The following is a 72,089-nucleotide window of genomic DNA, read 5'->3' on the forward strand; positions in this document are numbered from 1 at the left end:
GGGAGATTGAGGAGGGCCAATCACCTGAGGCCAGGAGTTCAAGACCAGCCTGGACAATGTGATAAAATCCCATCTCTATGAAAAATACAAAAATTTGCTAGGTGTTGTGGCACATACCTGTAATCCCAGCTACTCAGGAGGCTGAGGCAAGAGAATTGCTTGAACCCAGGAGGCGAAGGTTGTAGTAAACCAAGGGGGGCCACTGACTCCAGTGTGGGTGACAGAGCGAGACTCAGTCTCCAAAACAGAAAAAAAGGAACTACTAAGGGCTGTCTTGTAAAATTCTGGAGGTAAAGCCCCATAACCTGTTTTTTTTTTCTTTTCCAAACTTAAATGTTTTTCTGAAAAGAATAAAGTTTGTCGGCCATTGCTGTAAGACAGCTTCTTGCACTTTTACGATACATCATTCTGATGTATCTCATATCCATAATGTTTGCTGTACAAAAAATTAAACATTTGTGTTAAACAACAATGGGTTTAAAGAAATGTCAGAATATAAAGCAAATTTTTCTTAACAATTAAAATATAGTCATGCTAACAAAATTGTTATTCTTGTCCCTCACAGTTTGGGCCTCTCAGAAACAGACTAAAAAAGAAATTTGTGTAAAAGTGGCTTAATTATGAAATGTCCTGAGGAACAACACCTGAGGGAAGAAGCACTGGGTGAGGGAGAAATTGAACTGCAGTGATCATAACTGATCTCAGGTATTTCTGCTGAAGCTATAGAGATGGGATGATTTTTCCAAAGGAATCTCAGCAAGAAGAGGCTTGGTCCTTTCAATACACTACATTTAATCAGCCATAGAATGATAGATTTCTTCTGGAAGGAAGAAAATATCGCTGGTGCAATAGGATTTAGTTATAATCTATGTAGTTGTTCCTACACTGGAGAAGCATCAGTCAAGAAGATTAGGGATATAGTTAGGAGACCATAGTGTCTAGGCAAAGACCTAATTCCCTAAGTTCTTATAAGAATATATGCTCCCTTTCTATACAAATCCTGTTTTCGTCTTTGCCTTTTTATGCAGAAAATGATAAAGGAAAACATATTGAGATGAGCTAATGGTGGACAAATTGAAATTTTTATAAAATAATTGGATATTTATAATTTATAGTAGGTTCAGTTTAATTCCAATTATTTATATGCAAAAATGCTCATGGTTTTCAATAATAAAAATGTAAAACAGGAGGTGAAATAAAAACTGTAAGTTAAAAAAGAGACATATGAAAAAAATATTTATAACAGGCTTATTGCCAGACCTCTATTCATAAAAAACATGCATCTGATAGATAGCCCAGGTTGTCGAGCTGGACACCTGCATTAAAAAATAAAATTAAAAATAAAAAGCATGATCGAGCTGTGAAGTATATTTTTCTTGAAAATTATGTTTAAAAATAGAAAACCTATTACTTATCTAATCTTCTACCTGTTAGAAAGGCAGCGTTAAGGCAGTGTGCTGTGATTCATGCCTGCAGTCCTAGCTACTTGGGAGGCTGCAGCAGATAATTGCTTGAGCCTAGAAGTTAGAGGTCAGCCTTGGCAACATAGTCAGACTTCTGTTTCTAAAATGCATAAACAAATGAAACTCAAAAGATAGGTAGCATTAAGTGACAAGTAAAATTACATTTTGAGCCATAGACTGATTTGTTATTCTAGCATTTTGCTAATAGCATTTCCAATTGCATCTGGCATCTCTACCAAAACTTTAACTTGTAAGACTTTTCGCTGATTTTTGATATGATAGTAAACAATTGCTGATCTTGCACAATAATTTCAGGATATAGCACATCTGTATGTCAGAACGAAGTATTCCACAGTGAAAATAAACTCAGTCACTTAAATCAGACTCAGTATATATTAATTGTTTGAACTATCACTGCTGGAACCATACAAATTTGTGAGTTCTGTTTTGAGGAACTAGAACATCAATATATTAGGCATTCTTAAGCAACATAGTATTTAACCTTTATACCACGTATGGGGTATATCTTGTCAAATCTTCTTCAAGTTGTGAGGGTCAAAAAAACTATGTTTCCTTTCTATGAATGTTACTATCATATCAAATAACAAGAAGGGATGTCACAAAATTCTATAATGGCTTTATGTACAGACAGCACCTAAATAGTCAATCTTTGAATCATATTTATTATGGTGCAGCTGTGGTAGAAGTGCCATTTTCAAGAAGTCTCACCTACATAATTACCCTGAAATAGGGGCAATATCTGTTATGGAGGTTAAGACCAGCTTTGTAAAAGATTGATTATAAAACCGATGAATATAAAATATTCCCTATATTCAACTGTAATTTGAGAAACATTCCATTATATTAATATTGTTCTTAGAGGAAAAACCGCTATTTACATTTCTGTGTTTCTTTCTTTTTCATGATTTTCTATTAGGATATAATTTGAAATGTATGGAAAGTTATAACAAAAGTACAAGGAAGTCCCATATACACATTAACACATATTAGCAATTGTTTATATTTTGCTTTCTCTCTATCTGCTTGTTCTCTCTCTATTCCTTCCTTCCTGTCCACAACACAAACACTTTTATATGCATACACATGCTCACGTACATACACACACACATGCAAATTGATACACACTCAAACACAGATGGTTCTGGCTTTCTATAATTTTATTAAGAATGAATTGCAGTTACCTGGTTTTAGTCAATTTCTAGACAACCAACAAAGCAGTTTAAATTTCAGTTGCAGTGGGATATTAACCTTGATTAATTGCACAAGTATAAGTAAGCTTTCCATTAGCTCTTCAGTCCATAAGTCACCTTGTGAATAATAGAAGCATATATCATGGTCAGCGACCAACTATTTTACTTCTTTCAATGATTTTCAGTGATTTTTTCACAGTCTATCCATTATTTATTTCATGCACAGATACAAAAGTGTATGGGGTTGTGTCACTTTTTAGTTTCCCAGTGATAAACCCATGTGGCATTTTATACAATTGGGTTATTGAAAGAAGGAATTGACCAACAGAGCTGGAAGTATAGCAAATAATGAAGAATGATAATGCTAGCATGAAACTCGAATTGAACAAAAATGAAGAAATTGAAGAAACAATACATAACCGTGGAAATTAGAATAAATAGATGACCAAGATTTAAGATATGCAGCCACAGGAATTTAGTGAAGACAAATTTATCTATATAAATGAGACCAGTCATTATGACAGAAGGGGTGATGATGTCCCAGAGTAAAACTGGCAAACAAAACGTCACATTAAAAAAAACTCTCTGCTGGATGTGGTGGCTCACGCCTGCAATCCCAGCATTTTGGGAGGCTGAGGCAGGCGGGTCACAAGATCAGGAGTTGGAGACCAGCTTAGCCAACATGGTGAAATCCCTTCTCTACTAAAAATACAAAAATTGGCTGGAGGTAGTGGTGGGTACCTGTAATCCAGCTACTCAGAAGACTTAAGCAGGAGAATCATTTGAACTCAGGAGGTGGAGGTTACAGTGAGCCGAGACTGTGCCAATTGCACTACAGTCTGGGTGACAGGATGAGATGCCACCTCAAAAAAAAAAAAAAAAAAAAAAAAAAAAAACCAAACCAAAACAAAACAAAACAAAAAAATCTCTCAGAGGTATTTCATGATATTGAAAATGCAAAGAATAATATGTTAGAAGTAAATTCAAATTTAGGAAGTAGAATAATTCAGTAAGTTATAAAAATGGTGATCACTTGCATGTAAATTACAAATTGAGAAAAGATAAGCACTGTTCAAATTACTCTTGATAAAGTTTATAGAGAGGAATAAAATAAATTGATTGCATATTTTGCTAATATTTTAAATTATGGTGTATAACATACATATGCATTTTACTATTTTAATATACATTTCTAAGTATAAGATAACTTTAATATTATATCTATAATATTTAAAGATCTCAGAATATTAATTTTTCCTATTTAGTTTTAAGGTTGCTTTGCATGGTTTTAGTTTGCACTGTCATGTTTACAGTCTGGTACTACTATGCTAAGGCAAGAGTGCCATTTGAGAATAAGTTACAAACATCATCATTTGCTGCCATTTACTCACATTTGTTATTAACCAGTAAGGACATTAATCCCAATGTTCAATGCATGAATCACAGTACAGTAATCAAAATTAGAAAATGTAACACTGATACAATATTATTACCTAATCTGGAGTACATTTTAAATGTAACTGTTTCAGAGTAAAATGAAGAGCTATACTTTTTTTCAGCCCAGGATCCAGCCTCAAATAATGCATTACATTTGTATATTGATAATTTAATCTGGAATACTTTCTGGCCCTTTATCTTTTCTAAGCTAGGCAATTATTTTATAAAATATTTCTCAACTTTGGTGTTTCTCATAGTTCTTTATGCTTAAATTTAAGTTATACATGCTTTAGCAAACATAAAATTGGCTTTCTTAGTGCATCATTGAAAGAATGTGATTTTGTTTACCTTATTATAGATAATGCTAACAATAGTCATGTGATTAAAGTTGTAATCTCAGTGTTTTCCCATTGTAGTAAAGTTACTTTCCCCTTTATAATTGATAACTAATATCAAGGATTCTATTTTAAAACTATGAAAATATGATTTTTCATCAACCTTTCAGCCACTGGTTTTAGCACTTGTTGATTTAACAATTAGTATTCTACCTTAATAAAGGGTTTTGAGTATTACTTTATTTTCGACAGATTGAACAGCTCTTATCTGAAATGCATGGGATCATAATTGTTTTGGATTTTCGATTTTTTTTAAATTTTGGAATATTTGAATAGTTAGATAGATGATACATACATACATACATACATACATACATACATATCTTGGGGATGGAACCCAAGTCTAAACAAAGAAGTTGTTTATGTTTTATGTGCACTTTAAATGCAAGCCTGAATGTAATGTTTTACAATGTCTTAAATAATTTTGCGTATGAAACAAAGTGTAGACTGTGTTTGGACTGTGACTGGTCCCATGTGGTTAAGTGTGGAATATTCCACTTGTGGCATCATGTCAGCATTCGAAAACTTTGGATTTTGGAGTGTTTTTGATTTCAGGTTTTTGGGATAAGAAAGTTCAACCTGTAGAGAAAAAGTTATTGCAGCCTCATTTTGAGCTTTCCTTGTCTTAGCCTGAATTGGAGAAATTATTTGTTTTCTGATCACAAGTTCTTTTACTAGTTTGTGCTTTACAAATATTCAGCATTTGTTTTGTCTACCTTATTTATTTTCTTAATAGTGGTTTTGGATGAATTTTAATCAGGGTAAGTTAATTTAAATAAATTAGGCCAGGTGTCGTGGCTCACACCTGTAATCCCAGCACTTTGAGAGGCCAAGGCGGGTGGATCACCTGAGTTCAGGAGCTCAAGACCAGCCTGGCCAACAGGCAAAACCCTGTTTCTACTAAAAATACAAAAATTAGCTGGGCATGGTGAGGTGCACCTGTAGTACCAGATACTTGGGAGGCTGAGGCAGGAGAATTGCTTGAACCCAAGAGGTGGAGATTGCAGTGAGCAGAGATTGCTCCACTGCACTCCAACCTGGGTGACAGAGGGAGACCCTTTCTCAAAAAAATTTTAAAAACTTAATAGACTTTAATTTTTAGAGCAGTTTTTGGTTCAAAGCAAAATGGAGGATTCCCTATATCTCCTTCCCACTCAACACACAAAGCCTCCCATACTATCAATACCCACATCATTGTGGTACATCTGTTACATTTCACAAACCAACATTGACACCTCATTATAAACTAGTCTACAGTTTACATTAAGATTCACTCTTTTATTATATATTCTATAGGTTTGGTCAAATATATAAGGACACGTATCCACCATTAGAATATCTTAACACAATTGGCCAGGCACAGTGGCTCATACTTGTAATCCCAGAACTTGGGGAGGCCAACACACACAGACTGCTTGATCTCAGGAGTTTGAGATTAGCCTGGGTAACATGGTGAAACCCTAACTCTATCAAAAATACAAAAGTTAGCTAAGTGTGGTGGTGTGACTCTGTGGTCCCACTTTCTCCGGAGGCTGAGGTGGGAAGATCACCTCAGCTGGGGGGCATGTGTTTCAGTGAGCTGAGATTGTGCCACTGCCCTCAAGCCTGGGAAACAGAGTGAGACCTTGTTACCAAAAAAGTAAATAAATACATAAATAAAACAACAAAATTATACACAATAGTTCTACTGCTCTAAAAATTCCCTGTGTGCCACCTATTCACCTATTCATCTTTCCCTCAGCCCCCGACTTTTATTGTCTCCATAGTTTTGCCTTTTTCAGAATATCATACAGTGGAATCATGCAGTATGTAGTCAAATTCATTTCTTTCACTTAAGAAACTCTTTCACATGGGCATTTAAGATCACCCATGTATTTGAGTGTTTTCATAGTTCATTTATTTACACAAAATAATATTTCATTGTATGAGTATACCATAGAGTATTTATCTTTTCACCTATTGAAGGACATCTTGATGCATTCCAAGTTTGGGAAATTATGAATAAACTCTTTGTAAGGATAAATATAATCTTGTTCATAGATAAATACCAAAGAACATGCTTGCTGGCTTGTGTGGTAAGTGCATGTTTAGTTTCAAAAGATACAGTCAAATTGTCTTCCAAAGTGATTGCACTATTTTGCATTTATCACCAACAATGAATGAGAGTCCCCATAAGAAGTTTTAATTTTAATGAGACCTGATTTATAATTTTGCTGCTGCTGCTTTTTGGGTTTAGATTTAGAAATTGTTGCCTACACAGAGGAAATAAAAACATTTTCTGTATTCTTTTAGAAGCTGTAACATTTTAAACCCCAAATTTAAGTTTGTGAGACTTCTGTAATATGTGTGTTGTGTAAAAATAAAGGTCATTTATTCCATATAGAAATTAATTTGTTACAGCAAAATTTAAAATTATTCTATTTCTCTACGGAATTGCTTTGGCATCTTTGTTAAAGTCAATTGCTTCTATATTTGCAGTTTTACTTCTGAAACTCTTCCACTAACAATTTTTAGTTATAATAAAAACAGCACTCTCTTGACTATGTAGTTTTGCAGAATCTTGATGTAAAATAGTACAAATGTTTCAACTTTAATTTTTCAAGTTTTTTCAGCAATTCAGAACTTTTGCATTTTTAATGTAAATATAAGATCATTAATTTCTATAAGAAAGATATTCTATGTTAAAAAGCAATTTTTATTTGGGAGATAACAACTTACATCCTTTGCGGGTCCAATTGATACACGTGATTACTCTGTTTTATTTAGATCTTCATTAATTTCTCTCAACAATGTTTTGCAGTTTTAGCAATCATGGAAATATTTTATGAAATGTACTTCTTTTAACTTATGCTTTCTGATATTATTGTAAGATATTTTAAAACATCTTTAATTTTAAAATGTTTAAAGCTTGCATAAAAATGAAATACATTTTTTAACATTGATTTGACTTTTTACCTGGAACATTTTTAGATTCACTAATTACCTTTTACATTTATCTTGCAGATTCCTTAGGATTTTTTATGTAAATAATCATTTCATCTGTGAAAATAATGTTTTTCTGCTTCCTTTTCAATATATATGCCTTTAATTTGTTTTTCTTGCTTTAATGCAATGGATAATTTCTCTAGTACATTGTTGAAAATAATTCTAGGTGCCTATATGCCTGACTTCATCACTGCATTAATGGAAACATTTATCGTTTCAGAATTACAGCATAGTAGCTGTAGGTTTTTAATGGATGCAATTTATTGAATTGAAGAATTTGATTTTCTTCCTAACTTGCTCAGGACACTTAACATGAATGGGATGTAAATTATGACAAATTTATCTCTATTTATTGAGATAATTATATTATTTATTTTATTACTTTAGTGAAATACATTAAGAAATATGTGCATGTTAGCACAAATTCATGTCCCTGGGAAAAATAGCTTTTAGCCATAAAATATAAACCTCTTTAAATATTACGGACTTTGATTACTTTTTAATTTGTTAAGCATTTGTATTTATGAAAGCAATTGATCTATAAATAATTTATAATACTTTTGTTCAGTGTCTTTTTTCAAGTTAATGCTGACTTCATGGAAATAGTGTCTATGTGTTCCTTCCTTTCCTGGAGCAAAATTCCCTCCTTTCCTAACATTATATATATAAAAACATATATAACAGTTTTTCTCACTTATAAGTGAGAGCTAAACAGTGGATACATGTGGACATAAAGACGGAGATAATAGACACTGGGAACTCTCCAAAATTACTAATGGATACACTGTTCATATTTGGATGATGACTGCACTGGAAGCCCAGTACCCAACATTACACAGGTAATACTCATGTAAACGTTTGCACATAGACGCCCTGAATCTAAAATTTTGAAAAATAAAAAATAAAATTTTCTTTTTTTATCTTAAATTTACACTTTTTTAAGTTGTAAAATTTGTTTGTCAAAAGTGGTCCATACATTCCTATTTGTCTCACACCCTCTTTCTTTGGCTTTCTCAAAGTAGTTGGAAGTTTTTCAGTGTTATTGATCTTTTCAAAGTACTACTTTTTGTCTTTGCTAATTTTGTCTTGTTTGTCTATTATCCACTTCACTGATTTCTGCTCAAGCTTTGTTATGACATTTTTGCTACTTAAGTAGATTTAAGTTGTTCATTATTTCTAGTTTCTTATTTACTTTCTGAATTATTCTTTCAAGATAATCTTACATTCACATAAAATTGGAGAAAAAAATAACTCAAAGAAATTCTGTGTAATCTTTATCAGTTTCCCCTAATTGAACATGTTGGACAATAACACATCTAGAATATTGACATGAGAAAGTTAGTATACAGACTACGTCTATCATCATAAGAAACCCTTTGTTGCCTATTTTTAGCAACATTCAATTATACTTCGCTTTAGTATAAAATAAAGTTATCACAGTGAGAAGGCTAAGTACTTTCTATATTTATGTTTTTAGATATTTGTAAATCCTTGAGAATTTTATTTAAAATTATTTTCCATGTTTTTATTGGAAATATTTGTCTTTTCATTACTGTTATAGGAGACATTTTTATATGTTTTATGAATATTTTCTCCCAATTTGTGACATTTGTATTCATTTTCCTGATGACATATTTTGATTAGCAGATATTTTAAATCAAGAAGTCAACTTTATCATACCTTTTTGGAAATTTATGTATATTATTTTATCTTATATAAGAAAACTATAGAAAAAACATTTTTTCTTTAAGTCACAAGGTGTTATTTCATGTTTTCCTTTAAGGACATTTGGTTTTGGCTCACAAAATGATAAATATTTTAAAAACAATGTTATGAGTGAAAAATGGACAAAAACATTCATGCATTCAGTGTGTAAGTGAATCGATAAAACAGTATTAGAAAATGTACTATGTAGCAGGCAGTATGCTTACTTATAACAACTTTTAGATAAAAGTCAAATTAGAAATGTACTTTCTGGCAACAAAATCTTAAAAAACTGGCAGTATTTTCAGTGAAAGGATAAACATGAAGGAGTTAAGGTTAAAAAAAATAGATTGCTTTTTAACCAGTAACATCCCTCCCTAATTACAGCTTTTATCAAGTTGTTATAGATGCTGTTACTGGGACCCTTCCAAGTTATCAATAGAAAGAACAAAGTACTGCTATTTCAATTCATTTTATCTAAATAAAATTTACAATCTTTTAAAAGTGAAAAACACTAAGAAATTAGAATGTTTTCTTCAAATTTATTATCGACATATACATTTCCATGTATTCCTATAAGATACTGAAATAAACGTTTATGCATGTTAGAAACAATGGAAGTCAAATCATTTATTTGTGAATGAATGGTTTCTGTATAGGGCATGTATTATGCAAAGCAGGTAAACCATGATTTTTTTGTACCTAACAGGTTATTGCTGAGTTGTACACAATTGTTACCAGAAATTTTTGTCATTTTTGAGGATGTTGCAAACCACAAGAAAAATTTGCCATACAAAATAGCTTTTCTCAAACATCTGCTGCCAGGAAAGTTTGTTTGGAGTTTGTGATGATGGATGAATTTTTGACAGGTAATTGCAATTCAGATCAGATGCAGACAGATTTAGTACCTTAAAGTTTCTAGTTTATTAAAATCACCATTGATTTATTTAGCACCCCTTCTTCCCTCCAAACTGTCTTGCATTTTAACACTTCGGGAATTAATAATTCAGCTATGATACCTATAATTTATACAGCAGTTTGAAATATATTAGATTTTTCTTGGTTCCTCTAACAAAATCTTAAATAGGGAAGCACTTGCAAAATTAAGCGATGTTCATGTATAATTATGAAAACAAAAATAGCTTTTTTAATAAGTGTGTTCTTCAATAATTTGTCATTAAACACTTCCAATTTTTATGCAATTTTTAATCTAATAATTAATTAAACTTTTGTGAACACATAGACATTAGACCTCTTTTTCTGAGGTGGTTTTCTGGAAGATTGACTTTGAAATGAGTAATTGCACTAAGGAAAAATGTATTGGGGAGTTCCTTAAGGGATAACCTTTGAGGGAAGAGAAGGAAGTCAGAATGTGTGGAGAGAAGAGTTGAATTCAGTTAAAACAAAAGTTTCATCAGAGCTTTAATGGCTTTATGTGCAGGGGCTAGACCTTTATACCATTCTCCTTATCCTCACCTAGATGAGACAATAAACATGGGCTCTCTTCAGAGGGAGGAAGACATGACATTGTGTGAAGCATCTGTACAGGGTGATGCTCAACTGAGACAGTCATATACGTACTCACTCTGCTAGTGCAGTTGATGAAAGTAGTCTCAGTCCTGAAGTAAAACTTGGTAGCACTACATAGTGTGTATGTATGTGTCTCTATAGCCAGTCCTCAACTACAATGGTTTGATTCACAATTTTTGGCTTTATCATGGTACCAATATGACCATTCTGTTTTCCATTTACAGTGAAGTATTCAATAAATTACATGAGATATTTAACACTTTATTATTTAAAAAAGGCTTTGCATTAGGTAATTCTGCCTAACTGCAGACTCATGTAAGTGTTCTGAACACATTAATGGTAGGCCACCTTAAGCTATGATGTTTGGTATGTTTCGTGTACTCAATGCATTTTCAAATCTTTAATTGTTTATTATTATTGTTATTATTATTATGGACATGGAGGAGTTCTCACAATGTTGCCTCGGGTAATCTTAAACCACAGGGCTCAAGGGATACTCTCTCCTCAACCTCTCCAGCTGCAGGTGCATGCATCACTGTGCCAACCTTCTCAAATTAATTTATAAAAGTTAATATCATTTATATATGTCTCTTAAGTATAAAAATATATACCATCTGAAATAGTAGTAAATGGACAGTTCTGCGCCCATCATTGCCGAGATATTTGATGCCATCTCTGGGGTCCACTCCAAGCACATGACCTCCATTTTTCTTCAGAGAAAATATCATGTGTTTTACTTACTAGCCATCTTTTATTGTCATCCAAAAAGCAATTATTTATGATACAAAAATGTTTTTTGACAGACTGCAACAGACCTGGTCTTTGGTCATATGACTAAGTTCTAATAAATGAGATGTCAGCAGGAATATTAGGTGATATTTTAGATAGATTTCTTGAGATTACATAGCTGAAATGTAGATATGATGCCTAGAGCTTTGGTCACCTTGGACTATAAGTCAAGGTATCATGAATTCCTTGAAAAGTATATGCTAAATAAACCAATGAGTTAAAAAAGCCCAAGGGCCTAAAACTTCAGATTGCCAAACTTGTACTATCTACATCTAACTATATTAAGATTTTTTTAATGAGATATGAAAATTTATATCTAGTTTTCTCATATAGTGTGTGTGTGTGTGTGTGTGTGTGTGTGTGTAATGCTTACTTATAACAGACCCTCATTCTTGTAACTCGTTTATATTTTTCAAGTCTTCTCTATCTGTCATTGATTTTTATATTCTGATTCTTCTCCAATTATCATACTTCAGCTCCATATTGTTAAAAATAAAGTGTCATCTCTATTAGAAACTTAGAACTCTTTCTAATTCTATTATAAATTGGGTTATCTATATTTAGTGTTTTTGTTCTTACAATTTTGTTTCAGGAAGTTAATGCAGTACAGCTTGTTCCACTGCAGTGTCTTCTAGTGGAAAACCTGTGTTTTCCACTAGAAAAGCCTTTTTATGCATGTACTTTTAACCACTGTTGTATCATATCAATATCTACTTTCTTCTGTTGGCTTTTTCTTAATTCTGATTGCTTATCATGACACTGTGGTGCCCTTTTATCTGATCCTTGTCTCACTTTATAGCTTCATAATATTTTCCATGGATGCGTCACTTCTAACACATCTTTACAGTGATAGTTTTCTCAAATTTTATTCTACCTACTGATGGAAGTTTATGAAAGAAGTATGCTGATTTTCTGAGCTCAATGAATTCTGCATTATTTTTTTCTTATATCATAAACCTTACATCATTTTCCTTAGTCATCATCTAATATTGTTGATCTATATAGACTGTTATTGATCCAAATTATTTGAAGCATGCCTTTGGCTAAGTTTCTGTGGAAACATGTGAGAGCATCTCATTCTCAGATGAGCTCATCTGTGACATGATAATTTCATGTCCAGTGCTCCCAATATAAACACAACACCTGGAAGCCTTTCAACTTCCCTTTAATGAATTGAAAATGTTTCCTCCCACTTTTTGGCATTCTGACATTCTGAGTCGGTGAATTATGAAATATTCACATAAATGATTAATATGTTTTCTCTTCTACAGTGCTTTTTTCATTTTACAGTCCTTTTTAATGCATGAGTCAGTGATTCTTTCTTTATCTAAAAAGTAATAATTTTATTAAAGCCTTTATGTACCTCTTCCTAATTGTATTCTCTGGTCCCAACACCACTTCAGAATTACACCCAAACTTAATGCATTGCTTATTACCCACATGTCATTTTCTTTAAAAAATATGTACATATTTGTAGATTACATTGTTTTGTTTTGAAAATTTTTAAACATACATGTTCATATTCTATAGCTCACTTTCTACTCTATTTTATTTTTGCCTCACATAAACCTTGAGGTTAGTCAAGGTTAATACATGTAACATAATTTTAATTATTTCAAATACTATACAGTATGTTCTTGCACAAATACATCACTGTTTAGTCCTCATACTCATAATGAATATTTCCATAATGGCTAAAATAATGTGTTCTATAGCCATGGTGACTGGGTTTATGGTCCAACTCTACTTTCATTTGATGAGCAGCTTTGGGCAGTATTCTGAGTGCCTTTGTGCCTTAGTTTTCTTTTGGTATATGTCAGACACTGTCTAAAATTACCACACAGTGTTTTTGTGAAGACTTAACACACACAATGCCCTGAGAAGAGCACAAATAAATATATAAGTTAGTCTATTTTTGCTTCAATTGCTTGTACCTCTGACATCCTATCTAAAAAAATCATTACCCAGTCCAGTTTAAGGTAGCATTTCCTTTTTGTTTTCTTCTAGTAATTTCATAGCTGTGAGTCTTACATTTAAGTCTTTAATCCATTGGAGTTGATTTTTGTATACAGTGAAAGATAGGCGCCTAGTTTTACTGTTCCACACATGGATATCCAGTTTCCCCCACATCATTTTTTGAAAAGACTGTCCATTCCCCAGAGTATGTTCTTGGTGTGTTTATCAAAAATCAGGGGGCTATACATGCATAGATTTATTTCTGGATTTTCTACTTAGTTCCTTTTGTCTATATGTTTGATTTTTTTATGTGTGTGTATGTGTCAGAACCATGTTATTTTAGTTACTATACCCAATTTTATGCTATTTTGGTTACTATGTTTGGAGTCAGGGAGTTTCATGATGCCTCTACCTTGTTAGTTTTGCTCAGGTTTAATTTGGCTATCCAGTGTCTTTTGCATTTCCACACACGTTATAGGAATTTTTTTTCTTTGGCAGAATAATATCGTTGGTATTTTGATAGAGATTACATGGAATGTGTAGCTTTCTTTGAGTAGTATGGACATTTTAAGAACGTTAACAACATTAATTCCCCCAATCCATGAATACAAGATGTCTTTTCATTTATTTGTGCTTTCTTCAAATTTTTTCATCAATGTTTTCTAGTTTTCATTGCATAGATCTTTTCACCTCCTTGGCAAAATCTATTTCTAGGTATTTTTTTCATAGCTATTGTGAATTAAATTGCTTTCTTGACTTGTTTTACCAATAGTTTGCTACTGACATGCAGAATTGCTATTGATGAGTTTGTGTGCTTTGTAGGGACACAAACTGGAGACCATAATTCTCAGCAAACTGACACAAGAACAGAAAATCAAACACCGCATGTTCTCACTTACAGGCAGATGATGAACAATGAGAACACAGGGACACAGGGAGGGGAGCATCACTCACTGGGGTCTGTTGGTGGGGGCCAAGGGAGGGACAGCAGCGGGGGGGAGGTCAGGGAGGGATAACATGGGGAGAAATGCCAGATGTAGGTGATGGGGGAATGGAGGCAGCAAACCACATTGCCATGCGTGTACCTATGCAATAATCCTGCATGATCTGCACATGTACCCCAGACCTAAAGTACAATAAAAAAAAAGAAATGCTATTGATTTGTATGTTGATTTTGTATCCTGCAACTTTACTAAGTTTATTTATTATTTCTACCTTTTTTTTTTTTGGTGGAATCTTTAACGTTTTTCTCTATATATCATCATGTCATTTGCAAACAGGAACAATTTGATTCCCCCCTTTCCAATTTGGGTGTCCTTTATTTTTTTATCTTGCATATTGTTCTGGCTAGAACTTCCAGTACTATGTTAAGTAAAAATTGACATCCTTGTCATGTTTCAGATCTCAGAAGATAAGACTTCAACTTTTACTCTTTGGTATGCTAGTTGTAGGTTTGTCATATATAGCCTTTATTGGATGGACGTATGTATCTTCTAGATTCAGTTCATTGAAGATGTTTACTATGAAGGGATTTAAAATTGCATTGAATGTTTTTCAGCATCTACTGAAATGATTATATAATTTTTGTCAGTAAATTTGTTAATATATTATATTTATTGGTTTGCATATATTGAACAATTCTTGCATCTGTGAGATAAATCTCATGTGATCATGGTATATGATCTTTTTAATATGTTGTTGAATTTGTCTTGCTAGTGTTCTGTTAAGGATTTGTACATCAAGAATATTGATCTGTAGTTTTTTTTTTCTTTTTCTGTAGAGCAAAGAAAACAATAAAAAAGTGAAGAGACAATCTATAAAATGAGAGAAGTATACGCAAATTATGCATCTGAAAAAGTGTTAATATTTATACTATATAGGAAACTCAAGCAAATCAATAGAAATAAATATAAATAGTTCAAATTAAAAATGGCTAAAGGCTTGAGTATACATTTCTCAAAAGAAAACATACAAATGGCCAGCAGAAATGTTCAGCATTTGAAACACATGTTCAACATATGAAAAAATGTTCAACATCACTAATCACTATAGAAAATGCAAATTAAAACCACAGTGAAGTATTAGGTTATAAGAGACTCTATCAAAAATACAAAAAATAATAAATGCTAGCAAGGATTCAGAGAAGAGGGAACTCTTACATGCTGTTGGTGGGAATATAAATTAGTACAGCCATTATGGAAAATAGTAGGAAGGTTCCTCAAAAAATTAAAATAGAATTACCACATTATTTAATTTAATTACTGGGTATATACCCAAAACAAAGAAAATTGTAACGCCAAAGAGATGTCTGAATACTCATATTTATGGCAGTGCTATTTACAATAGCCAACATACAGAGTCAACCTAAATACCCATCTAACAACGAATGGACCAAAAAATGTGACACATGTTTGTGTGCATATGTGTGTGTGTAACATATATATGTATGTGTGTATATATGTGTATAACATATATATGTATATATGTGTATATATACATGTCTGTATGTGTGTGTGTATGTATACACACAATGGAATACACCTATATAATGGAATACCATTCAGTCATAAGACAGGTTAAAATCCTGTCATAGCAGAACATCTATGAATCTAGAGGACATTATGCTAAGTGGAATAAGCCAAGCACAGAAAGACAAATACATCATGATCTGACTCATATCTAGAATCTAAGGAAGTAGATTCTTCTAAGTAGACAGTTTAGTTATTTGTATGTGTCACTAGTGTCTAATGAACGTTTTAAAATCTACATTTTCTTCTTTAAAAGTATTTATTAATGTGAATGGAATATAACAATTTAGCTTAATTCCCCAACCTTATTCTGTGTGTATTGTATTCCACAATTTTGAATGGTTGTGTTTTACCTCTAAATAAATGAATTCAGAGAAAAAAAATCATAGAAGTAGTAAAATTGGAGTGGTTATGAGAAGCTGGGGAGTGTGGTGGGGAGAGAGGGATTGAAAGAGTTTGCTCATTGGCTACAAAGCTACTGTTAGGACGAATATCTTTTTCGTTCTATTATACAGTAGAGTGATTATAGCAAATGATGGTGTATTGTATATTTCAGGAAGTTGGCTAGAAAAGAATTTGAGTGTTGTCACAACAAAGAAACGTCAAATGTTTAAAACAGATGTGGTAATTGTCCTGATTTGATTATTATACTATGTATATATGCATTGAAACATCACTTTGTACCACACAAATATGCACAATTTTTAGCATCAGTTATAAATTTAAAGCATTCTATTAAAAACATATATATTGGGCCCAAATTTTTGATATTATAAAATGATACTATGTATATTCTTATATATGTACCTTTGTGAAATTTCTTAGGGACTGACTATACATGTTATTTCTTATGTAGACATAGACAGTAACCATTTATCTCTTCCTCCAGCAGTGAATATGATTTTTTTCCAGGTTGTAACTGTTATAACAATAGGTTAAAAATATGCACAGGTCTCTTTCTCCTATACGTATGTGATAAGGTTGTTACAACTTACAGATTTGTTAATATGGCACAATTGTTGTCTACAGTGTGTATATGATAATTCTCATTTCTGCATATCACTATCAAAGTGTAATTTGCCTCACAGTTTAACTGTTGCCAATCTAATGGTTATAAAATGATATGTCAATATATGTGCATATTTGTTCACAGAATTTCTAGGCAGAAGAACTTCTTTTATATATATGTTTGCCTACTATTTTTATTTTCTCTTGGTTGTCTCAGCATATTTTGTTTTACCTCTTATTTATCTGTGGAGTTTCTTTGTATTATTTGCACAGGCTTTGGAAATATAGTCATCCCTCTCCATCTGTGACAGTTATCTTCTACATTCATCTTCTGCATTCCCAGATTCAATCAACAGTAGATAGAAAATATTTTTTATTGGATAGTTGTGTCTACATTGAACATACAAAGACTTCTTTTTTCTTATTATTATTTTCCAAAAAATACAACTATTTCCATAACATTTACATTGTATTAAATATCATAAGTGATCTAGAGATTATTTAAAATATAAGGGAGAATGTGTGTAGGTTTTATGCAAATAGGATGCCATTTTATATCAGGGATTTGAGCATCCTTGAATTTTGATATCTGTAGGAGTCCTATACCCGATCCCTTATGGATACCCAGGGAAAACAAATTTCTTATAGCTCCCCATCTGTAGCTACATTTTCATCTGATCTATTTGTTTCTGGTGTATGGATTACTATGTATAATTTTAAATAATATTAAACTTAAATGTTTTGTCTATGTAGGTTTGCTGTTGGTGTGTTGCTTAAAAATGTATTTGATATACTCAAATTAAGAATATAGTTTTCATATATTATCTTTCAAATAATTTAAAGTTTTGTTTTCACATTTTGCAATGAAATAATTATATTCGTGTGTGTCTGTGTCTACTTGTGTGTGTATGTGTGTGTGTTGTAAAATATAGCATGTTTTATTTTATTTTTGTGTAAGAAATTATACCATGATTAACCATAAAATTTATACATTTTATGTATAAATTTTCTCAACTTTATACATTTCTTGACTATGTTTCTTCAGGCTTACAAATTTATGCATAAAATATCTTCTTGATTGTTTGCTTAACCATTCACGTGGCATTACATAGTAATTCCTCTATTATTTCTAATAAACGGGTACAAGTACTTTATATTGATATAGCCATGTTTTCTTGTTCAAATTGTTTTTGTCCTGCTGTGTGTTTTCCCATCCAGTTAGGGCATTTTGTTGTAATGGGGTTTTCTTGGTCTTTTCTTTCTGTCATGTTGACAAGCAATGTCATTTTTCTGTTACTGTCTAAAATTTTCTACTAGATAGGCAATTACTTGTTGTCTTATCAAATTTATGTTAATTTGATATGACAAGCTAATTTGATATGTTATATTGAATTGGGTATTTAGAGGGCACAACTATATAACACTTTCAGAGAGAAAAACCAGCTATTGAAAATTTTTTTTTGTTAAAAATATACATAAATAAACATAAATAATACTTTTTATTAAAAATAAACTTATAAATTGTCTTACCTTGTATGTGGGTATAATTTCTAAATTATAACAGTCTGCCTTCAGTGGTCTTAGGTGAGAGACCATGAAATATTTCTGGATAGGGTGTAGCTATAATTTATCTTCAGATAATTATTACATGCATTCCACTAAGAATGAAAGAATAGCTATTTAAAAGACACTGTACACTCCTTGGTCCCCCAAGCACACACTCACTGCTTTGTGCTAGAAGTGAACACAGCAACAGTCTGCACCTTGGTGGGAGAAGAATAGAGATGAAACTGTCATATTTGATGATTTAATCTAAAAATGCCCCAGTGATTAGTCACGGCAGTTGGCTGTTTCTGACCTGCATTAAAATTACTAAAATCCATAATTAACTGCTAAGCCTCATTATGAAATGATTTCTAGTAAGAGATGGATCATGTCTGTCTTGTTCAAAATTGTGTCTCGATAATTGTGCTCATTGTAAGAAGTAATGTCAGGGTGTATTTGCCGGAAACACCTCTTGAGAATTTATGTGCAAGAGGGAAACCAGTAAGGTATTGAATAAAGCAGGACAGGCAAGGCGACAAAGCCCAGCATGGGGGTGATTTTAATCAAAGTGCCATGGAGTGTAGCTTCAGCCTGACTTTGCAGAGGAAGTCTGGAGTATAAATTAAGACTCAAGTGCTTCTATTTACAATAGCAAAGACCTGGAACCAACCCAAATGCCCATCGACGATAGACTGGATGGGAAAATGTGGCACATATACACCATGGAATATTATGCAGCCATCAAAAACGATGAGTTTGGGTCCTTTGTAGGGACATGGATGAACCTGGAAACCATCATTCTCAGCAAACTGACAGAAGAGCAGAAGATCAAACACCGCATGTTCTCACTCATAGGCGGGTGTTGAACAATGAGAACACATGGACACAGGGAGGGGAGCACTACACACTGGGGTCAGTTGGGGGGAAATAGGGGAGGGACGGTGGGGGGTGGGGAGCTGGAGAGAGATAGCAAGGGGAGAAATGCCAGATGTAGGTGATGGGGAGGAAGGCAGCAAATCACACTGCCACGTGTGTGCCTATGCAACAATTTTGCATGTTCTTCACATGTACCCCAAAACCTAAAATGCAATAAAATAAATAAATGGGAAAAAAAAGAAAAAGAAAAAGCTCTCAATCACATAAAAAAAAAAAAAACCCCTTGTGTTTTTGTGTTTTTTTTTTTTTTTTTTTTTTTAATTTTCTTACTCAACTTAAGGAAATAAGCTTTTATACTGCTACAATAGTCAGTCATCTCCTAAAGGCCAACATGGAAGATGTAAATCTTTAGGAAGCTCCAACAGTTTGTGCATGGGGAGAAAGCAGCTTGAAGACAGGTCTCAGGAGAGTCCCAGGTTCTTGCAATTAGAAGCAGAGCAGCAGCGTAAGGTCGATGGTGTCCTGGGCTGAGCATTTCATGTGTCTGCTTCAGGAATCACTTGCACTCGTGATGGCCCATTATATTTTACATTAAGTATATTCCAATCAAACTGTTTTATTTTAAGATGCCTATTGGTCATAATTCAGTGGATATATATAAAAGGGGAGGTTAATGAGATGCAAAAAAGCACTGTTGTTATAGTTGGTGCCAAGTCTACATTCATTTTCTCCTCCCTCTTTCACCCATTTAAGGTTTCCCTTGGCCTCAACCGGCCACTTCTTGTCTAAGCGGCTTACTTTGTTGCATAATATCCTGGTTTTCATAATTTTACTTAGGCTATGAGTGTTGCAATTTCCCATTTAGAGCTGAAATGGGCCATGGCATACTATAATTGTTCTTAATGCACAAATCAGTTGCCCCCGTTCATCTTCATGATGAACAGGATTAATTACCCTCTGAACTAGACAGTTCCTTTTTCCCTACTGCTTTCCTGACATGAAGGTAACAAAATAACATAGCAACAGAGGAGCTTAAGTTTAGTGAAATGTCTACTATAACGTGGGTGGAAACTTCCCTCACCGGAAGGAAGATCTCTGGACTGATAGAACTTTGAGTTTCAAAAGCAGAAAGCACAAACATTGGGAGTGATGGTAAGTGACCCACTGCAATGTTCACTCACCCATGGTTTCTGGATTCATGTGATTTTCCTTTTGAGCAAAAAACATCATTTGTCTATAGTACACACTGCATCCTAGTGGACAGTACACCAAGTTCACAGGATTTTTCTCAAAATTGACACTTTATATAAAGTATTTTAGGGCTAGTCTCCTGTTCTATATGATTAGCAAATTTTGTATAGTTCAGTATGTGACATAACCAGTACTTTCCATTTTCACTTGCCAATTTTCATATCTTTTGGCCACACAATGAATCACTTGGTCAGAGACAATGTCATGGGCAATTTTATGTCAGCAAATCAGAGACTGTGAGCGTTTAGATAGCAGTGCTAGTAAAGACACTGTGAGCCAGAAAAACCAACCCACATTGTAAATATGCTTGAGTCCCAGGAAAAACTACCTAAAATATGTTTTAGGTGGGTGGATGGCGTCTGATATAATCAATTTGTCACATATGTCCCAGTTGATTGTTTTGAGGGATAGTATTATAGCATGGCTCTTTACTAGCTCTCCTCCTGATACATCTAACACTCAGGAATAGCAGTCACTTAATGCTCTTTCATAGATCCATGTTCATGCCTCTTCTCCTTATCCTCCATCTCTACTTGTCAAAAATTTATACATCTCACTCCTTCCCGACCTCTCTGATGCTGGAGTATGTATGATACTATACTATCATAAACGGACAAAATCTCTAACTGGCATTACAACACCTAGTCTGCAATGGGTATTTAGAGGGAACAACTATACAACACTTTCAGAGAGAAAAACAGCCATGGAAACTTTTTTTATTAAAAATAAACTTGTAAATTGTCTTACCTAATAAACAATCCCTGAACAATCAGCCATACCATTAGTCACAGCATAGGAGTCCATGTGTAACCAAACCTCTGGCAGTCCTTGACCCATTGAAGTGGTTAGTCATTGCTGCACACTTAGGAGACTTACCCTGACAATATTCCCCTCAGGATACAGATGTGTGACCCTATAGTGTACTAGAAGCTGATTTTCAGCTTATACAAACACATTGAATTGATCCATACATGAACATATGAATACATGATGCATGAATCAGATTTAGTTTGTTTTTTCTCCCCTAACAGTTGATTATAAAGTATCTTGTATGAGATTGTAGGTGTCAGTTGAGGGAAAGGCAGCCTTGAGTAGGTGTAGCAGCACGTGCTTATAGTCCCAGTTATTTAGGTGGTGGAGGCGGGAGGATTCTTTGACACTAGGAGTTTGAGGCTGCAGTGTGCTGTGATGCTTGTACCTGTGAATAGTCACTGCACTCCAGCTTTGATGACATAGTGAGACCATATCTCTAAAGCAAAAAAAAAAAAACAAAACAAAACAAAACAAAAAACAACCTTATCTACCACAGATTCATTTACCACCACAACATCTACATAGTAGTTAAGTTATATTTGTAAGCATCTATATGACAGCCAGGGCTTTCCAGAAAGCCATTTATTCCTTTATTTCCTTTCAAAAATGGTATCATTTTACATAATATTGGAAGTGCATCAAGCTGTTAGTCTCAAGTGCAATAACATGTCTTGCATCCACAACCAAAGAGGCCTGACAATCACCATTATTCTTTAGAAGGTGCAAAGTGCAGTAACTTGACCTTGCCTTAGAAGCGGTATCTAGTGGGTTTGTCCTGGTCTTACATGAAGCAGACTCCAAAGCGTGATTAGAAGAATAAGAACATTATTGAAGAAACACATTGATGAAAAAATAGATGGGGGAAGAGGGAGCTGGAAGAGGCAGGGAGGACTGCCAGAATGAAGTGATGATCAGAAATGAATAAAGAAATGGAAATAAGAAAAAAAAATGAATCTGGTCACACATAAGCTAGTAGTGAGCACTAGCTCATTAACTGGATGCTTAATACTCCAATATCTTAAGGGAACAAAACCACTTTTGGCATTACAACACCTAGTCTGCTTTGGGTATGTAGAGGTAGCAGCCATACAACCCGTTCAGAGAGAAATAACAGCAATGGCAACTTCTTTCATTAAAAAGAACTTATAAACGATCTCATCCAATGAAAAAAATCTAATGTTAATAAGAAAGTCAATATTGTATATAAATAAATGATCAAACATGATTTCTATTCAGATTACTAAGCTAAAAACAATTTTAAAATACATTTAATTGGGATGCCTAAAAATATAAATAAGAGATGACTAAGAAAGAAAATGGGTTCATGAAACAAAAGCAAGTAAAACAATAATAAAAATCTATAAAATACATATTGAATACATTGGAATATATAACTATACATTTATGTATGTCTATATCATTTTATATATACATATACTTAGATCACCATTGCTAGCCATATATTTTGAAATAAAAGCTGTACCATCCCATTACAAAAGGAGTAGAGTGGATAAAACACACAAAGACAACTAAAATACATCTAAACTAAAATCTAAAACTCTCAAAATAAAATACTCATTGAACATTGAGTAAAATCAAAACAAAAACTGAGAATACATGTGAGTTTCAAGAAAGAGTAAGGCATACACAAATTGTAAAAATTGATCTGTTTTGGTGTAACAAATCATTATAAAAGTCACTATACAATGCTCCTGGTTAGGAAGAATCAATATTGTGAAAATGGCCATACTTCCCAAAGTAATTTATAGATTCAACGCTATCCTCATCAAATTTCCATTGACCTTCTTCACAGAAAAAAATCACTTTAAACTTCATATGGAACCAAAATTGAGTCTCTATATCCAAGATTATCCTAAGCAAAAATAACAAAGCTGGAGGTATCGTGCTATGTGATTTCAAACTATACTACAAGGCTACAGTAATCAAAACAGCATGGTACTGGTACCAAAACAGTGATATAGACCAATGGAACAGAACAGAGGCCTCGGAAGTAACATCACACACCTACAACCATCTGATCTTTGACAAACCTGACAAAAATAAGCAATGGGGAAAGGATTCCTTGTTTAATAAATGTTGTTGGGATAACTGGCTAGCCATGTGCAGAAAGCAGAAACTGGACCCCTTCCTGACACCTTACAGTAAAATTAGCTCCAGATGTATTAAAGATTTAAACATAAGACCTAATGTCATAAAAACGTTAGAAGAAAACCTAATCAAAACCATTCAGGACATAGGAATAGGTAAGGACTTCATGACTAAAACACCAAAAGCAATGGCAACAAAAGCCAAAATAGACAAATGGGATCTAATTAAACTTAAGTTTTTCTGCACAGCAAATGAAACAATCATCACAGTTAAGTGGCAACCAATAGAATGGGAAAAAAAAATTGCAATCTACCCTGACAAATGGTTAATATCAAATTTGCAAAGAACTAAGGCAAATTTACCAAGGAAAAAAAAATTCAAAAGTGAGTGAAAGATATGAACAGACACTTTTCCAAAGAAGACATTTCTGAGGCCAACAAACATATGAAAAAATCCTTATCATCACTGGTCATTAGAGAGATGCAAATCAAAAGTACATTGAGGTACCATCTCATGCCAGTTAGAATGGTGATCATTAAAAAATCTGGAGAAAACAGATGCTGGTGAGGATGTGGAGAAATAGAAACACTTTTACGCTGTTGGTGGGAGTATAAATTTGTTCAACAATTGTGGAAAACAGAGTGGTGATTCCTCAAGGATCTAGAAATAGAAATTCTATTTGACCCAGTAATCCCATTACTGGGTATATACCCATGAGATTATAAATCATTCTGTTATAAAGACACATGCACACATATGTTCACTGTGGCACTGTTTGCAATAGCAAAGACCTGGAACTGATCCAGGTGTTCATCAATGGTAGACTGGACAAAGAAAATGTGGCATATGTACACCATGGAATACAATGCAGCCATAAAAATGGATGAGTTCATGTCCTTTGTATGGACATGGATGAATCTGGAAACCATCATTCTCAGCAAACTGACACAGGAACAAAAAACCAAACACCCCATGTTCTCGTTCATAGGTGAGTGTTGAACAATGAGAACACATGGAAACAGGGAGGGGAACATCAAAAACTTCAGTCTCTTGAGGGGTGGGGGCTAGGAGAGGAAAAGTTGGGGGAGGTGTGGTTGGGGAGAGATAAAAACATTGGGAGAAATGCCTGATGTAGGTGATGGGGCGATGTAGGAGACAGTAACCATAATGGCATGTGTGCACCTATAAAACAATCTGCATATGTACCCCAGCACTGAAAGCACACACACACACAAAAAGAACGTGGCTGCAACTCTGAATTCTGTCTTTTCAGATGTAAGTGTGACATTTGCCCTACAATAAAAGACTGATAAATCCAAAAAAGTTGCTATAAATATGTTCAAATATTTAGTATGAAATGCAGCAAAGAAACTGAAGAAGTTATGAAAAATTTGTATGAAATAGAAATTAGAAAGGGAGAAATAAAAACTTTCAACTATTAATAGAAAATAAAGATATATTGATAGAAATAAATACCTTCCCTGCCTACTTCCTAATATTTAATATTCATATTGTTATTTTAAGTTGTCTAAATACTTATTTTGACTTTACAGTATATAAAATAGTAAAATCTTTTTTTTTGCTTTAACAAATTTGTATGATTTGTAGTAATTAGTGAAAAAGAAAAATGAAATTATTCCACTAGCATTCCTTTCCTTCTCTCCCTTCTAATTATTTCTTAAGTTGCTATATTTAAAATAGGATTTGTGACATTTACATTTTTAGCCAATTGTTTAGGCATAATTTTTTATGTACAACCCACATTTGATGCTTTAAATAAAGTTGCTTTGTTCATTCTCTTAGATGGCTGGATTTTACCATTATGTGTGTGTGTGTATATATATATATGAAATAATTCAGTTGCTATATAAAATTATGGACTTACATTTGTGAATTTTGGGGTAGGTATTGCTGTTTTATTTGTATATGGTAAGGAGAAAATGGAAGAATTTGATGTGCCCACTATCGGCAGAAAAATAAAACACATTTCCTTGTTAGCCCCATGTTCCCCCTAATTAACTAAAAGTTGTTTCTAGAGTACCTGTTAGAAAATATTGAGCCAGGCGTGGTGGCTCATGCCTGTAATCCAAGCACTTTGGAAGTCCGAGGCAGGCGGATCAAGAGGTCAGGAGATAGAGATTTTCCTGGCCAACATGGTGAAACCCCATCTCTACTAAAATACAAAATAAAATAGCTGGGTGTGGTGGTGCACACCTGCAGTTCCAGCTACTCAGGAGGCTGAGGCAGGGGAATTGCTTGAACCTAGGAGGTGGAGGTTGCAGTAAGCTGAGATTATACCACTGCACTCCAGCCTGGTGACAGAGTGAGACTCCATCTTGAAGAAAAGAAAGAAAAGAAAAAGGAAGGAAGGAAGGAAGGAAGGAAGGAAGGGAGGAAGGAAGGAACAGAAAGAAAGAAAGAGACAAAAGAAAGAAAGAAAAAAAATTAAAAAAAAAAAAAGAAAGAAAGAGAAAGAAAGAAAGAAAAAAGAAAGAAAGAATGAAAGAAAGAAAGAAAGAAAGAAAGAAAGAAAGAAAGAAAGAAAGAAAGAAAAGAAAGAAAAGAAAAGAAAGAGAAAGAAAAGGAAGGAAGGAAGATATTGAATAAAAAAGGTAAGACATGGAAGAGTACATATTGCATGATTTCATCTACATAAACAAACACAGTAAAAATAAACTGATAGAGTTACAAGTAAAGAGAGCATTTACCCTTGCACAGGTAATGACTCAAAAAGGGTAGAAGGGAGGTTTATGGATTTCTGGTAACGTTTGATGTTTTCATCTGAATATTGGTTACACGACTGATTACACAGAATTCATTTGGTCAAAATATATTGAGCTTTTAAATTATAACTTTAGTGCCTTTCTGAATGAATATTATACAAGTGAACATTTTACTTCTTTCTAAGTGGTATATGCTAGGCATATTGTATCCCGAAGCATATTCAGTGCCTACAAAACTGTTATGTTATTTGCCATTATTCTTCTCATTTTGTACATAAACACGCGCACACACACACACACACACACACACACACACACTGAGAATTTTAGTGGTAGAGTGACTTGTACAATGTGCCCAGACAGGAGGAAGCTCATCTGAGATTTGAGCCTGGACCCTGCTGTCAGAGACTGAGCTTGCTCCTGACTAGTTGCTGTGCTGTACTTCAGGCCATTTCCATGCCAAGAGAAGGCAACTTCCCTTGCTAGAGTTGATCTGTTGCTAGAATTGTCCAAAGTCTTCCCATTTGTACATCCCTCAATTTTAACATTTTTTTTTATGTGACACAAAATCTCTGTTGAAATTTATTTTTGGCCTGGGGGTTGTGGGGACAGTAACTACCCAAGGAGAGTTTTACTTGCAATCTCAATCATCAGTTTGTACATTTCCCATCTCTCTTAAATCATCTTTTTATGAAGTATGACATTGTCTTAAGTAAAAAATTAGATTTTGTAAGAAATGTAAATCCAAAGAGTTAAATTATTAGCTTCTAACACAAATAATTATTCAAGGATTAAGGAAAAGTTCTGATTTTTAAACAGTCAAGTTTTGCAGGCAGAAAGCATGAGCTTGTCTCAATAGAGTATTTCATGAAGGACAGTTTCTTAATGCAGATGAGACAATCTGTCTTTGCTAAAGAATGTTCTCTTTGGGGAAAAATAGGTTCCATTTCAACACTCCACAAGTGATAAGTGAAGCATTTCAAAAATAGAAGCTCCTAGATGTGTTGATGAGACAATATGTCAGTGCTAAGAGAGGAAAAAAAAAAAAAAAACTTGCTTGAAAAGGCTAAACTTCACCCTGTCTCCACTTGCCAGTTATTTAAATTTCTACAGCTGTGTAGCACTAGCAAACCTTATGGTTCAGAAGCTGAAAGAAGAGGTGTTAGTTTTCATCCAGTAATTAATATTTAATGAAAAGTAGGTATTTCTACAAGATAAACATTGAATTAAAATTTCCCTTTTAACACAATGAGATCATGCTTCATAAAAATACTTAATCTCAGGATTTGAAAAGAAAACTCATATAAGAAATCAGCCCTACATAGATGCACAAAACATAAGTCACCTGCTGATCTACACTGTGTTGAGATTTTAAAGATATTAGACTTGAAATCAGGAAACCTAAATGTAATTATTATTGTATTTCTGTGTTTCCTATGTGATCTAAAAGTAATTTCTTAATTGTTTGGTTGTCATTATTTCCATTTAGGAAAATTAGGAAGTTGGAGTAAATTATCCTCTAGGTTTCTGTAGTCCTGAAAACTGTAGTCAGTTCTCTTAATACTGGTTTCCATGGCTTTTACACTCACTCATGTGAAACTATAGAAAAAAACTTTTAAAAGTTCAAGTGAAAGTATTTGGATAAAAAGTACAGTCTGTCAAATGACCCCATGTTTAGCAAATAATATTGATGAAGGACCTGGGGTTTCTAATAAAATCTGATGGACAAAGTACCTATTCCAGTTCTCTTCATTTAACCTAGGAAAAACCTGTGTCAATCGGGACTGCCCTTCCTTACTGCCACTGAAGAAGAGAGTTGAAAACAACAAATCCTTTAACTTGGTTTTATATTTTTCTTCGTCTTTTGTTTTCAATCTCTGTCTGTTATCCTAGTGAGAATATTACTGTTTAAATAAAACTTTGGTCAAAATATTATTCCTTATGCTTTTTGGAATTTGTTCAATTTACTTTCATTCATGTATTCTAGTAGAACAACCCAAAACTAATCTTATCTATTACTTTGTAAAGATCCAGCACACCTCAGAGATATGTTTATTTGTATACTTTACCAAATCACATTTATTTATGTATGTTTTCTACATTTTCTTTCATGTAAATTGATTTTTTAATTTGTATAAATTTAATGGATTCAAGTTAAATTTTCCTACATGCATAGATTGCATAGTGGTGAAGAGGGCTTTTAAGATATCCAGCACCCAAATGATGTATGTTGTACCTAGTAAGTACTTTCTTATCCACCATGTCCTTCCTACCCCCTTTACTTTTCCAAGTCTCCATTGTCTCTCATTCTACTCTCTACCTTCTTGTATACACATTATTTAGCTCCCACATATGAGTGAGAACATGCCATATTTATTTTTTCTGCCTGATTTGTTTCATGTAAGATAATGGCCTGTAACTCTAATATGGTTTGGCTCTGCGTCCCCACCCAAATTTTATTTCAAACTGTAATCTTCATGTGTGAGAGGATGAACATGGTGGGGAGTGATTGAATTATGGAGATGGTTCCCCACTGTTCTCATGATAGACAGTGAGTTCTCATGAGAACTTTTTAAAAAGTATTTAACTGTTTTACAAGTGTTTGGCTGTTCCTCTTTTGCTCTCTCCCCTGCTGCCTTGAAAGAAGGTGCCTGCTTCCATTTGCTTTCTGCCATGATGTTAAGTTTCCTGAGGCCTCCCCAGCCATGTGAAATCATGAGTCCGTTAAACATCTGTTTTTAAATAAAATGCTCAGTCTCAGGTAGTATCTTTATAGCAATGTGAAAACAGACTAACTGGTACAAGGAGTGGGCTACTGCTATAAAGATAACCTGAAAATGTGGCGGCAACATTGAAACTGGATAACAGGCAGAGGTTGGAAAAGTTCAGAGAATTCAGAAGAAGACAGGAAGATGTGGGAAAGTTTGGAACTTCCTGGAGACTTCTTGAATGGTTTTGACCAAAACGCAGATAGTGATATGAATGAAGTCCAGGCTACGGTGGTCTCAGATAGAAATGAGAAACTGACTGGGAACTGGTGCAAAGGTCACACTTGCTTTGCTTTAGCAAAAAAGACCGACAGCATTTTTGTCCTTCCCTAGAGATCCATGGAACTTTGAACTTGAAAAAGATCATTTAGGGTATCTGGCAGAAGAAATTTCTAAGCAGCAAAACATTCAAGATGTGACCTGGCTTATTCTGAAAGCATTCAGTTATATGCATTCACAAAAAGATAGTTTGAAACTGGAACTTATATTTAACAGGGAAGCAGAGCATAAGGGTTTAAAAAATTTGCAGGCTGACCATGTGGTAGAAAGAAAAACCCATTTTCTGGGAAAAATTCAAACCAGCTGCAGAAATTTGCAAAAATAACAAGGAGTCAAATGTTGATAGCCAAGACAAAGGAGAAAATGTCTCCAGAGGATGTCAGAAAACTCGCAGCAGCCCCTCTGATCATAGGCCTGGAAAACTGGAGAGAAATATGGTTTTGTGGGCCAGGCCCAGGAACCCCTGCTCTGTACAGCCTTGGGACTCAGTGCCCTGTGTACCAGGTATAAAAGGGGCCAACATACAACTTACACTTCTGCTTCAGAGGGTGCAAGCCCCATGCCTTGGCAGCTTACATGTGGTGTTGGGCCTGTGGGCGTGAAGACAATAAAGGTTGAGATTTGGAAGCATGTATCTAGATTTTAGAGAATGTATGGAAATGCTTAGATGTCCAGGCAGAAGTCTGCTGCAGGGGCAGAGCCATCTTGGAGAACCTATGCTAAGGCAGTGAGGAAGGGACTGGTAGGGATCGGACCCACACACAGAGTATCCATGGGTGCACTGCCTAGTTGAGCTTTGAGAAGAGGGCCACCATCCTCCAGACCCCAGAGTGGTAGAGCCACCAACAGCTTGCACCATGTGCTTGGAAAAACCACAGGCACTCCACATGAGCCATGAAAGCAGCCACAGGGGCTGTATCCTGCAGAGCTACAGGAGTGGAGCTGCCCAAGGCCTTGGGGTGATCAACGTGCTCTGTATGTGAGACATGGAGTCAAAGGAGATCATTTTGAAGCTTTAAGATTTAATGAGTGCCCTGTTGGGTTTGAGACTTGCATGGGGCCTGTAACCCCTTTGTGTTGGCCAATTTCTCCCATTTGGTAGAGTAACATCTACCCAATTGATGTATCCCATTGTATCTTGGAAGTTACTAACCTGCTTTTTATTTAACAGGCTGATAGGCATAAGGGACTTGCCTTGCCTCAGGTGAAACTCTGGACTTGGACTCTTGAGTAAATACTGCAGTGAGTAAGATTTTGGGGGATTGTTGTGAAGACATGACTGGTTTTGAAATGTGAGAATACTGTGAGATTTGGGAAGGACCAGGGGCAGAATAATATAGCTTGCTCTGTATTCCCACCCAAATCTCATCTCAAATCATAACTTCCATATGTCAGGGGAAAGAGTTGGTGAGAGGGGATTAAATAATGGGGACAGTTTCCCCCATACTTTTCTCCTGTTAGCGAGTGAGTTCTCACAGGAACTGATGGTTTTAAAATTGTTGGACTGTTTCCCCTTTGCTCTCTTTCTCCTGCTGCCTTGGAAGACAGTTCCTGATTCCGTTTCACCTTCTGCTACAAGTGTAAGTTCCCTGAGGCCTCCCGATACATGTGGAACTGTGAGTCAATTAACCTCTTTTGTTTATAAATAACCCAGTCTCAGTCTCAGGTAGTATCTTTACAGCATTGTGAAAACAGGCTAACACAAGTTCCATCCATGTTGTTGCAAAAGACACATGATATAATTTGGATTTTTTCCCTATCAAATATCATATTGAAATATAATCCCCAATGTTGGAGGTGAGGCTTGGTGGGAGGTTATTGGATCATGGGGGCTGGTTTCTCATCCATGGTTTAGCACCATCTCCTTGGTGCTGTCCCTGCAATTGTGAGTGAATGCTCATGAAGTCCCCTCTCTCTCTCTCCTGCTTTCATCATTCGACATTTCTGCTCCCACTTCACTTTCCACAATGATTACAAGTTTCCTGAGCCTCCCACCCCCATCCCAGAAGCTGAGCAGATATCAGGACAATGCTTCCTGCTCAGCCTGCAGAACCAAGAGCTGATTAAACCTATTTTCTTTTTAAATTACCTGTCTCAGATATTTCTTTACAGCAAAGTAAGAGCAGCATAATATAACATTATTTTATTATTTCATGATATTTAAATAATATTCTTGTGTGTGTGTGTGTGTGTGTGTGTGTATCCCATTTTATTTGTCCAATCATCTCTTGATGGAAACTTAGGTTAATTTCATATTTGTGCTATTGTGAATAATGCTGTGATAAAATACATGTATGTTATCTTTTTGATGTTATGCTCTATTTCCCCTTGGGTATATGCCCAGTAGCAGGATTGCTGGATTGAATGGATCGAAATGAATTCTATTTTAAGTTCTTTGCTAACTGTCCCTACTTATTTTTTGTTGTTTTTCTTCTATCTCTATTTTAAATTTTCTATCAAGTTGTATTGGACATCATAAATTTCATGAGGATTTAACTTATCCTCTAATGCCAAGACCAACCTGTCTTTGTGGATTTTTAATTTGTTTTTATGTATTGTTTGGCCTTCTCACTTCATGTAATTATGACAGTTTACAGAAATAATTAAACATGGCAGCTCTGTGGGCAACATTCTTTCATCATTTAAGCATGTCATGCTTCTCTGTTACAATTATTTTTTTTGCTCTTTCTTTTAAACATTTAAAAAATATTGGTAATAAAATGTATCTGCTTTAGTTATGTTAAACTAGAAGCCTCTACTTGGACTCTAAAATTGCAAATTTGGAAAGTAGAGCATGTCATATTAATGACATATAAATCATATAAAAATTTCAAGTTTGAAATAAATAAACATGTCTCTTTGTTCATGAGGCAATGATTTATTCCTGATTTTAACAATGTTATAAAATCAATAGCTTTCTTATTTCTACTGTCACCTGGAAGTGATATATTAATATGGCCGTCATTGTTTTACTTGCCCTGACAACTCACATATAATGCAGAAAAACAACTTGTTTCTTGTCTAATGCATTACAGCTATGTGCAGTCACTCATTGGTGATCAATACAGTGGTAGCAACATCTCCACTTATTCCTGCTTCTTAGCACCTGTAAACACAATGGTTTACAGCAGCAAAAGCTAATGAACTATGGATACATATATAAAAATGAATAATGTTAAAAAACAAGTTTTTGGATGGTAAATCAATTTGGAAAATAATATCTGAAGTACAATACTATGTTTAAAGTGTTGTAAAATACTCAAAACATATGTATATCTTTATATGTAACAGTATAAACAGGCATAGGATTAATAAACCATATAATCAGGCTATGTAAGGCAATGGAACAGGGAACTATGACTGAATTTGTAATCGTTTTTACAGTATAGCCAACTGAAGCAAATGTGGCAAAATGCTGACCTTAAAAAAAAAACAAAAACAAAAAACTGGAAGATAAGGAGGAAGCAAAATAAAAGTCTGGTTCACTTGGAAATGTGCAAATAAAAGTCCACCTGAAATTCTGATACAGAGCATGTTATATATTTGTAATTTTGGTTATATCACTTGATATCCTTTAGTATGAGTTTCTTCATATATTTCTTACTGTCTAGGTCTCCGTATGTGTTGGATTGCCATTCTTTTCTTTTCCTTTTTCTTTTTCTTTTTTTTTTTTTTGATATGGAGTTTCACTCTTGGTACCCAGGCTGGAGTGCAATGCCACGATGTCAGCTCACTGCAACCTCTGCCTCTGTCTCCCAGATTCAAGCAGTTCCCCTTCCTCAACCTCTAGAGTAGCTGGGATTACAGGTGTCTGCCACCACACCCTGCTGTCATGTGGTTTTGCCATGTTGGGCAGGCTGGTCTGGAACTCCTGACCTCAGTTAATCTGCCCCCCTCAGCCTCCCATAGTGCTGGGATTACAGGCGTGATCCACCACGGCCACTGGGTTCCCATTCTTATATAAAAATATCTATTATTATGTGTATTATCATTATCAAATTAAGCTTATCAGGATTAGTTGAAAATGTCAAGATGCAAGCTTTACAGAATAAAGGAATGTTAAAGAATACATAGCAACTGAATTATCTTAGTTGATCCTTCAGGTGTACTAAATGTTCAGATATCCAGTGTTTATTTTTCAAGTTTTACTGAAATATCAGGCTGTCAGAGAATTTATATTTCGTTCAGTATATTTGTTGAAAACATAGATAACTCAAATTTGTCATTTTCATGTGACAAGATTTAGTTATAAGTGCCAAATGCTTATTTGTTAGACAATTATAATAATAAAGAATCAAAATGCAAAAAAATTCTAGAGCTCATTCCTTAAAATATATATCTTACCCATATTAGAAAAAAGACAGTATGTGTCATAAAGCAACATCTCAAACAATTTAACATATTTCTATGTTACTAACCAAAAATGAAGGTTTATACCTTGTGATCACTCAGTGAATTACTGAAACCTTGAGAAGAGACGAGGCCTTCTGAGTTTCTGCCAAGCATCTGTTCAATAAAACCACAGAATATTTTGATGAATTGCCAAAATATTAATTCTTCAAATTATTCTTTCAGTAATTACTATTACTGTTTTTAGGGCTAGGGAGGATGTTTTCTTTGATTTTTATTTATGCTTAATAGCTCTCACAGAAAACATACATTCGATAAATTGTTGCTGAATAAATGAACATATATATGTTATGTGTCAAAACTCATGCTAATTTTTTAAAAGTTTTGTTTTATTTATTTGTTTATGTATGCATTCATTCATTCATTCATTCACTCATTCATTTTATAGACATGGTCTTACTCTATTGCCCAGGCTGGAGTGCAGTGGCATTCATAGTTCACAAGCATAAAACTCCTCTGCTTGTGGGATCCTCTCACTACAGCCTCCTGAGTGGCTGAGATTACAGGCACGTGCCACAACCCCTTGCTGTTTTATTTAGTTAGTTAGCTTTCTCAGAGAGATGAGAGCTCACTACATTGCCTAGGCTGGTTTCAAACTCCTGGCTTCAAGAAATCTTCTTGCCTTGGCCTCCTGAAGTGCTGAGATTACAGACATGAGTCACCACACCTGGCCATGTTTTATATTTAATTGATAAATAATAATTGTACATATTTGTGGGGTATTATGTTTAACACATGTAGACACTGAAGAATGTTCATGTTAGCTGTTTTAGTATGTTATATTGTATAATCTCAGAACAACCTTGTGAGTAAAATAGCATTGCTTGTTATATTTTCTTGATGAGACAATAAAGAATTTTCCTAGGTTCATACAATGTCAGAACTAGGATTCACACTTTAAGGATTTTGACTCCAGACCGATGATATTTGTTCCCACATAGTAATGCTTGACCAAATCATGTCACCCAACCCTAAAATTTTGTTTTATTTTACTATGAAATCAACACACATGAACACTATATAAAATACAATGTTCTTAAATAAAAGACACATTTAATTGAGTTAAACACATACATAATTCTAAAAAAATCTAATTTTGTGAAAATTAAATTGATTAATGTATCATATTGCACAGTACTATGATTTAGCATGTTAGTTTATTTAATACTATATTTTTCATATTTCAGTAATCAAAATTTTTCTAACTGGAGGAAAAATATCAAATGTTATTGCACATGAACATAGATGCAAAGATCCTTAAAAATGTTACTGAATCAAATGTAACTTAGTGAAAGTGTATGAGTTAATTATTAAAACCATACGGAATTTGTTTCAAGAGTAAGAGACTGGTTCAACATTCATAAATAAATAAATTAATTCATCATTTTAATAGACTGCATTAAAAATCAAAAGATGCAAAGAGAGTATTCAACCAAGTTAAACACTCGTTTGTGATTATAAACTCTCAAAATACTAGAAATAGAAGAAACTTCCTTAACATAAAATCACATTACACACAGAAATCTATAGGTACATTATACTTAAGAGCCAGAAAATGCTACTTTCCCTTTAAGATAAGGAATACATCAATTGTTCAAGTGTGTTTTCCCTCTTCACTCTCCTTCAATGTTATGCTGGAAAAGATCTGCCTAGTGAAGAAAATAAAAGGAATATAGATACGAGTAAATAACTAAATTGTATTTGTTTGCAGAAGAACTTATTTTCAATGTAGAAAACTCTATGTTTGTATGCTAAGTATTGTAACATGAAATTATGTTGTTAAACTTGATATGTCAGACAGTTATCTAAAATTACAATTACATTTTATTTAAGATAATAAAATACTACCAATAATTTTTTTTCTTCATAGTGGATATTTTCTAAGTTAGTATAGCAGATGTAGGTGTTCATTTCTCTTTTTGCTCTAAGCATAAGTATTTTAGAATAATTTTTCTAATGAATGAGTACAAAAGTACTTCATTGACATGGTTATTATATTATTCAAACAGTTGTATAAAAATGCAAATCTTAATCTTCACCTACAGTTTTTACTGTGTTTGTTTATTCTTGCTGCATTATTCTAACAAAAAATGTGTTGACATTTTTATGTTAGCTCTTCTATGTGATGTGTCTTCTTTCTAGCTGTTTTTTGAGTATTTTCTTTTTCACTACTTTATTTTTAATTTTTATTTGATTTTTATTTTTGCTTGGTATCATTTTATTCATAATTCTGTGTTTGGAGTTTGTTGATGTTCTTGGCTCTTTGGGATTATAGTTAGTGTCAATCTTGGGAAAAACTGAGCTATTTTTAGTGCATTTATTTTCTTCTGATTGTATTAGTCATAGTTTTGCAGAGAAATAGAATCATTAGGAGGTCCGTGTGTGTGTGTGTGTGTGTGTGTGTGTGTGTGCATGTGGTGTATATACATATATAAAATGAACATATACATAATATGTATATATTTATACATTTATAATTTATACAAATTAATAATAAACTAAGAGATTTGTCATATGAAATTGACTCACATGATTATGAAGGTTGGCCTGTCCAAATATTCAGTGTGTGTCATCAAGCAGACACCCAGGAGAGATGATGCTGTGCAGGAGGATTCACTCTTGCTCCAGGAGCCTGGAATTTTGGTTCTACACAGGATTTCAATTTATTGGATGAGTCCCACCAAATTTATGGTGGGCAATCTACTTACTCAAAATTTCCTGAACTGTTTATAACACATTATTATTAACTAAAGTAACCATGCTGTACTTTAGGTTTCCAGAAGTTATCCCTTCTTGGGGAAAGCAACAAAGGAGAAAGGACTTACAGAGTGTCTACATAAATTGATTATGAATAACACATAAACAAGGAACAACAAACTGTGGAAGGCTGCAGGAGGCCTCTGAGGAGGAAGGCATCTTCATGTCTCATGTTCTGGTGCAGGGTGACCTAGGTTATGTTACCATAAACACTGTGCTCAAGGATGTAAAACCCCTTAATAGCACTATGATGTAGCCAGACTTGTAGGCTCCTTGTAAGGCCCATGTTCCATCAGCTGTACATAGACAATAAGCTAAAGATAACCACATGTTCTTGTTTTGTGAAATTCCCAAACCACCACTGTTATCAAGCCTTAGAATAACACACCAGTTCCAGCTAACTGACTCACTTCTGGCTCACCGATTCACTCCACCATCACTCCACTCTTACCCTATAGACCAAAGTGATTGTAATCAATAAACAGAGTAGATGATCAGAGTTTAGGACCTTCACTAACTCCTCCAGAGTAATAAGTGATGGCCCCCTGATCGCACTCTCTCTCTTAATCTGTCTTTTTCTCATTCCTTTGTTGCTTCCAAACTCAGGGTACCCATGGGTGATGTAGAGTTGGTTCCCTACATTCTGGTCCCCAACATTGGGCTTAAGGGTCCCTCCATTCTGGCACCCAATGTGTGGGGCTTATGGACTCCCTACAATCCCTCTTGGTACTGAAAGTGTTCACACTTTGACCAAACACCTCTCCTCAGCCCTGAATCAGATCCCAACTCCTGGTAACCACCATTATACTCTTACTATGAGTTCAACTTTTTTTGCTGCCATATTTGATGACTAAGTGACACCATACAGTATCAATCTTTCTGTGTCTGGCTTATTTCACTTAGCATTATGTCTTCTAGTTTATCTATATTGTCAGAAATGGCAAGAAGCTCTTTTAAAGACTTAGATATCTTAAAATAAGAAACAAATCCCTGGGATAATGTTTACTATTCTTTCACTATAAATCCTGTGATATAATGTTCACAATACTTAAATACTATGATATAAAATCAATCCAACTTATGTCATTTAATATAAGGTGCTGAGAGGGGGAATAATGGATTACATAATCAAGGGGAAAATAAATATAGGGATTGAAATCTTATGTTGGGAAGAAGAAGAGACAGTTACAAAGAAGATTGAAAAGAATTAGAATGTAAGACAGAAAAAAATGAGAAAATTGCATTATCTTACAAGCAAGCATAAGATAGACTATTTCTAAAAGAGTGAGTGAATTGCCTGGATAATTTCAGAAGCTAAGTACATCAGACTGAAATTTTGCCTTCAGACTTGGTGGCAGCGAACTCAGTAATTACCTTAACTTTAGAGTTTCTTTTGATTACTGGAGTTAAAAGCTTGATTAGAGTGACTTTAGAAAAAGTGAGTGACAAGGAATTCGAGACAATGAATATAGTCAAGAAGTCTGAGAATTTTTGTTGCCTATAGAAACAAAGAGTTGTTTTTGATAGTGAAGCATTGTCAAAAGGATTTTAAAACACGAGAATAAAACTGTTTTATGCTGATAGGAATGAACTAAAAAATATGAAAAAAACTGAAGATGAAAGAGAAAAAGAGGGTAATTACTGTTATGATAATTTGATTATGAAAGAAGAAATGGAATTGTATACAAACACAGAAATCCAGAAGAGAGGAATCTGGAAGAAGTTGAAATCCACTTAAGAGATGAACCTACAAGTTCTTCACCTATAGTTGTTAATCTATCTATTTTCTTTCATAAAACTGTTTTTGCCTGATATATTTTTTCTTTATTATGATGTTATGAGAGTTAAAAATAACAAAAAGTTCACCATTTTGCAATGCAGTGATTTTTCCCTTACCATTTTGTATTTTTGTGATATTAAAAATCATAACTCATCTTTCTTTTAGGCCATGTGTTCTTGTATTTGAACCCCCAATATCCTTTAGATGTAAAGGATTCTTTACTGCCACAGCAACTTCTTATGTTATCATATCTTGTGGCATCTAACCAGAATCAGCAAATGGATTCCTTTTTTTTTAGTTAGTGAGTTTTTCTTACCAGAAACTTGTATAATTAGAGTCAAAGTAGAATGATGTTAATCATCTTACTGAGTATTCTCTATATAATTTCCTTGTTTTCTGATGTTTCCCACCCTATATTTGATACACTAAATTGATTTTGACTATTTTAAAATAATATGTATCATTTTTATTCCTCTTGTGACTATCTACAGGTTTTTAAATATCTACGTTGCTGTTTCTAATCAATTTAACAAATGTTTTAATAACTTTATCTTTCCTAAAATATACAATTTCCATCTTTATTCATCATGCTCTGTACCTCTGTATATGTGAATAGTTTAGAAAGAATCTTATATATTTTAAAATGTGTGGTTATCCCTGGATTCTGTTTTCAAGACAATATATTTGGTGAGAAGAAATTTCACCAGGAAAATGGTGGCTAAGAATGTATTGCACTTTATCATTTTTAGTGCCATTAAAAATTTTACATCAGAGGAGACAATCCAATATGGCCATATAGGAAGAGCTCTGGAGTGCAGTTCCCAGCAAGAATGCAGAGACTGCTGCAGGTGATCCCTAGGCAAGCAAGGCCAGGAGCTGACCTCCAGCAGTCCTACAGCAGAGGGGTCTGACTGTTAGAAGGAAAACTAAAAAAGCAAAAAGAAATAACTTCACCATCAATGAAAAGGACATCCTCTCAGAGACCCCATCTGAAAGTCACCAACTACAAAGACCACAGGTAGATAAATCCACAAAAATGGAAAGAAACCCAAGCAAAAGAATGAAAACACCCAAAACCAGAATGCCTCTCCTCCTCCAAGGGATCACAGCTCCTCGTCAGTAAGGGAACAAAGCTGCATGGAGAATGAGTCTGATGAATTGACAGAAAAAGTCTTCAGAAAGTGGGTAATAACAAACTTCTCTGAGCAAAATAACATGTTCTAACCGCAGTCATCAAAAACAATGAGTTTGTGTCCTTTGTAGGGACATGGATGAACCTGGAAACCATCATTCTCAGCAAACTGACAGACGAGCAGAAGATCAAAAACCGCATATTCTCACTCATAGGTGGGTGTCGAACAATGAGAACACATGGACACAGGGAGGGGAGCACTACACACTGGGGTCTGCTGAGGGGAAATAGAGGAGGGATGGTGAGGGATGGGGAGTTGGGGAGAGATAGCAAGGGGAGAGATGCCAGATGTAGGTGATGGGGAGGAAGGCAGCAAATCACACTGCCATGTATGTACCTATGCAACAATCTTGCATGTTCTTCACATGTACCCCAAAACCTAAAATGCAATAAAATAAATAAAGGAAAAAAAAAAGAAACTAAGAACCTTGAAAAAGGGTTTGACAAAATGCTAACAAGAATAAACAGCTTAGAGAAGAATATAAATGAATTGATGGAGCTGAAAGACAACACAAGAACTTTGCAACGCATACACAAGTTTCAATAGACGAATTGACCAAGCAGAAGAAAGGATATCAGGGATTGAAGACGCACTCAATGTAATAAAATGAGAAAGCAAGATTAGAGAAAAAAAGAGTAAAAAGAAATGAGCAAAGCCTCCAAGAAATATGGGATTATGTGAAAATACCTTACCTACGTTTGATAGGTGCGCCTGAATGCGATGGAGAGAATGAATCCAAGCTGGAAAACACTCTTCAGGATATTATCCAGGAGAACTTAACCAATCTAGTGAGGCAGGCCAACTTTCAAGTCCAGGAAATACAGAGAACCCCACAAAGATATTCTGCAAGAAGAACAACCCCAAGGCACATAATTGTCAGGGTCACCAGGGTTGAAATGAAGGAAACAAATGCTAAGGGCAGCCAAAGGGAAAGGTCAGGTTACCCACAAATGAAAGCCCATCAGACTTACAGAGGATCTCTCAGCAGAAATCCTACAGGCCAGAAGAGAGTGGGGCCCAATATTCAACATCATTAAAGAAAATAACTTTCAACCTAGAATTTCATATCCAGCCAAACTAAGCTTCCTAAGTGAGGGATAAATAAAATCTTTTAAGAACAAGCAATTGCTAAGAGACTTCATCACCACCAGGCCTGCCTTACAAGAGCTCCTGAAAGGTGCACTAAACATAGAAAGGAACAACCAGCAGCAGCCACTCCAAAAACATACCAAATGGTAAAGAGCATCAACACAAAAACTGTATCAACCAATGGGCAAAAAAACCAGGTAGCATCAAAATGGCAGGATCAAAATCACACATAACAAATATTAACCTTAAATGTAAATGGGCTAAATTCCCTAATCAAAATACACAGACTGGCAAATTGGATAAAAAGTCAAAACCCATCGGTGTACTGTATTCAGAAAACCCATCTCACATGCAATAATACACATAGGCTCAAAATAAAGGAATGGAGGAAAATTTACCAAGAAAATGTAGAACAAAAATAAAGCAGGAGTTACAATCCCAATCTCTGATAAAATAGATTTTAAACCAACAAAGATCAAAAGAGACAAAGAAGGGCATTACATAATGGTAAAAGGATCATTGCAACAAGAAAAGCTAATGATCCTAAATATATACGCACCCAATACAGGAGCACCCAGATACATAAAGGAAGCTCTTAAAAACATACAGAGAATTAGGCTCCCACACAATAATAGTGGCATACTTTACACTCCACTATCAGTATTAGAGAGATCAATGAGATAAAAAATTAACCAGGATATCCAGGGCTTGAACTCAGATCTGGACCAAGCAAACTTAATAGACATTTACAGAACTCTCCACCACAAATCCACAGAATATACATTTTTCTCAGCACCACATCACACCTACTCTAAAATTGACCACATAATTGGAAGTAAATCACTCCTCAGCAAATGTAAAAGAGTGGAAATCATAACAAACAGTCTTTCATATCACAGTGCAAACAAATTAGAATTCATGATTAAAAAACTAACTCAAAATCTCACAGCTTCATGGAAACTGAACAACTGGTTCTTGACTGTTGACTAGATAAACAATGAAATGGTGGGAGAAATAAATATCTTCTTTGAAACCAACAAGAACGAAGACACAAGGTACTAGAATCTCTGGGACACATTTAAAGGAGTGTCCAGAGGAAAATTTATAGCAATAAACGCCCACATGAGGAGCAAGGAAAGATCTAAAATCGATACCCTGTCAGCAAAATTGAAAGAGCTAGAGGAGCAAGATCAAAAAAATTCAAAAACTAGCAGAAGACAAGAAATAACTAAGAACGGAGCAGAAGTGAAGGAGACAGAGACATAAAAAACCCTTAAAAAAATAAATCCAGAAGCCGGTTTCTTGAAAAGATCAACAAAATAGACCACTAGTCAGATTAATAGAAAAGAGTACCCTCTTTTCTATTCTATTGCATCAAATAAATGCAATAAAAAACGTAAAGGGGATCACCACAGACTCCACAGAAATACAAGCTACAATCAGAGATTACTACAAACAACTCTATACACATAAACCAGTAAACCTGAAAGAAATGGATAAATTCCTGGACACTTGCACCCTCCCAAGCCTAAACCAGAAAGAAGTCAAAACCCTGAATAGAACAATAACAAGGTCTGAAGTTGAGGCAGCAATTAATAGTCTGCCAACAAAAAAACCCTCAGGTCCAGATTGGTTCACTGCTGAATTCTGCCAGACATGCAAAGAGGAGCTGGTACCACTCCTTCTGAAGCTATTCCAAACAATGTAAAAAGAGAGAGGGAATCCTTCCCAGATCACTTTCTGAGACCAATATCCTCCCGATACCAAAACCCAGCAGAGGCTCAACAAAGAAAACTTCAGGCCAATATCCATGATGAACATAGATACAAAAGTCTTCAATAAAATATTGGCAAACCAATTGCAACAGCACATCAAAAAGCTTATCCATCACATCAAGTACTCTCCATCCCAGGGATGAAAGGCTGATTCAACATATGCAGGTCTATAAATGTAATTCACCACATAAACAGAACCAAAGCCAAAAACCACATGATTATCTCAATAGACACAGAGAAGGCCTTGGACAAAATTCAACAGCGCTTTATGCTAAAAACTCTCAATAAACTAGGTATCGATGGAAGGTGTCTCAAAATATAAAAGCTATTTAGGACATACCCACTGCTAATATCATACTGAATGGGCAAAAACTGGCAGCATTCCCTTTGAAATCTGGCACTAGACAAGGATGCCCTCTGTCACCACTGCTATTCAACATAGTATTTGAAGTTCTTGACAGATCAATCAGGCAAGACAAAGAAATAAAGTGTATTCAATTAGGAAAGATGGAAATCAAATTGTCTCTATTTGCAAATGACTTGAATGAGTATTTAGAAGACCCCATTGTCTCAGCACAAAATTCCCTTAAACTGATAAGCAACTTCAGCAGAGTCTCAGGATACAAAATCAATGTGCAAATATCACAAACATTCCTATATACCAATAACAGACTTAAAGAGAGCCAAATCAAGAACAAACTGCCATTCACAATTGCTACAAAGAGAATAAAATACCTAGGAATACAACTAATAAAGAATGTAAAGGACCTCTTCAAGGAAAACTACAAACCACTGCTCAAGGAAATAAGAGAAGACAGAAACAGATGGAGAAACATTCCATGCTCATGGTTAGAAAGAATAAACGTTGTGAAAATGGCCATACTGTCCAAAGTAATTTATAGATTCAACGTTATCTCCATCAAGCTACATATGACCTTCTTCACAAAACTGGAAAAAAAAAAAAACACCTTAAACTTCATATGTAACCAAAAGAGAGCCTGCATAGCCAAGTCAATTCTAAGCAAAAAGAACAAACCTGGAGGCATCATGCTACCTGACTTCACATTATACTACAAGGCTACAGTAATCAAAACAGCATGGTACTGCTGACAAAACAGAGATATAGACCAACAGAACAGGACAGAGGCCGCAGAGGCAATGCCACACATCTATAAACATCTGATCTTTGACAAACCTGGCAAAAGCAATGGGGAAAGGATACCCTGTTTAATAAATGGTGTTGGGATAACTGGATAGCCATGTGCATAAAGCAGAAACTGGACCCCTTCCTGACACCTTACACTAAAATTAACTCCAGATGGATTAAAGATTTAAACATAAGACCTAAGACCATAAAAACCCTAGACAAAAACCTAGTCAAAACTAACCAGGACATATGCATAGGCAAGGACTTCATGACTAAAACACCAAAAGCACTGGCAACAAAAACCAAAATAGACAAATGGGATCTAATTAAACTCCTGAGCTTCTGCACAGGAAAAGAAAGAATCATTAGAGTGAACTGACAACCAATAGAAGGGGAAAAAGTTTTTGCAATCCACCCATATGACAAAGGGCTAATATCCAGAATCTACAAAGAACTAAAACAGATTTACAAGAAACAAACAAATAAACCAATTCAAAAGTGGGCAAATGATATGAACAGACACTTTTCAAAAGAAGACATATATGAGGCCAACAAACATATGAAAAAGTGCTCATCATCACTGGTCATTACAGAAATGCAAATCAAAACCACATTGAGATACCATCTCACGACGGTCAGAATGGCCATCAATAAAAAATCTGGAGACAACAGATCCTGGAGAGGATGTGGAGAAATAGGAACACTTTTACACTGTTGGTGGGAGTGTAAATTAGCTCCACCATTGGGGAAGACAGTGTGGCGATTCCTCAAGGACCTAGAAATAGAAATTCCATTTGACCCAGCAATCCCATTACCTGGTATATTCAAAGGATTATAAATCATTCTATTATAAGGACACATACACACAAATGTTCATTGTAGCACTGTTTACAATAGCAAAGACCTGGAACCAATCCAAATGCCCATCAATGATAGACTAGACAAGGAAAATGTGACACATATACACCATGGAATACTATGCAGCCATAAAAAACGATGAGCTCGTGTCCTTTGTAGGTATATGGATGAACCTGGAAACCATCATTCTCAGCAAACTGACACAAGAACAGAAAATCAAACACCACATGTTCTCACTGATAGGTGGGTGTTAAACAATTAGAACACATGGACACATGGAGGGGAAGATCACACACTGGTATCTATTGGGGGGGACTAGGGGAGCAATAGAGGGGTGTAGGGAGTTGGGGAGAGAAACCATGGGGAGAAATGCCAGATATAGGTGACAGGGGGATGGAGGCAGCAAACCACATTGCCATGTATGTACCTATGTAACAAACCTGCATGATCTGCACATGTACACCAGAACCTAAAGTACAAAGAAAATTACATCATAAAGATTTATTATTAATTTATGCATTATAAAATTAAAAATGTTTTTGTGTATGAAATGGTTAAAATGTATAACTTGTGATCCAAATATATTTGTTTTCTCATTTTAACTATAAAGACTTCATTTTTCCATTGTAGGCAGCATTTTATGTTTCTTTATGAATTTTTAATGTAAAGAGATATCAGTGTAGCTGGATTAGAATTCATACATTTGTTTTTATTTTATACTAGCAAATGTACTTATTCTATTTTCTGCTTAATTATTTTTATTGAAGCCACACTTTTATCTGTTTCTTGGTGTAAATCTTACAATTAACAACTTGCTTGCATGCAATCAATTTTTTGTTAGTGATTACTAAAAGTTTTCATTTTTGATATTTTTGTTGAGATTAAAATAATTTAGAAACAGAATACAATAATGTTTTATATTAGGAGTTTATTAAGGCACAGTAAACTTTCTGGCAAGGAAGACTAAACTTTCCAGTGCCAAATTGTTTGAATTTAATAAACAAACAAACAAAAAAAACATATTCTACCTAAGGATTTGTCTCAACATCTATTTCCATGTTGATTCACATTATAGCAGAAGCAGAAACTCTGTAGAGCTGTACCTAGCTCCACACACTAAAAACTGTCATGTCGATTTTTCACCTCAGAGATTTAACTCCAAGCATATCAACACTTTTTTCCCAGTAGAACTAATGAATTCATTTAGCTAATGATCTCATTGAATCTTATATACTTTATTCTAACAAAATTAATTATTAAGCTATAAAATTAAATTAGGTTACTGATAATCATTTCCCAAACATTTTTTGTACCTTTTTTTTTTCTTAAGGGAAGCCTTAGTATAAAAGTCGCAACATTACTGTGATTTAATTAAACATTTATACCTCTTCTAGTATTCAGGAGACTTCTACAATAAATGAAAGGATGGGTTGTGAATCTCATATTATGGCTGTAAATTCTCACTACAGGCTACAATTCACTGTCGTACAGGCTGAATACCAGAAAGGTTTTCATGTGATAAATTTATCAATGTCTGAACTGCCTGATGAAATATGGCCTTATTTTACTCTTAAAAAGGTGGATCAATCAATGCTATCGAGGGCTTTTCATCACTGAAAAATTTTTCATTAATAGTTAAGACTTTGATAAAGTTTCAAAATGATTTAGTCTTCTCAAATCATTATTGTAATTAGAATTTCTTTGTCTACTAAGTTTTAGAAATAAGAACTTACATTTATATGTGGTATTTGGTGTATTATTTTAATCATAAATGCTTTCTAATTTAAATTTAGTAACAAAGAATAATTAAAATCAATGCAAAGAATAATTATTGATAGCTAGCATATGACATATATCCCAATTATTTGTTTAGTCAATGCTAATATATAAATTTTAATAGTATGATGTGCAAAACAAATTTGCTGCTTAAATAATTCTAACCTTGGTGGGAAAACTTCTGTAAGTATATTGGAGACTGTTTGCCAAAGACTCTAGAATACACATATGTGTGAAGTAGCAGGATTAATTCACATAAAAACTACATATTAAGACAGTAGGAATTTATATGCTTAATGTTTTTGAAGTATATTGTAGACTTGCTGGTATTGTTTCTATTTTCAAAGTGCTAGTAAGAAGGATTTTCATACTTACCTGATGACTTTTCTTTTGATCATTTTATAAGATAAAGACTTTGGGAAAAACAAAAATGTAGAACCATCTGTAAATACCCCATTTATGTCTATTGCCTTTACCCAAGAGAAAATGTAGGTAATTATATCATATTCTTGCCAATATCAACTTGAATCTCCTCTTTTAATATTACATCTTTTTCTGCTATGTTTTATTATTTTCAGGGTTTTTCCAATGCTAAAAATAATTTTTGGGTAAGTTGGTTAGTTCCCGATAATTACATTATTTTTAAAGACCATTAATGTATCATATAATTACTTTAATTTGTACCCATGCAGCACATAAGAATGTTTTGGTCAATGACAGAGCACCTGCAGTAGTGGTCATGTAGATTATAATATCATATTTTTACTGTATCTTTTTATGTTTTGATATACAAACACTGACCACTGTGTTACTGTTGCCTATAGCATTCACTACAATAACATGCTGTCCAGATTTTGTAGCCTAGGAGCAATAGATTATATCATGTAGCCTAGGTATATGGTAGGCTATACCATCTAGGTTTGTGTAAGTACAACCTATATTGTTCACACAATGGTGAAGTTTTGTAACAGATTTCTCAGAACATATTTCTATCATAAAGTGATACATGACTGTTTAATAGAGTTGAAATTTTTTTCCCAAGTGATGTAGCTTTCATTATGTTTTTGAGCAACATGTAGAGTAATTCCCATGAAAATGTATAAATCCAACCATCAATTATTACTTAATGAAATGTCAGGTTAACTAGTCTGTGCTATAAGCATTATTATTCAGAAATAATTAAAATCTTATATATGTATATTTCAAGAATTAAGTATGAGAAAAATGTCAACATAAGAAGCCTAAAATAAATTTTGATGAAATATCTCAGTTTTCTTTAAATATTCTAATTTATGAAAATACCTGTTGTGTATTTTTAAAAATCGCTTTTTGGGTAGAAACAAATGGAACAGTTGAACCCTGTTGCTCTTTCCATATTAATTTGGTTTTATATCTTAAATACATTTTTTTCATAGTAAGAATTGGATCACACATATGATCCATACATTATGGATATATGTATATATATCCATAATTAGACATGCATTAAATGCTAGCTTAAATTGTTTACTTTTCTAAATCGTTTATTCTCCCTTCAAAGATCATAAAATTTACTTTGAAATTTTTCTGTACCTGTAACAATTATAAATACAATGCTTGGTAAAAATTTATGTAAAATAGAAACAATGACTTAACACAGGCACCATCTACAATCACATGGGTAAAAATGTAGAAATGTATTGCTTGGATAGTAACATGATGGCTACACTAGCCCAAAGGTGGGGAAACATAGAAATTGCCAACATTCACAGAGGAGTATGTGATAATTTTTCAAAATTATCTCCTCCTCTTCTCCTTATTATTATTTTTATTTTTTCTGTTTGACATGGAGTTTAGCTCTTGTTGCTCAGGCTGGAGTGCAATGGTGCGATCTTGGCTCACTGTAATCTCTGCCTCCCAGGTTCAAGTGATTCTCCTGCCTCAGCCTCCTGAGTAGCCAGGATTACAGGCATGCAACCACCATGCCAGGCTAATTTTGTATTTTTAGTAGAGACGGGGTTTCTCCATGTTGGTCAGGCTGGTGTTGAACTCCTGAACTTAGGTGATCCGCCCACCTTGGCCTCCCAAACTGCCGGGGTTACAGTCATGAGCTACCATGCCTGGTTTATTTATTTCTTTGTAGTATTGTTTTTGAATTGATGATACTTCCAGGATCTCCAGTGGACAATACTATGTTCCTCACCATGTTGGCAGGCTTATCTCAAACTCCTGACATCAAGAGATCCAACCACCTCAACCTCCCAAAGTGCTGGCTTTATATGCATGAGCCTCTGTGCCCATCCTATTTTATATTCTTTACTGTAGCTGCTTCTCAGTCAACACTCTTACTTTTACTCACTAAACAATCTTGATAATTAAGTATTTGTCTTAGATCTGGTATACTTTCATACTTTTTGATATATTGTGTAATAAAATTAAATTAATAAATATATTGAGAGAGTAAAAAACTACATTCTTAAAACTGAAATGAAGTACATAAACCTGCCATTAAAATTTTCCTCCCAGCATTATTATTGCATTTTGGTTTACAATTTTTGTTTTCTGATTATTAATGAAGTTATGTACTTATATTGCCTTTTTGCATATATCATTTAAAAAATCTGATGAAGACTTTGCCCTGTTTTCCTATTGTGTTGTTACTCTTTTGCTTATTGATTTATTTTGGTTATTCATATATTCTACATGTAGTCTCTTATCAGATATAGGTGTTGGAATGACTTTCTTCCCCTCTGTGGCCTGCAAGAAATGAATCTTTTTTTTAAGTGTTCTTTTTTGACAACGTAAGTTCGTCATTTTCATGTAGCTCAATTTACCAAATGTTTCCTTTATGGTTAGTATACTTAATGCTTTGTTTAATATATTTATTACCCCTCAAAATTAATAAAGATGCTGACCTATGTTTATTTCTCAAAACTTAATTTTTTTACCTTTCGTATTTAAGATTTTTATCCATTTAGAATTGACACCATGTCTACGGTAGAAGTCAGGATTATTTTTTTTTTTCCTGATGGATATCAATTTGACTTAGAACCACATATTTTAAGAAAACCATTATTTTATCACTTTGTTCTGCCTGAGGGGAGGAAAATCTCAACTCCCTGGCTCCCTACTGAAATTTCTTTGGTAGCTACAAAAGAGCGTGTAGGATACCCACTTGCAATTTGATGAAGGTGTAAGTGTTGGCTTTCCTACCAGCTTTTGCTATTATGGTAGGGTGTGGGGCCAGAATTTGTTTTATATAGTGTTTAGCATTTATTGTCTAACAGTGTTCTGTCCTGGTGGTTTTCCACGTTCCTGTCTTGGTTAGACAGGGCAAACTTTGTTGGGGCATTTTTATCTGCTCTGTTTTCACTTCTGCTCTGCAGGAGGCTTCTTTTCTGAGATTGGAGTAGATGAGGCCAAAGGCAAACCCAAAGAATTCACTACTGTGTTTGTCCTTGGGCCCTGAGGTCCTTTGCTGGTTGGTCTTCTGTCCACCTTTTGGAATCTTAGAAGACCGAAGCTGGAATAATTGAAAAAAGGATGTAGACTCTATCTTCCTAGAAGTAGAAGTCAGAAGTCTGACACCTTTTCAGAATTCTAGTGCCCAGCTTTGGACATCTTTAAGAGAAAGCTTAATCAGATTAATAAATCTCCCACATCTCTCCTGTGCTTCCGTATCACTGAGATCTAGGTGGGTCAATGTCTACTATTTTGGTGAGTCTGATTTTATTTTCCTTGTTAGGCCCATATCATTGCTGAGAGCCCATTTGAATTATTTGCTTCCTATTGGCAGCTCTCCATCTGACTTCACAGCCTCTTTTGTCTCCAGCTTAAGAATTGACACATAGAGCCAAACAAAACTGGCATGTGTTTTCTAAACATGCTTTTGTTTTCTAATGGATCTTCATCCCATTAAATTATGGCTTCCTCAAAAGTTCCCCAATGCTTCAAAGAAGTTATTTTGTTTTAGTTATATTATGGACAGCAATTTCAGTCATTACTTGCAAGAGCATTGGTTTTCTGCCAACTAGTCCTTCATAGTTAAAAGTGAAATAAAGTAACTTACTTTTTAAAGAAAAAGATTAAGGAAGATAACTGCAAGTAATTACAATGTAAATTTCAAAACAAGTATATTTCACACATAAAAATAAGAATCTATGAAAAATTAGATTTCATGTATAAACATAATAAAGAAAATTGAGATACTTTTTTGAAATTCTGACCAACTTAAAATTTAAAACAAATACAATTGTATAAAAACTAAACTATATTGGGAATACTATAGATTCTATACCATTGTAAACAATGAAGATTAAAAAAGAGATGTATTTAAAATTACTGTGCAAAACTATTCATACAATAAACTTAAAAGTCTAGATAAACACTCAATATCTTATTTTGTACTTGTTTTAGATGTGTAATGTTTTAAATATAGTTGCTACAAAAGTAAACACTAATTGAGTTTACATCAAAATAAAGATATGTAGCTTCTTGTAGAAATATGGAAAACCCAAGAGTACTAGAATAGCATTCTTCCATGAAGCTGAGTAGTTCCTACATACTTTAAACAGGACCTGTAGTCACCAGTTCAATGTCACACTGGTGTAGTCACCAGTTTGTCTCAGTACTACCTTTTTTCATTTGTCCATGATACTGCAGTCAAGTGAAATGAAGAAATTATTTTTCTTGCATTATGATTTTTAGATGTAAACAAAGAGTAAAGTGAAAAATTGATCATATCTATGTCTTTATAAACATCTGATAATGAAAATTTCACAAAAGTTTGTGTATTGTGAGAAACGTGCGCAGCAGTGTGGGAGATTGAAATAGTTAAAAATCCAGAACTTGATGAAACCAGGACACTTTACTAAGTTACATTATCAGCCTATTGTATTGCCTATAAGCCCAACCTGGTCTTAAAAAATATTTTCCTGAAAAACTAAATCAACGAATGCCTAATAAAACTTTAAAAAACCAATTATCTTTGAAGAAATGTTAAAGTATCAGAAATGCCAGAGGAAAACAGACATGAGACTCAGATATCAGTAATGGTTTGTCTCTATATAAACTTTAAGAAAATAAAATTCTCATCTATCTAAAGTTTGCTAGAATCACTTTGAATACATTCAGGGGCTGATGGATGACAAATAGGTTGAATAGGAAAACATAAATTTTTTTGGGGGGGGTGGTCAGTGGAGGGCAAGACATTGTTTTCTCCAGGTAGTAAAATTGGGGTTAGGGAGATTTTTAAGTACTATTTGCTAACTGGTTTCTTGTGTAAATTTGTTACAATTATAAAATTTCATTTTGTAATTAAGGCAATTTAAAACAATAAAAACAATGTTTAAAGATTTGCTAAATATATATTTTTATTTTTAAGTAGTATCATTTTTTTGAGACGGAGTCTTGCCTGCTTGCTCAGGCTGGAGTGCAGTGGCAAGATATCAGTTCACTGCAACTTCTGCCTCCTGGGTTCAAGCAATTCTCCTGCCTCAGCCTCCTGAGCAGCTGGGATTACTGGCATGCACCACCAAACTCGGGTAATTTTTATTTGTTTAGTAGAGATGGAGTTTCACCATGTTGGCCAGGCTGGTCTCGAACTTCTGACCTCAAGTGATGTGCCCACCTCAGTCTCTCAAAGTACTGGGATCACATGCTTAAGCCACCATGCCTGGACATTTTTTTTTTTTTAACTTTTGTGGATACTTACTAGGTGTATATATTTATGGGGTATATGTGATATTTTGATAAATACATGCAATGTAAAATAATCACATTAGGGTAAATGGGGTATCCTCAAGCATTTATCTTTGGTTTTATTAGAAATATTTATAAATAAGTGTATACAATTCATTTAAGGGGACCATCATTCCCTGATAAGTAAAGTCATATTTCCATAAGTATCTGACCCTTAATCTCAGTCAAATGATTGCATTTTTAAATAAATATTTAATTAAGAGATACATTATCTTGAGTTTAATATTTGTATTCTGATCTCTGAAGTTAATGGCCCACCATAAGCTCTGCATAGATGAATAGATGAAGAAAATACTTAATTCTTGTATTTACACTCAACTTTTTAAAAGCGGTATAGCAGTGATATAAAAAAGAAAACTTCTTCTTTAAGCTTTTGATTTTTACATTACAGATATTTTAATTTTATATACTCATTGCTCTTTGGGATGCTACTAATAATTAAATCACATAACAGATGTATAAATGCATTATTATATGACACAGGTGACTGATGAAGGCAAATACTAACTGGCAAATATGTACATATTATTTATGAGTCCTCCACACACTCAACAAGAGGAAACATTTCTCCCTTTGTGTGGCAATCTCAAAGGACCTATCAGTAATTGAAATAAACATAATAATATATAACTACTGTTGAGGCTCTGTCAATTTGTCACCTCTGTACAACTTTGATTCCTTTTGTTGAAATTTCTATTAATTCATTTGTTTCCTGGAACATGACTCTATAGTTGTACTAGCAGAGACTTATAAAAGTGAAAGAGATGATCTTTTAATTAAAAATATACGTAAACGTAAGGAGTAAATTTTTGGTGTATATTTAACACAAAATTGAGAATTTCTTTTCTAAAAGAAGCTAAGTTAAAAAAAAAAAGCCGCTAAAGAGATTAATTGCCAACCATAAAACAACTTTTATGAGCTTAATTGCTCTAGAGTTTATGTATATGACTATAGTAAAGGATTGATTCTTAAAGTGAGTATGCAAGATTTGTTTGCATTTCTTGTGTCAAAGAAAGCATTAAACATTCAATGCAGTTTCTTTTGGTAAGCGCTAAATGTGTTTAATATAAGAATACATCATACAAATTGGATTTAAAAATTGCAAAGAAAATATACTTCATTATTAAAGATGACATGGACTAAATAATCTCTAAATTGTATTTCATTCTAAAGAAAATGCTGTATTTTGTAGATAAGTTCATGAGAATGTGAATATATAATCAAGGTCCCATAATTTTTGTAGGCAGGTACACTTCTTTTTTTGTTGTTTTGTTTTAGAAAGGGAGGAAAGTTAAAAAACTTCAGTTCATTGTTATGATTTACAGCATAATCATCCAATTGGTTTTGGCAAATCATTTGAGATGAGCACTGTCTTTCAAACTTTATAGCCATACAATATAATGAAAACTGAAGATGATCCATATCATTCTCCAAATATGAAACCCTAAGCTAATGGAAAGGCAAAATAAAGCAATATTGCAAATGAAGTATTTATAAAGAGAAATATTGAATATAATGCTCATATAGCCTTCTTATAAATAAGAATATTTGATCTATTTCTTTATTCCTTGCATTTAATTTTTTGATAAATATTTTGTGTCACACCTGGATACAAATTTCAGACACGGTTTCATTAGTTAATGATATTTATTGCATAAATATTTGAATAGCATCTTTTAATATAAAATTTATGAAGGTAACTTATTTCTATGAAATTGGTTTACTTAACTAGGTTTAGTGTGCTTAGCACTCAAAAACTGAGTGAAATATATTTTTTAAAATTGTCAATATTTTATTTTTGAATAAGCTATAATTTCTTCACAATCAGAAAATTTTGCCATTCTTAAAAATATTACTGGCAGGGCGCGGTGGCTCAAGCCTGTAATCCCAGCACTTTGGGAGGCCGAGGCGGGTGGATCACGAGGTCAAGAGATCGAGACCATCCTGGTCAACATGGTGAAACCCCGTCTCTACTTAAAAAAATACAAAAAATTAGCTGGGCATGGTGGCGCGTGCCTGTAATCCCAGCTACTCAGGAGGCTGAGGCAGGAGAATTGCCTGAACCCAGGAGGCGGAGGTTGCCGTGAGCCGAGATCGCGCCATTGCACTCCAGCCTGGGTAACATGGGTGAAACTCCGTCTCAAAAAAAAAAAAAAAAATTACTGACAAATATGTCTTTATCTTACATAATTCAACCACTATTAATTAGAATAAAATATTCAAATATTTATTACATTTTAAATGGTCCATACACTTTTAAATATTCTTCAGAAATGATGTACTAATGTCTTATTTTTTAATATGATTTTATTCTTCAAACAGTTTAATGTACTGAAATGTGTTTTGAGTTTCAGTTACTAATATTTTTATATCTTTCACCAATGTTTTTCTCCTCATTAAGAATATTTCATTAGTTTTGAAAGGTAGTAATGGTATTTACAAAAAAAAATGTCTAAATGTTAATAAAGTATCATTTTATTTTCTATTGTGTTTTCTCTTTCCAACGTTCTTTTTTATTAATTTGTTTATTATACTTTAAGTTCTGGGGTACATGTGCAGATTGTGCAGGTTCGTTACATAGTTATACACGTGCCATGGTGGTGGTTTGCTGCATCTATTGCCGTGTCATCTATATTAGGTATTGCTCCCAATGCTATCCCTCTCCAATACCCCCATCCCCTGCTATTCCTCCCCTAGCCCTGTAACACCCAGGCCCTGGTATGTGATGTTCCCCTCCCTGTGTCCATGTGTTTTCATCGTTCAAAACCCACTTATGAGGGAGGATATGAGGTGTTTGCTTTTCTGTTCTCGTGTCAGTTTGCTGAGAATGATGGTTTCCAGTTTCATTCATGTCCCTGCAAAGGACATGAACTCATTCTTTTTTTATGGCTGCATAGTATTCCATGGTGTATATGTGCCACATTTTCTTTATCCAGTCTATCATTGATGGGCATTTGGGTTGGTTTCAAGTCTTTGCTATTGTGAACAGTGCTACAATAAACATACATGTGCATGTGTCTTTATAGTAGAATGATTTATAATCCTTTGGGTATATACCCAGCAATGGGATCGCTAGGTCAAATGGAATTTCTATTTCTAGATCCTTGTGGAATCAATCACCACAGTGTCTTCCACAATGGTTGAATTAATTCAAGCTGTGAACTAGTATTCGATTAATTGCTTTTCAAGACACTGCCTGATCAAATCTTCACCATTATATATTTCTATAAGCTAAACGTTTATTCACTTTTTGTAAAACAGGGTGTTGTACAGTCTGGAGTATAGTAGTGCAATCTTGGCCCCCTGCAGCCTTAACTTTCCACGCTCAAGCTATCCTCCCATCTCATCCTCCCTTGGAGGAGATAGAACAACACGTGGGCACCACCACACACGGCTAATTCTCTTTTTCGTAGTGATGTGGTCTCACTGTGTTTCTCAGGCTATTCTCAAATCCCTGGGCTCAAACAATCCTCCTTCCTTGGCTTTCTAAAATCTTGGGATTACAGGCATGAGCCACCACAACTGGCCAACATTTATTAATTTATCTATTCAAAATATATTCAGAGTCTAATATATTTCAACAGATATCTTGGAAAGCAAAAACAATACAAAGTCCTGAACCCTCATGAAGCTTAAATTATGGTAGTGGAGAGAGAGCTAATACAAAGAAGAAAATAAATATACATTTAATATATATTGTCTTCTAGGAATATTAGAAGCAAGACAATAGAATATAAATTAATTATTAGTGCATTTTAGACTAGAAGGCCAGAAAAGAACTCTTCATAGGAGGTGACATTTGAGCAGAAGTGGTCCTAATCCTCAATGTGACTTTATTTGCAAATAGGGCCTTTAGGAGGTAATTAGGTTAAATGAGATCATGGGGTAGGGCCTTAATCTGATGAATGTGGTCTGTGAAAAGAGGAAAATAACTGTCTCTCTTTTCTCTCTCTTAATCACTTTGTCTCTCACTGTTTGTCCACCTTGTAAGGACATGAAGAAGGTGACTATCTGCAAGCCAGGAAGAGAGTCATTACCAGGAACCAAACCCTTCCAGAACCTTGATCTTGGATTTTCAGCTTCTAGAACTGTAAGAAAATACATTCTTGTTGGTTAAGCCACCTAATTTGTAGTATTTTGTTGTGTCAGCCTGCACTGACAAAGACAAAATATTTGATTAATGAAAAGTTATTTAGTGGGGCAGAGTATATTAGGAAAACAGGAATATGAAGAAAAACAGTTGAAAAGTTAACCACCAAAGAGTATGTTTTCTATATTGGTAAACCAGCTATGGTCTTATCATTTTGTTCAAGTAGGTTCAAAGTACAATTCTAGTCAATCAGTGGAGAGTAGAATTGAGAGGGTCTCATGACCTTACACAATGAGACCCAGTGTTAGGCTACTGCTGTTGCACAAATGGAAGATGACGTGACTTGGACTAGTACGGGAGAGGTGAAGGTGGTGGAGATAATTTTTAAAGGTCACACCAGAAGAATTTGTTTACTGATTAGATGTTAAGTATAAGGAAAAATAGGTCAAGAATAACACTAGGGATTTTAGCTTATGCATCTATGAGAATGGGGATTCCTACTTTAGTGAGATCGAATTTGGGTATGGGGATAAAGATTTCTGTTGGGGATATATTAACTATGAGATTCTTAAAAAGTATCAAAGAGATAGTGAATACAGTGGCTGAGGCATATGAATGGAAATATAAATACTGGTTGTATCAGCATAGAAAATACGATTTAAGTCAAAAGATAGGATAACATTACATAAAAAGTTAGATGAAATCAAAAATAGAAGTTAAAAAATACTGTATAGGAGTTTTCTAGTTTCAGTAACTGAGAGGAAGAAGAGTACCTAGAAAAGGTCTGGTGTCGCAGATAAACAGTGAGTTATTTGGGAGATCTTAGTAATCTACCAAGCTGGGTAGGGTTCCCCTAAACTTTATTTACAGAGCAGGTGATAGATATCCTTCATAGACTTTATCATGATAGAAATAATTGCAGGGTTGTTAGTTTAATGTATATCCCTTTATTATACTTTCCATAAAAACAGGTGTGGTGACTGCTCTGGCTGTAGCTTTGGATAGAAATATATCTAATATATAATAGATCACATAGTGACTATGTTTTATTTGTAAATAAAACATTAAAACATGAGAATAAGTACTTAAAATATTAGGTAGCCATCATACTTTAAAATCTATCTTTCTAACACTAATATTGTGCCAAATATACCTTGAAATCAGTATTTTTTTCACGTGTTTTGGAACATTATAACTAATCTCATTAAATTAAAGGAACTGAAGAAATGAGTAAGTTTCCACAAAAACAATCTATAAGTAATGGCTTTTCTAAAAGACAATGTCAGTTATAGAAAGACAAAAGAGTCTCAAATAGAAGGTATTTACTGTTTCTAGTTATTAGCACATTTTCATTTTTTTTGATAGAAATAGTTTCTTCAAAAAGAGACAGGCATTTCTACAATATATTTCTGTAGCACATAAAATATAATTTTAAAACTAGACAAAATATACACACAAATGCTGTAAGCATACCTCAGTGTATATTTACTACATAACAAGCAGATTTTGCAAATAGACAGAATTCATTATCAAAAAATATATTATAAATATATTAAGAATTATTAATATATTGAATGAAAATAATGAAAATACTGATCCTAATATAAACTTTCTCACAAGTAGTTACATGAAGTACATATGACAGAAGCATTTATATGTAATTATATGCAAAAGCATATGTTCATATAAACATATATTAACAGTGATCAGTGGAATTGATACAGAAATATGAAGTTGCATTGGTGCTGTGTAAATTGTAGTGTTAGGGCCCAAATGCCAGGGAGCAATCTTTGTTGCTGACAGAACTTATTTATCCTAGGCTTTGCTCCATGTGCATTTTCTGATTGCTGATTTTAATCTGTATTCTTTCTCACTAGTAATATTTATAATTATAATATTTATAATATTTTTTGAGACAGGGTTGCACTCTTGTTGCCCAGGCTGGAGTGCAGTGGCATGATCTTGTCTCACTGCAACCTCTGCCTCCTGGATTCAAGTGATTCTCCTTTCTGGGCCTCTCGAATAGCTGGAATAACAGGCACCTGTCACCACTTCTGGCTAGTTTCTGTATTTTCAGCAGCGACAGGGTTTTACCATGTTGGCCAGACGTCTCGAACTCCTGACCTCAGGTGATCCACTTGACTTGTCCTCCCAAAGTTCTGGAATTACTGGCATGAGCCACCGTGCCCGGCCTCTATTTATTACATTATTATATTATATTACATTACTTTATGAAACTCAAAACATTTATGTAGTCATTGCTTTATTTTATTGGATTAAACCAATTTTTCCCTCATTCCGAAGTAAATAGAGTTTGATGCATTATATGACAATGCATATTTTAGGTATCAATTGAATATATGAGGAGCATTATAAACTTTTAAGGAAGATTACAAACTTTTAGTAAGGTTATTAAAATACAGTAATAATATATAAATATGCCATATATGTATATAGTATATATTGACTTACTACAGAATTTAGTAAGTACCTTAAATAACTTTTCAGAGGAAAAACGGACCACTTTTCCCATCTATAAAAATAAATGAAGAAGTAAAAAAGTTGCATATGTCCACGGGACAGAACGGAAAAACAGAAACAGATGCTTTTATTTACAGTTAATATAATACATAACATTGGGGAGTTGACAATGTTTAGCAGAAAATTTTGAAAATCCACACTGATATGTCAAGAAAAATAAACAATCTTTATTTTGTCTCATATATAAAGGAGAATTTGTGATAAATTAGGTAAAACCATGAACAGAAAAACTATGGACTTAACTGAATATATAAGTACGAGGATATCTGTAGGGAATATTTTGTGGATAACAGTGTCTCTGCTACTGGGGAGGCTGAGGTGGTAGGACCATCTGAGCTCGGGAGGTTGAGGCTGCAGTGAGCAGTGATAAATCATTGCACTCTAGCCTGGGTGATAGGGTGAAACTCTGCCTCAAAAAAGCAAAAAAAAAAAAAAAAAAAAAAAAAAAACCCGCAGACCTCTGTTCCTTTCAGGACACTATAAACAAAGTTAACAGACAAGAAATCTGAGGAAAGACCCAAAGGAGAAACAGAAAAATGATACAACAAGAAATATCAAAAGGCTAAGAAGCATATAAAAATATGCTCAAACTCTTCATTTATTAGATACAAACTAAAATATTAATGACTATATGTATTTGTTAGGTAGACATTAAACAGCTGGTTAATGGCAAGGATTTTCATGGATGTTGGGATGCAGGAACACTGTAGATTAGTGCCATACGTTTAGATAGAAAACCTATCACCCATTAATTCAGTTCCTAAACATACAACCCAGAGCAATTCTCCAAAAGATCAATGAGGATCTTATATATATGAATGTGGAAAAACGAATCTTTCTTGAATTTCTCAATGTTTCTGTAAACTCTTAACACCCTAAGCTCCAGAAATTGATATACTATGAAGATAAAGAAGTTTTGCTTTCACTTCCCCAGAAACATTTTGCTTTTTATATATCAGGGGAAATAGAACTGCAGTCATTTGTCTCACTAATAGTGCAGCTTAATTGCTCCCAGCCAAAGATAACAAACCATCTCTTGTCTCCCCATGAGCAAAATGGTTCCATTCAACAGTATTGACCTGTGATAACTCTAAAGATTGCTAAGTAACCCAGCAGAGATTTAAAAGTATATTTTAATTGCTGTTTACACTTCAAAAGGATGAACCCTCTGGTTGTAAACATGAAAAAGCTGGTCTTCTCTCTCCGTTTTAGATTTATTTATACAAGAGCAAGAATAAGAACACAGGATAGTCTCATCATTATCCCAAGGAGAGTTCAGAAGGAATGTGCTGACAGCTGACTTTTTCCTCCATATAAACGGGAATATTTGTATTTGTGAGTTACTTGCCTAAAATATCGACATTATTACATGTAAGGTGATATTTGAATCTCATCACACGGTCACATGGGTAAGAACTGGGGAATGTGGAACCATGTATTTATTATTCACCATAAATAATAATAATGTGCTCTGATTCAGAAACCGTTTTTGTGCATTCAGAATAATATTAATGAATACAGATAAAAAATTAACAGTGAATGCTTATAGTAGCATTGTTTGTTAAAATAAAATTGGTCTATTCAGTTGCTCACACCCAGCAATGGATGAATACTGTGAAATACGATTGGCAACCTGAAGTAAAGGCTGGGAAACTGCTTGGATAAAACTTTAAAATAGAAATGAGAGAGAAAAAAATAGAAGCCCTTTCATAATTCCATTTAAATAATTTAAAAATATGTACTCAGACAATAACAACGTGTTGTACGAAACACATACACTCAAAAGTATAATTTTCAAACACATTAGAGTGAATGTCTATGGATGGTGACACATAGGGCGAGAAAATATACAGGGAAAGGGATTAAATAAACATATTCTTAAAGGGGGAAGGGGCATAATGATGATAATGTGGCATGAAGTGAGAAATGCTGTTAATTCAACCCGCTGCTGGAGAGGGGTCAAAGAGAAAAAAGATTTTTCCAAAATATTAAAAGTACTTGCCTTGGTTAGTTGCCATCATACATGTTCAAATTATGTTTTACTTTGGACCATCATAATTATATACCTTTATACCCATTAAATAATTACAGGCTTTTAAAAAATAAAGTGATTTTTATGGAGATGTAAATGAAATGCCATTATCATACTTTCTGATGTTTTTTCTGGTATGTAAATAATCTAAATATGCAATTAGTATTTTATCTGAAACTCCGATTATTTAAGGGTAATATTATTAGGTAAAGAAACATAGATTTAATAAGTTAATAAAGAATGACTTTAAATCACACCAGACATATTTTTAAAAATTGAATACAGAAACCTTAAGTAAAGCTATATTTTTTCTATCTCAAGCAATTACCACTTATTTAAGTTATCTACCTTATCTTGCTAAGTCAGTCCAACTTTCAAAATTTACTAGCTAATACAAGAAAATTTCCTATAGGTAAAAATTAATAATGATATAAATTCATGCCATTCATAACCAATAACACAATTTCATCTCCCCTCATCTCCCCTTCACTCTCTTCCCTTCTCCTGCTAACTCAAATATTCTCAGAGCATCTGTTCAAATTCAAATTCCAGGAAAAAAAATTAATAAAAACTGATTGATTTTACTTTATAGTACCCCTTCAGGGACATTATTGTAATTATATTTTTAAACATATTAATCAGCCTATTATAAGGTAATTTCACCTTTTCCTAACTTTCCACCTTTTTTCCCAATTCACATTTTTTAAAGTTTAATTCCTAAAGTGGGAGAATAAATGAAAACAACAAAGTACTATATCTAGGTCACAGTTCATGTCTTCAAAAATACCTTAATTATCTCTCATAATTTATATTGCTATATTAATTGGGAAAATGATTTTAATAATTGGTACATAAGCTAGTGTTACAAAGGAAATAATCTGATTTTTTTTTCAGGTTCCTAAAAAATTGTAAAATATCAAGAGATTCTATCTTACTTCTTAAATATACACAATTGGAAGACTGTGTAAATAATGTCACCAAGATATCATATCTGGACAGTGTGCATTACCTTGACCACTAGAAGAGGCTATTGACAGTCAGATACTTCATTAAATAGTACATTTTCCCATGGCAGCAATCAGAAAATAAACTGTCTTACCTTATTTTAGAACTATAGGAAGGTTCAGTTCACCTTGAATTACACAAGTGCATTTAACACAACTTATTAAATTTTTAGTAAATAATTTTCAAAACTATGTGTAAGGTGGGCTTTTTAATTCTAAACTGTATACAATTTTACATTATTGGGCAGTGTTATTCTGTGTTATTCTCTAAATTCATCCTTTCAGTTTATCAAATAGAATCATTTAATTTCTGTTAACTATTTATTGGAAAGTAAAAGGTAAGTGTTTAAATCTTTCCCTTTAGTTACTAAATTTTACAGTGAGAAGTTGCCTTTACAAACACCTCAAATGGTGATATGTGAATATTGTGTCTGTCATTCTCTTTTATCATTCTCATTGTGTATTGATTTTTAAAAATTTAATGTGTTTAATCCAGTATGACAATTCTTATAGCTGTTATTAATTAACATAAATGCTTTAAAATTTCTGGGGTTTTTTGTTTGTTTTTCTTCATTTTCATTAGTGAGTTGTGTTACAGTGGTTAATAATAAATACACAGATTTATGTTGCAATAGTTTTCCCAGGGTTATATGATCTAACTTCACAAGCTTCTTGAACATATGTGGATGCTTTTCTATTTTGCTTTAGTTATGACATAGAATTGATATAGGCAAGCATGAAAGCTTGGGCAGATTTTCATTGCTTTCTCTGGATCTTGCTCAGGTTTTCTGATATTTATGTAAAGCACAATTTTGTTACTTGGGAATGTGTGGTGAAATTATCATGTGCACTATTTTGCTGTAGGCCCCTTGACACTGCCACAAATGTAATACACTGCTAGTAGGCCATTTCCTTGTCGATTGCATTTACAATTTAATAGAAATATTACATGACTTTTTAAACAAGTGTTTTGGCAGGGAGGAAATGGTAGGTGCCATACAAACAATCATAGCTTCCTTTCCTAAACCATACTCCAGCTACTCAAGAAATTGTAGTTGATTTCAAGTCTGGGAGTTTAGGGGTAGAATGGGAAGTCAGGTTGAAACAGTAATGACATTGATATTTGCTGTAAAATAGCTATATAATTTTAGCTGCTGAATGTCATTACTGTATACTTTGAGTGACACCAGTATATTTCTGAATAAGTGCTGAGATTATTTTTAAAATTCTTTTTAATTATTATGGATATGTAATAGTTGTACATATTATTTTTATACAGTTCAATTGGATGGCCTATTTTTTATTGATTGGGAAGGGCAGGCCCTCCAGATAGGGTTTAAGATTTAAAAATTATAAAAAATGTTTATTTTTAGTTTTTATTTTTTTGTTTTTTACAGTTTTGGCTTTGCTATGTAAATTGGTTCTTTGCAACACTTGCCTAACTGGATCCCTTACTTACACTTAACACTAAAATTAACTCCAGATGGATTAAAGATTTGAACATAAGATCTAACACCATAAAGAACCTAGAAGAAAACCTAGGCAAAACCATTCAGGACATAGGCAACATTTCTGTTGATTTTTATCTCATTTATGTTTTATAGATATGTCTATATGTTGTGTAGTGTAAACTGCTAAAAATAAATTCAGAGAAAATCAGTGAAAATTTTATAATAAAATGTTAAAAACAATTATCACTAAGTAATAAATGTAAAAGGTTTGTAAAATTTATGTTTTATTTGTCTGTACTTTCTAATTTTCCAAAGTTGCTATATATTGCTATATAATTAATGAAGAGAAATGAAAGAAAGGAAAAAAAGTGCACAGTTTGCAAGGATTCCAAGAACTAAGAAGAAAAACAGGGAGAGAATCCTGGATTTCTGAAGTCCACAGTAATGTGCACAAAGTTTGTAGCTGTGGATGACAGAGTGACTACTAAGAAGGAAAGCATTCTACGTTCCTCTGTGTATTTCAGCCATAAACTTATTCTCTTTTTTGGCTATTAATAAATGACCATGCCAGTCTCACTTTCTTATAATTAGTGTGCTTTCATGATGTATCAATTTCTGTATATTTATTTTTAATTTATGTCAGTACATTCAAAGCAGGTGTTGTAGACATTTAAATAGTCTCATAATCTTTATGTTATGTTCAAAGTGCTTCAACATTTTCCATTGAGCGTAATTATTTATGTGTTTGAATTTCAGTCTACATTTTGGAGTTGTTCTTTGTGCCCCATTTTTTCTTGGTTTCTTTATTCCTTTTTTTCCTGACTTTTTTAGGTTTGATTTTTTTTTTATCATACTACATTGCTTTATACTTCTAGTGGATGCTCTAGTATTTCAAATATGAATTTTTAACTTAAAACAGCCAACATTAAAATAATAGTGTACCACTTTACATATAATGTAAAAACTAGCATCAATAGCTCAATTTTTTTCCTCCATATAGTGTTAAGGTCCACACATTTTACTTCTACTTGTATTCTAAATACTACAAAATAAACTTTTTGCTTTTGCTTTCAGTGATTATTTTACAAAGTACTTTTGTAAAGAGAAAGTAAATACTTTATAATTGCCAACATGTTTATCATTTCTGGTGATCCACGTTGTTTTGTTGCTCTTTATTTGTTTTCAGTGTTTCATATTTTACTTTTGCCTGGGGAAGTTATCTTAATTTTTTTGTGGTGTATTTGTCTGTAAATGAAATATTCTCTCCATCATTGCTTGTCTGATTTTGTTTTCATGTTTTGCTTTTGTTGCAACCAGATAATTTACTCGGTATAGAATTCTGCTTTGGGAGGCTTTCCTCCACTCCACCTGCTGATTTTTTATCAGCTTGTTAAAGAAATTGTGAAATACATAGTGTTGTATTCTGGCTAGTATTGTTTTTGATGAGAAGACTTTGATTTTTTTTCTGCTCAACCCCTCTTTGATATTGATATGGTTTGGCACTGTGTTCCACCCAAATCTGATATTGAATTATAATCCCCAGTGTTGGTGGAGGGAATTGGTAGAGGTGACTTGATCATGGGGACAAATATACCCTTGATATTTTTGTGATAGTGAGTTCTCACTAGATCTGATGGCTTAAATGTGTGTGGCACTTCCCCTTTTGTGCTCTTTTCCTCTCTCTCCTGCTGTCATGTGATGGATGTGTTTGCTTCCCATTTGCCCTCTGCCACCATTGTAAGTTTCCTGATGCCTCCTAGCCATGATTCCTATACAGTCAATTAAACCTCTTTTCTTTATAAATTACCTAGTCTCCGATAGTTCTTTATAGCAACTATAGTTGCTATATAGTATGTTAGAACAAACTAATACAGAAAATGGGTACCTGAGATTTTGAGTATTGCTATAAAGATGATTGAAAATGTGGAAGCAGCTTTGGAACTGGGTAAAGGTAAGAGGTTGGAGCATTTTGGAAGACTCAGAAGGAGAGAGAAACATGAGGGAGAGTTTGGAACTTCCTAGAGACTTGTTGAATGGTTGTAATCAAAATGCTGTTATTGATAGGGACAATGAGGTCCAGGATGAGGAGATATCAGACGGAGATGAAGAATTTATTGGAAACTGGAGCAAATATTACTCTTGCTATGCTTTAGCGAAGGGACTGCTGGAATTTTGTCCTTGTTCTAAAGATCTGTGAAATTTTGAACTTGAGAAAGATGATTTAGAGTATCTCTCAGAAGAGGTTTCTAAGCAGCAAAACATTCAAGATGTGAACTGTCTGCTTCTAACAGCATACACTCCTATGTCTGAACAAACAGATTATCTGAAACTGGAACATATACTTAAAAAGTAGCAGAGCATAGTTTGGAAAATTTGTAGCCTGACCACGTCATAGAAAATAAAAACCCATTTTCCAGGGAGAAATTCGAACTAACTACAGAAATTTGTATAAGTAAAGAGGAGCCAAACCTTAATAGCCAAGGCAAAGGGGAAAATGTCTCCAAGATATTTCAGAGATCTTCATGTTAGACTCTCTCATCACAAACCCAGAAGCCTAGGAGGGACAAATAATTTTGTGGGCTAGGTCCAGGGTCCTACTGCTTTGTGCAGCTTTGAGACATGGCATCCAATGTCCCAGCCATTCCAACTTCCAGCCATGGCTAGAAGGGGCCAAGGTATAACTTCCGGCATTGCTTCAGAGACTGAAAGCCCTAAGCCTTGGCAGCTTCCACATGGTGTTGGACCTGCAAGTGCACAGAAGGCAAGAACTGAGGTTTGGGAGACCTGTGCCTCAATTTCAGAGGATATGTGGAAACTCTTGGATGTGTAGGCAGAAGTCTGCTGCAGGGGTGGAGCTCACCTGGAGAACCTCTACTAGGGCAGTGTGGAGGAGAAATGTGGAGTTGGAGGCCCCACACAGAGTCCCCACTGAAGCATTGCCTAGTAGAGTTATGAGAAAAGGGCCATCATCCTTCAGACCCCAGAACTGTAGATTTACTGACAGTTTGTACCATGTACCTGCAAAAGCTGCAGGCACTCAAGACCAGCTTGCGAAATCAGCCAAGGGGGGGCTGTACCCTGCAGAGACACAGGAACAGAGCTACCCAAGGCCTTGGGACTGCCAGTCATTGCATCAGCATGCCCTGGATGTGGCATATGGTGTCAAATGAGATTATTTTGGAGGTTTAAGGTTTAATTACTGCCTTTCTGGGTTTCAAACTTGCATGGGGCCTGTAGCACCTTTGTTTTGGCTGATTTCTACTATTTGGAATGGTATCATTTTCCCAGTCCCCATACCCTCATTGTATCCTGGAAGTAATTAACTTGTTTTTGATTTACAAGCTCACAGGTGGAAGAGGATTGCTTTATCTCAGATGAAATTGGACTTGGACATTTGAGTTAACGATGGAATGAGTTAAGACTTAGGGGGACAGTTGGGAAGGCATAATTGTTTCTGAAATGTGAGAAGGATATGAGATTTGGGAGAGAACCAGGGTGGAATTATATGGTTTGGTTATGAGTTTCCATTCAAATCTCATGTTGAATTGTAATTTCCAATATTGCGGGAGGGAGCTTGTGTTAGGTGATTGGATCATGGGGATGGATGTCTCTCTTGCTATTCTTATGATACTATGAATTCTTACATAACCTGATAGCTTAAAATCGTATGTCACATCTCCCTTTACTCTCTCTCTTTTCTGTCATCATGGAAAAAGGTGCCTCCTTCCCCTTGTCTTCTTCTATGACTGTAAGTTACCGGGGGGCCTTCTAGCTATGCTTCCTTTATGGCCTGTGGAATTATAAACCAATTAAACCTTTTTTTTTTTTAAATAAATTACCCATTCTTAGGTAATTCTTTACAGCAATGTGAGAACAGACTACTATAGATGCGTATTGTTTTGTTTCTTTTTTGAAGACTTTGAATGTTTTTACATTTTTCTTTATAATGATTTTTTATCAAATTAGATATGATGTCTACTGATATAGATGTCTTCCTAATTATTCTGCCTGAATTTTACTGCTCATCTTAGAATTGTGGATCATAGTATTTATCACATTTAGGCTATACAGAGGCATGATGCTGGCATCTGCTTAGTTTCTGGAGAGGCCTCAGGAAATTTACAATCATGATGGAAGGCAAAGGGAAAGTGAGGACCTAACGTGGCCTGAGCAGGAGGAAGACAGAGGGAGGAGGGAGGTAACACACATTTTAAATAACCAGATCTCATGAGAACTCACTCTCAGCAAAACACCAAGGGGAATGATGTTAGACCAAGAGAAACTGCCTCATGATTCAATCACCTTCCAACAGGCCCTACCTCCAACATTGGAGATTGCAATTTGACATGAGATTTGGGCACAGAAACAGGTGCAAACCTTATCAAAAATTAATATAAAGGATCAGTGGAATGGTAATTTTAAAATTTTGGTTCTTTAAAAGGTAAATCAAACTGAAAGACTGCTAGCTAGATTAACCAAGCTAAAATTAATGAAGACTCAAATAAGCAAGATCAGAAATAATAAAGGCGACCTTTCAAGAATACCATATAAACAGCAAAAATTATCAGAGATAATTATGATCATCTCTATCCACACAAACTGGAAAACAACAGAGGAAATGGACAAAACATACAATTGAACCAGGAAAAAGTAGAAATCCTGAAATGACCAATAATGAATGGTGAAATTAAATCAGTCATACCAAATTTGACAATAAAAATAAGCCCAGGACCACACAAATTCATAGTCTTTCAGGTGTACGTAGAAGAGTTGGTGCCAATCCTACTGAAAATGTTTCAGAAAAATTGAAAAGGAGAGCTTCATCTCTAACACATTCTGTGAAAGTAGTATCATCCTGGTGAGGGTAATATCATACCAAAGCTGGGTAAGAACACAACAGATAAAGAAAACTACAGGCTGATATTCCTAATAAACATAGATTCAAAAATCCTCAACAACCTACTAGCCAACAAAATCCAACAGCACAGCAAAAAATTAATATATTGTGATCAAGTGAGCTTATTAAAGGGATGCAAAGATGGTTTAATACACACAAGTCAACAAATGTTCTTCATCACATAAATATAATTGAAAACAAAAACATCAGCTCAACAAACGTGGAAAAAGCATTCAACAACATTCGGTATCTTTTATGATAAAAACACTCAACAAACTATACATGGAAGTAACATATCTCAAAATATTAAAAACTGTGTATAACAAACTCACAGCCAATACCATACTGAATGGGGAAAAGTTAAAAGCATTCCCCCCAGGAAGTAGAAACACTGGAAAATACAGGATTATGTAAATTGATCAAACCTACAAGTTATAAGGCATTCCTGAGGGAGAAGAAGAAAAGGTTAAACATTTGGGAAACATATTTGAGGAAATAATTTTTAAAAATGCTCTAGTCTTTCTAGTGACATAGATGTTCAGATACAAAAAGCTCAGAGGCTTTTGAGATACTTAACAAGATGAGCATCACCAAGACATATAGTCAAGACAAGAATGCCCACTTTTAGCATGCTTATTCAAAATAGTCCTAGAAGTCTTAGGCAGAGCAATTAGGGAAAAGAAAGAAATCGAAGGCATCTAAACAGGAAAAGAGGAAGTCAAACTATCTTTGTTCACATTTGATATGATCTTATAGATATAACTCTGAAGGCACTTCCAAAAGAATTCTAGATTTTAGCAATGATTTCAGCAATATTTCATGACACAAAATCAATGCACAAAAATCAGTAGCATATCTGTACACCAATTACTTTCAAGTTGAGAATCAAATCAGGAATTAAATTTTATTTACAATAGCCACACATAAATACATTACCTAGGAATACATTTAACCAAGGTGGCAAAAATGTCTACAACAAGAACTACAATACACAAGTGAAATAAATCATAGATGAGGCAAACAAATGGAAAAACATCCCATGCTCATAAATTAGAAGAATCAACATTGTCCAAAGAAATTTACATATTTAATACAATCCCTATCAAAGTATCAATGTCCTTTTTCACAGAATTGGAAAAGCAATTATAGAATCAATATGGAACCAATAAAGATCCTGAATAACAAATCAAACCTAAGAAAAAAGAACAAAGTTGGAAGCATCACATTACCTGATATCAAATTATACTATAAGCTCATAGTAACCAAAAAACATATTACTGATGTAAAAGTAAACACATAGATCAATGAAACCAATTTAGAACCCAGAAATAAAGACAGATACCTACAACCAACTGATTTTTGATAAAGCCAACTAAAATATATGCTGAGGAATGGACATTCTATTCCATAAATGATGCTGGAAAATTGGACAGCAATATAAACAAATAAAACTGGACCTATACCTCTCATCATATACAAAAATTAAGTCAAAATGGATTAAAGATTTAAATGTAAGATCCAAAACTATAAAAATCCCAGATGTAAACATAGGAAAATCTCTTCTGCATACTGGTGTTGGCCAATATTTATTTAAAAGAGCTCAAAAGCAAATGCAACAAAAACAAACATAGACAAATGTGATTTAATTAAACTAAAATTTTCCTGCACAGAAAAAAAAATTAAGAGAGTAAACAGATGATCTACAGAATGGGAAAAATATGTGCAAACTATGCATCTCACAGAGGTCTAATAACTGAATCTACAAGTATCTCAAATACAGCTCAGCAAGAAGAAAGCAAATAACCCCATTTAAAAAAATGGGCAAAAGACAGGAACAAACATTTTTAAGGAGACATGCAAGTGGCTAACAAACATGATAAAGTGCTCAGTATCACTAATAATAAAAAAAATGCAAATTGAAACCACAATGGGATGCCATTTTACACCAGTCAGAAGGGCTATTATTAAAAAGTTAAGAAACAGCAGATGTGGAAAATGATGTGAAGGAATGGGAACACTTATAAGCTGTTGGTGGGAATGTAACTTAGTACAATCTTTATGGAAAACAGTATGGAAATTTCTCAGAGAACTAAGAATATAGCCATAGGGATTAAAATCATTACATCAAAAGATACTCACATCCATATGCTTATCACTGTATTACTCACAATAGCAAAAACATGAAACCAATCTATTCATCAATGGATGGCTGGATATAGAAAATGTGGTATGTATAAATTCCATGGAATACTACTCAGCCATAAAAAATAATGAAATAATTTTCTTTTTGTAGCAAGATGTATGGAACTAAAGGTCATTATTCTAAGTGAAATAACTCAGAAACAGAAAGTCAAATATCAGATGTTCTCACTTAAAATTGGGCGCTAAGCAGTAGGTACACATGGGCAAGCAGGGTAGAATTATCAGTGGAGACTACAAAAGGTGAAAAGGTAGAGAGGAATGAGGTTTGAAAAATTACCGATTGGATATAATGTTCACTATTTGGGTGTTGGGTGCACTAGAAGCCCAGACTTTACCACTACACAATATACACATGAAGGAAATCTGCACTTGTACCCACTATTATTGGTTAAAAATATTTCCCTTATTGCATTTTTTCAGAAATAAGCTGAAATATCAGCTTATTTCAGTGGTACAAGTGCAGATTTCCTTTATGTATATATTGCGTAGTGGCAAAGTCTGGGCTTCTAGAGTACCCATCACCCAAATACTGAACATTATACCCAATGGATATTTCAGCTTATTCCTGAACAAATGCAAAGAGGGAAATATTATTAACCAATATCACTCACTCAAAAATATATCCAGCACTTAGCATGTGCACATCTTTATTATATATTCACTTACACCCAAGGCTGCTAAACTATGGCCGTCCCATGGATCAAATTCAGTTCACATTCTACCTTTGTAGGTAAAGCCTTACTGGAACACAGCAACATTAACTTACAATTGTCTAAGACTGCTTTTTTCCAAATTATAAAACATGGAATTCAATAGCTATGACAGATAGCACAGGGTTCACAGAGCTTAAAATATATGTGACTTGGCTCTTACAGAAAATGTTAGCTAACCTCAAGTTATAATCCTCTTCCTTCCTTCCTTCCTTCCTTCCTTCCTTCCTTCCTCCCTTCCTTCCTCCCTTCCTCCCTTCCTTCCTTCCTTCCTTCCTTCCTTCCTTCCTTCCTCCCTCCCTTCCTTCCTTCCTCCCTCCCTCCCTTCCTTCCTTCCTCCCTTCCTCCCTTCCTTTCTTCCATCATTTTTTTCCTTCATTGTACACTCATCTCACTTGTTATCACTCTCCCAGAAAAGGACAACCTTTTTACAGAATCCAGATGTAAGACCATCAGAATTGTAAACTGAAATGTATCTTAGTGCATACTCAAATATCAGTACTTGCTACTAAATTTATCATTGGTAAGTAGAATTAGCAAATATTCTTATTTTTCCTAAAAGAAACATTTTTAGTAATCAAAAGAACTTACTTGTGAAAATGTCCTTGCTCAGGTAAATCACCACAATACATTTAACATATTAAGCTAGAGCACCTGGAAATGTTTGAAGATGTTTAGCATCTGTAATTTTAAAAGATGTATCTTGGTTTAAAAGTGAGATTTCATTCTAACTTCTGATAATTTTTCTTATAGGTGTTATTAAAGAGTTCTCTTGTGATTCAAAGAAACCAGCAAACACATACACACACACACACACACACACACACACACACGCACACACGCACGGACTTGCGTTTTCAAAGTTTTGAACAGTGAGCTTAAGCAAAAGGGTTGGCAATCCACTGAGAAATGCATAATATATTTTGAGTTAAGACTGATGAAAACAGACTGTTTCTAGATGATTGTTTTAACACACTGACCATAGAACAGTTTGTATTTGTGGCAAAGACCCAGATATGAATAAAGCTAAAATAGGATTTGGCAGAATTAAGAAGCTTTTAACTAAACATGTTCTTGTTGGAAGAGTTGTGCTTTTAGAAAAGTAACTGACATGAGACAATCTACAACAATTTTTTAAAAAGTCATCCTTTCCTCTCTCTCTCTCTTTTTAAACCAGCATACAAGCAACCACCTGTTCTTGTTTTTCAGGGGAAAATGATAATAAAAGAGAACATCTGGGTGATTTAACTAAAATGTAAGATTGCTCA

Source organism: Sapajus apella, unplaced genomic scaffold (genome assembly GCF_009761245.1).
Source record: "Sapajus apella isolate SASKATOON/1434 unplaced genomic scaffold, GSC_monkey_1.0 scaffold27, whole genome shotgun sequence".
Classification (NCBI taxonomy): domain Eukaryota; kingdom Metazoa; phylum Chordata; class Mammalia; order Primates; family Cebidae; genus Sapajus; species Sapajus apella.